Here is a 72089-nt window from a genome sequence, read left to right as displayed (position 1 = left end):
GCCACCCTTCAGTGGGAATTCCTAAACCTATAGAAACCATGGCACTGAGCACAGGAATGATTGGTGAAAAGTCCTGTAATGATTTCCACACAAGCATCAAAAAAATTTTGGAAGGTTTCTCTGTAAAACAGTTGAATCCATAATTCTTTTGCCTAGTAGGTAAATCCTTAGTGTTGACACCTCCATTCAATGAGACATGGATTTTCCTCGCAATCCCCTCAACTCCACCATGGATTTTCAAGCTCTCAATATCTTGGTCATCAACAATTGATGCAAGTTCATCTGGGCGAATGCCAAAACTTGCTTCTGTATCCTCTTCTGGTAACTTGTATTCAGGTTGACCACCAGCTGCAGAACAACATAAAATGATCGATCAAAGCATGAATGAAAGAGCTCTAACAATGAAAAAGAGGCTTTTGTTAAAAATAGAAACTAGAATTTCATACCAGCAATGAACTGCAATGCTTCTTTTTGACAGTGAAGAGCAGCTTGTATCTTTTCCTGGGGAAAACAGAAAATGGGGTTGATTGAATTTCAAAAGTCATGACAGAAAGAGTCACTTGGTCTTAGGAACTGCAATGCTCCTTTTTGACAGTGACCTTCATAGTGATATGTAATGCAATTCAAATTATAAACTTTTGAATACCTTTCGGACCCATTTTGGTTTGTCCATTGGAACAGAACATAATAAATATCAAATATGAGTGAAGTAATAAAAAATAAAAAAAAGGGCTCAGGAAAAATATAATGATTCGTTTACATACTGGCCGAAATCACCATACCAGACGGGTTTTAGTGAAATGGAGCAAAATGGGCCGGAATTTAGAACGAAATGGAATAGAAGGGTGATTCATACCAGTTAACTATTTTGAATGGAAAATTCCGGCCTGGAATGGAACGGCCGGAATTCATAACTATTTCAAATAACTGCACATCGTCCTCATACATCATAAGCTATCATAAATCCTCATACGTTTGTTTGTTCAGCATATTTTGAGAAGATCAAAAGCTTAAATTTATCTCAAGAACTTTAAGATGAGCTCTTCTTTTGTGGGTAAAAAAATGAAACCCCCTAACAACAGAACAAGCACAATTCATCATATCTTACAAAAAAGTAATTTAGTGCAATTTAAATCTACGATTTCTGCAAAACAGTTTTAACGGTACTTTTTTTTTTTCTTTTTTTTTTTTGCATTGTGTTTTTATGAACAACAAACAGAGCACTAAACTAAAATATAAGCAAAGCTAAGAAAGAACAAAATGAGAACCTGGACATTGCGGCTTTTTTTCTCGGCCTCAGAGCGTTTGGCGAGATCGGAGACGAAGCGGAAACGGCGGCGGGGATTTGTGACGACGGAGACGGCGTATCTCCATCTTCGCAAAGCCTCCGACGACGAGTTCTTGTGCTCCACTTCTAATTCCTTCCGTAACAACTCCATTTTTGTATCGGTATGTAGTATTCAACAATTCTCTCTCTCTCTCTCTCTCAAAAACTATAAAAGAGAAAAGAGAATGTTTGATCTGCAGAATTTGACGCAAACACAGTCTGCATTTGCTAGCAGAAGCGGGAGCTTGGGAATTTGTGTCTATTTATATCTGAAGTCTAAGCTATAGTGAGTGTCTAAAGTATATCATCCTACGCCGTTACAAGTGCTTCAGAACAAAAAAAACGCGTCAACTAGCTTTGGAATTTGTGTCTATTTATTTTCAGTATACTTCCGCTGAAAGGACAGTCGGATAAAAGTAAAAACTTAACTAAAATAGTAATCATGAATAAGAAAAAAATTCAAATAGGTCTATAAATAATTATATAAATAAGTTAAATAGTAAAATTAATTAATTTTTTAATTTAGAGTCAAACACAAACAAAGTTTTACCAATTAAGTAAAAAGACACTTAAAAGTAAACGATTTTCTTCCTTTCCAAGTGAAAAAGACACTTATTTCCTTTAGCAACCGTTTGTCTAGTTTTTTACTGTAAATTTTTTATCTTGAAAAAATTGGAAAAAAATATGAAAAAGTGAAAAAAAAAGTCTTTAAAAAGTTAAACACTAAACTTATAAGTTAATATCAAATAAATACTATAGATTCTCTCCGTTTCCAAGTAAAAAAAATTGTTCCCTCTAACATTTATCAATTTTTTAAAGTTATGTGACGATCCTAAATTTGCTTCACTTTATGGGATCCTAATCCTGAATTAACCAATTAATCTTGCTAGAATCTAGTGAGCATTTATTTATGGTTAATTGCTTTATTGTTTATCCATATTAAATATTGTGTTTGAAATTGATTATAATTAATGGGTCTTGATGCAATTTTTATGAAAGATAGAAAAAAAAATATTAAAACATTAATTTTTTTTATATAAAAAAATGTCTAAACTTGTTCACTAACAAATACCCTTAAGGTATTTGTTTACCTTCCTATAAGTAATTACCCTGTTAACATTTTAATTGATTAGTTAAATTAAAATTGGTAGTTAATCCGTGGTGGGGTCTGATTGCATTTTTCATCTACTTATATAAAATCAACGTAGTACCAACTACCAATCACATCTTTTTTTTTTTGGATGGGAAACTACCAATCACATCTAATCCCACGTTAGTTTGGAAGAAGTTACGAAATTTTGTTTGTATCTGGCAATTTTTTTAATTATTTATTTTTTGTAAAAAGGTTTTAAAATTTTTTTTTTTTTTAAAGAAATAAATAGAGCAAATAAATCAATATCACATGCCAACATGACGAAGTATGGGTTCGTATGGTTAAAAGACAAGCCGTGTACGAACCGTGTGCCATTCACAATCATTGTTTTTTTATGGGTAATAGATAGAAACATAATCATTGTTTAAAAGCAGTGTAGTCATTATACTCGATAAGGTTACTTCACAAAACGACAGCTAACTACTTGTAAAACATTTTAATAGTACTAATTTATATATGGGTCCGGTTAATGTGTGCCCTTAGGGCACACATTAAGTTTTCTGTTTTTATAAATATTTTCTCGGAAATTGAAAAAGCTGTCATTACTTTTTCAATTCTCAATAAAATATTTTCAAAAACAGAAAACTTAATGTGTGCCCTTAGGGCACACATTAGTAAAATCCTTTATATATATGGGCTTGCTAAAACAAGGCTCACAGAGCTGAATCATCAATAATAATAATAATAATAATAGTTGTGAGTGTCCGAAGACTGAGAATGAAGTTGAAAAGTTGCAATTTTAGTGTGGGGATGCCACGAGCCACAGGCTTGAGGAGGGTCATCCGAAGAGAGGAAGGGATGAGTTATAAGACTTTGAGGTGTTCTAGGTTGAAAGAAAGATATGAAGAGAGAGAATCTGTGATCATAGAGAAAGTTTCTAGTTTGGAGTAGCTTGTTGCCTCCGTATTAAATAGTGGGCAACTGCTTTATCAACTGCATTGATGAGGAAGTGACTTGAACAGTGCAAATCACAGCTAAACAGATTCATTTTGCTACATTCTTCAGATACAGAAAGAGACAAGTGTCATGATAGGAGGTATGTTAGACAAAGATGGGTGGTTGAGAGATGAGAGAAGGAGAAGTATATAAGAAAAAGAGGGTTTACAGAGAGAGTGGGCCAAACACAAGTATCAAGAGATAGAGAAGAAACGAGGAGTCCACTGAGAGAAAAGAGAGTGAACAGTAACGGTTCTTATGTAAATGTGGCCTCCTCGGGCCAACTGGTATTAAGAAAGTGGTTCATCCATTTAAACAAGTCTGCCTTTTCTTCCTTATTTTTCCCCTCGAGTGAAACCCCCCTTTAGTTGTTTGTTTTCCTCTCTTACAAATTCATTGTTTTGGGCCACGGTTGGACTAATCCAGCCACTATTCTAAGTGAGCTTGGGTGGCCAGTTTTTCTAGTCCTTACAATAATAATAATAATAATAAATAGAGACCAAGAGAAAGTTAAGATTTTTAAATACTAAAGTCTCTCACGTAATGACAGCTGGTATATCCAATATCTTATAAAACTGCCAAGTTCCTTACCGATTCCACCAAAAAAAAAAAAAAAAAAAAAGCTAGCTGCCAAGTAATAATTTCTACAAATCTAAACCAACATTCGGCTCAATATTAAAATTGTGAGATGAAGACACGATTTAAAATTATATCTTCAACTCACAATTTCAATTGTTTACACATATGTGAACGTATATACTGATATGCAATAATCTCTATTCTTATTGAAATTGAAATGCAATTCAAAGAGAATCACTCATTGGCATTATTTGTGAATGTTTAAATTGTTTGATTTACTTTTATATTTATTGAAAAGTTATTGTATCTTCTCCAACTTTTGAATGTCCTTTTTGTTGTCAAAGACTCAAAATTGTAAAGAGTTATAGCCTTATAGGCCATAAGTGATCATTGGGTTTGCTGCAAGAGTTATGAATCAATTTGAAAGCATAAATCTCTTTCTTCTTTTCTAATGAGATCTCTTCTTTATATATATAAAAGCATAAAACTCACGTGTGAGAGCGTGAGGTGTTGCTATGTGATGCATGTTAAGAGAATTTTGTCATTCAGCCTTCCACCTCATGGTCCTCATCATCTTCTAATTACCACCATGTGTCACTCTTTCACCTTCTACTTAATTAAAACTTTAAATGAATTTATCCATTTAATCTTCCCCCTAATTCAACCTTCCAGCTAAACATAGATTTTAATGACTTATATAATTTTTTTTATTTGTATTCAACAATAAATAATTTTATTTCCTTAAAAATTAAAATTAATAAAAGTACGACATGTAACTGCTAAGTCAACAAGACAATGGAGTGGAACATTGAAGGGAGAATAATTAGAGAAAGCTCATAAGGCTTGCATGCAAAAAGAGGCATATGATCATATACAAGAAAATGTGTTCTAAGTTCTAAGTTCTATATCCATGGAATCATCAATGAAATCAGGATTTGAAATCAGGATTTAACTTTAGAGGAGACAAAATTTACAACTAACATATTTTATATCTCCATACACCCATGAATATGCATATATTTAAACACATTATAAAACAAAATGTATTGTCAAATACTATATTAAAGTAGCAAAAGTAAGTTTTTGCGTGTGAAAATAATTTTTTTTTTTTAAAACACTTGATATTGATGCTCTTAGGGAAAGTGCTTATTGACCCTGCAACTTTTCTCGAGTTCTAGCAATATTGTCTACTATACAATATTCACATTGAATATTTTTTTGCTGAGAATTAAAAAAAAAAAAAATTCATATTTTATTATTGACATTATTATAAAACGAAAGTTCATAGAAGTTTCTCTACTGCTGTTAGTCTTGCAGTACCGTCCAAAAACCTATGGCGTGTAGTGGCTTGGACCTTGGAGTTATTCACATAAACCCATCATGCTTTTATTATTATTAGAGAAATTATTCGTAGAAGATTTGCATCAGCTTGGACAAAACTTTTAACCTATTTTTTCTATTTTATCCAATTATTTTTCAAAAACACTCATATTAAACAGTACATTTATTAAAATATTATTTATTTACCAATTTTTTATTACTCTCTCAAATCATCTCCTCTCTCTTTGTATATATGAGTAAATAAGTAGTATTAAAAAATATATTTGCATTGTGAATAGTACCCTTGTATTTTTACATGGTTATTATAGCAATTAATCCTTGTATATTTACATGATTACTATAACAACAATCTAAATTTACACAAGTTTCCATGAATTGATGTGAGTGATTTTTTAAGTTGAATGTGCAAAATTTACCCCTTATGTTATTATACATTTATTAATTACTAGCTATTATTGATGAGTAAAAATATAATTTCAATGATATGTTCATATCAGAATTAACAACAGTTTATCACTTAGAATTTGTTGTTAAAATATTATAAACGTAGCAATTTTCTTATTATTACTATATATTTTTATCAAACCCGCTATGACATTGTTTTTCAACCATCACTATGGTCTACAAACATTTTACAAACTGCTGATGTGGCATACTCCACCTCAGCTTTTTAAAAACCAAAATACCACATTAGATATTAACAAAGAAAATTAATAAAAGAAAAAAGAAACCCAGATTTGTTTTGCTTCTAAACCCTCTCAAGCATCTATGTTTTTCAGTAACGTAGACCATAGATGACATGTCAAATGGATGTAATTTCTTTTCTTTTTGAGAACGAAATGGATGTAATATCTCGTAGGGAATGGATGCGTTGATTCTAAATAATCTAAACAACTGTGAAATTCACACGTGGTGACCGAGAGGGAAATGCCAACATTCATTGAGTAATTAAAGATGATTATTGGAGGGATTGGGTTTGACTTAGTGGTTCTGATATTCATAAAATTTTGAATTTATAACATTTTATCTTTGTACGTGAATCAGGAACTTCCTGTTATCCAATAAATAAACACTTAAAAAGAGGTTTAAATTCTCTTAAAAAAAAAAAAATAATATTAGGAACACAATTCTTTCGCACAAAATTTATCATATGAATAAATTATGATAAAAGTTGTAAGGAAAGTTATGTCATTAATCTTTAAAATAAAATAAAAAGATTATAAGTGGGGAGCAGCATGACAGCTGTAATAAGCCCGTACTTTCTCCAACATTAGGGGTCCACATATATTCTTCTTATTTTTTATGATAAAATTAAAAGTGGTCCTTATATGATAAATGTATTATCATGAGCCACTTGGGGTTGATTCTAAATAATCTAAACAACTGTGAAATTCACACGTGGTGACCGAGACGGAATGCCAACATTCATTGAGTAATTAAAGATGATTATTGGAGGGATTGAGTTTGACTCAGTGGTTCTCAGCTATTTTTAAAATCTTGGGATATTCATAAAGTTTTGAATTTATAACATTTTATCAACATCCTGAGGTCACTTTAAAAGAATTCTTATCTTTGCATGTGGAACGGAAACTTCCTATTATTGAAGAAATAAATACTCAAAAGAGGTTTAAATGTCCTCTTAAAAAAATGAATAATATTAAGGACACAATTTTTACCATAATTTTTGTTGCAATTTATTCACATGATAAGTTGTGAGTGGTAGAATTATGAATCTATCAGTACTGCTTATAACTTACCATATGAGCAAGTTGTGATAAAAATTGTGGTAAAAGTCATGTTATGAGCATTTCTCTTAAAAAATTGATTATTGGTGGGAAGTATCATGACAACTGTAATAACTAATAAGCCTCTACTTTCTCCAACATTAGGGGTTCACATATATTCTTCTTATTTTACTAGGATAAAATTAAAAGTGGTCCATATATGATAAATGAATTATCATGAGCCACTTTGCGTTGTAGTGGTGTCGACATATGATATCATATATGAGCACACTTTTGACTTGATCCTCCATTGTCTCTCGTCGCTTCCACGAAAAAGGTATGGATTCTGAAAGTAAAACCTACGAAACATTTATATGAGGGACAATTATCATTGTTTCCATCGTTGGATTGGTTCAAGGAATTAGGATCCTTTGGATGATTTGCTAATTTCCTATTGCTTATTTGCATAGTCAGGGCCGGCCAAGATAACTTGAGGGTTTAGGCGAAAATTTTAAAGGGGTTTTTTTATATCTAAGATTCTAAACGTCACTTAAATAATATTTAGTTTATTTTTTTTATTATTTTTTTAAATTTGAAATCTATTATTAATTCATACTTATTAATATGACTAATTCACTCAAAGTGAATTAATGATACTTACTATATAGGTTTTACAAACTAGCATATCACTAATAAAAAAAAATTATCTAAACATTCATTTATTATATTGTTTAAGTGACACCGATTATATTACTGTTACATTAGTTTGTAAGTTTTTTGTTGTAAAATTTGAATTAGCTTTAGCATTTTTCATTCACTTAATGGAGATTAGGTTGCATTTCTATTAATTCATATTGGTTTTTTTTTTTTTTTTTTGGAGAAAATGCTAAACTTACTATAAATTTTATTACAAAAAGTTTACAAACTGATGTGATAATGAGATCACACTTCAACAAAAGAATAAATGAGTATTGAATTACTTCATGTGATTGGTGACATGTTAATTTATAGGACTTATGTAATAAAACTTGTGATATACTAGCATAGCTCTAATATTTTAGGCATTGGGAAAAAATGAACATCTAACTCACATTTTTCTTTAATTAAAAAAAAAAAAAAAAAAAAACCTTACTGCCCCCATATTTGGGGGCCTTTCCATGTTAGGGAGCCTTAGGCCATGGTCTAAATGGCCTAGGCCTAGGGCCGGCGTGTGCATAGTATTTATAAATTAGTAAATGTTAACAAGCATCATACGGTGTTTGTTAAGGTTAAAATAATGTAGATCTCACTTAATAAAAAAAATTGAATAAATAGGAGAAATGGTATAAAACTGACTTTAAAACCTATAAAGCTAACAAAATACTGACATAAAACTAAGCAATTGACAAAAATTCTGACATAAAGTTGAGTGTAACCGAACCTCACAATGTTTGTTAACACAACTTATAAATCAAAGCTAATTTATTTTTAAAAAGATAAAAATTAAATTATTTGAAAGAAAAAATTCAGACAAAAAACTAAAAAAAAAAAAAACTTTTTGCCTTTACCCAAAATGACACTTAAAAGCTAAAACTTTTTGCTGTTAGTTTTAGCATTACGAGACCAAAGAACTATGCAGTTTCTATGAATGAAGAAGCTACCTGTAGTGTGTTTGCAATGTATAGAACATAATTAAGGTAATGTTAGGGAGAAATTCAAGAGACAACCACCTTGGCATAGAGAATGTTCCATATATATAAGCCATATGCGATTAAGCTAATCTTTGACATGGAGGAGGAGAAATGGGAAGAAGAGAGGGATTGGTGCCATATATTGCGGGAATTTCTCTTTCTCCATTAAAACTTCTTAATTTTTTGTTTGAAAATTCTTAATTGCTACACATATTAAATACCCAATTGTGTATATTCAGTTAAAAAAAAAGTTTTTAAAACATGGTTTCAAACACTTTTTTTCATTGCATTATGACTTATGAGTACTCTAAACACAAATTTTTAATACACTTTAAAAAAAATAAATAAATAAAAAATTCACATTGTTTTGAAAACAAAAATCCAATACTATTCGCAACAACAAAAAAAAAAAAAAAAAATTCCAATACTATTGCCACCAAACAGGCCCTAGCTAGCATCCAAGATCTTCCATACATTTGTCAAAATCTGAATGATGGTTAGCCATCTGTATTGTGCCCAGTAAACAATTTTGGGTATTTAATTACTTCTCCCTCCCTATCTTTAGGATAAGCATTTACCAACTGAGGCTTTCCTTTATATTTTTCTTGCTTTGCTGCTTGGTTTCTGCATTGTTGAAAGCTTTGAACTACCTGTCCATCAATTTATTACGCATTAGTAATGAATCTTGGCTTGATTCCTGCTTTTCCAGATGGCCCATAAATAAGAGCAATGGTGCTTACAAAGGAGGGTTAAAATGCCTGCTATTTTCAATATATTGCAACCAATACTTTAACCAGAAATAGAACAGATCTTAAATTTATGGCTGACCCCAGCCATAGAGCTTTGGCAAAGCAGCAGGAAAGGAAAGATGATCTATATTCTCTAATGCTGAATGGCACAAGACACATCCTTTGTCTGTGGCAATGTTCCTTCTCTCTAAACAAACTTTAGTTGAATGAGCATTTTTCAAATCTTCCACATTATCCACAGAAAGATAATGAATTTGAATGGAATTTTCAGTACCGATAAATTCTTCCAGATCCCTTCACTATTTATTTCTTATTTGCATATTCTGTTGGGTGGCTTCTGCAAGAAGTTGACATCCCTTGTTGAAGGTGTGAAGGGGGTATTCTTATTTTTATTTAAACTAGCTTCTTTTTACACGTACTATCCTTGTGAAAAGGCTTTTCTTTTTCTTATAAAAAATATAACATTTTAAAATTGTAGCAGCAAATTATAGTTGAAGTATAAAATGTGTGTCCTAATATCTGGTTGGAGACAAATGCTTGCAAACATATTTATGCTAATCCTTGCTGGGAAAAAGATGGTACCATTCAAGCTATATCTGCTCGCACTTAGTGAGCCATGATCGGAGCTTGCAGCACTTCTTGTCCAAGCAAGAGCCTTTCTATGAAAAGAAAGATGGATATCCAATGCATGAGATGATGATTGCACATATTGACCAGCCAAAATGTCACAATAGCACTGTTTAATGAAATATATATCAATTTACTTTTGTTTTGAAAATATGTAGAAATCTACCATTTTTTGGATACTTGAGTTTAGGGAACTCAAGTTTTCCATGGTACACGAATTCCACGGAAAAATTTTCCAACAATTTTTTTAAAGAACTCGACTTTATAAAACTAAAGTTACACGGCAAACTCGAGTTTCACAAACTCAAGTTTCAAAAAGGTGGTTGATCCCTATATATTTCTAAAATAATGGTAGATTAATATATATTTCAATAAACAGTGGTATATGGCCATTTTAGCCCATACTGACCATCATATTATGTAACATAATAGTTAATCAGATTATACGTATTCCTTAAACCCTATGCTATTTTTCAAATTATGTAACATAATAGTTAATCAGATTATATGTATTCCTCAAACCCTACGCTATTTTTCTTGTTTTGCCTTTGTGTTTGGAACCTGCAAGAATCTTGAAATTCTGACTAAAATTAAAACACATATAGAATTATATAAGCCCTGAAACCATGCATTCCCACTATATGTATTTTGTTTAAAAGTAAATAAATATGGCATTTCTTGAGGCAATGATAAATTTGACAGATTTGCGTACAGAGGACTGCAAAGGCAGACATAGATAATGAAAACTGAAAGGATGGCAGGAAGAGTAGTGCTATTGAAATGCCTTCTTCCCCTTAGAAGGTTCAATGTGCATGACTCTCTTCAACGCATTAGGGGTGCATGGCTATCTAGCATGGAATGCAGCAACCAAGGTTTTGTCTGATATTCTATTAGTAATTAGATTCTGTATTGCCTTAAAAATCCAGCAACATTGAATAGAGGCATTCCTTTTTCCTTTAATCAAATTTTGATTCAATGAAGTTCTTTTGGAGGCCGACGTATCTTCACACTATAATTGAAGGGCTGCAGGGATTTATGGTATTTTGTTGTTGATACACCTGCCTTTTACTGCAAACTTTCCTATTAAAGAAATCCATAGAGGGGCAGAAGTTTGGACCCAGCACTTAAGGCCAAGCTAGTGAACTGCACATTTCATTAATGAAAATTGAAGGGATTATCCATCAAAGTTGCAGCATACAACACCAGGTCACCAATTTAGCAATGCAGCTGATTTTGGCAATCCATCCAAAAAATCATTCATAAACATTACTCCAAAAAGAATTTTTTTTTTTTTTATAGGATCCATTACTCAATTTAATTGTGCTCAGACTGTAAAATAAGCAAAAAAAAAACATTTGCAAATGATAAAAATTTGAGCTCAAACTATGTAAAAGTAAAAAGATGACAGTTGATAAATTGAGACAAGGTGGGAATTAATGCGAAAAAATGAAACATGTATGATTGACCCACCATCAACTGTCACTCACTTTTTGCCACTGATGATTCAAGTATTTTTAACCAGTTCACATATTGACCTTGCTCCTTTTTATGTAGGTGGTGGAGGAGGAAATTGGTCAGGCTTTCTCCTATTCCCCTTGCAACTAGGTACTCCTTGAGTGCATCTTGTAATTGAGGGTCTAAAGAGCTGTACACAGATGTAAAAGAGAGAACAATAACAAAGATGATTATGGTTTAGATTTTAGAGAATCCAAATCAGGGGGAAAAAATCTAAACAATTAACATAATGAACATGATGTGAATGGAACAAGCATTTGCACTAATGTGTTTGAAGAACAAAAATAATTATGAAAAGATTTATCAAAATTAAAACATACAGAATGACTTTGGGATTGAGAAACCTCACATATCCAGTAAAACTAAGATGTAAATAGTAGTATTTCATCATAGTCCAAACTTTGATATCATAAGCTAAATGCTGGAGTAAATATGAGGTTTTTGGATTCTGATTTTTTTTTTTTGGGTTATTTTAATTTATGATTTTATCAGGGATGCAACACTATAGTGTAAAAAGTATGGATCATAAATTCATCAGATAAGTACCCAGACAATGTAGACAGTGAAAATAGCACTCTCACAATCACACAGCCAATGATTTACAGATAAAAAAGGATGTGCCCAACGTACAAAGCTTCCACTTTTGCAGGGTTTGGGAGAAGTATAATTAAAACCACAAAGAAAGTAAAACTGTGTCCTGTCCTGATTAATAACTTTATTAACATGTAACAAGATTAGTTAGACTAGTATAACTATGAAACAACCTCATTCCAGATAACACCCACAGGGAAATCACCATTTAGCATACCTATAGTTGTCCTTTAAGAGTTAAGAGGGTCAACATCAAGCACAAAAGTATAAAATGTTTCTCCTCCCAAAACTCCAGACTTCCTCTCCTTTCAGATACCCAAACAGTAATAACAGAAAATATCAACATCCTAGAAGCAGTTAGATAAAAGGAGCAGAAGAAGAGAAAATTAAATATGAAAACCAATAAAGGAAAGGTGATTTACTGACCCCTTAGGATTAAAAGAAAACTAAACTACCATGTTGACAATGCACAGTGGAATATCCTATCCAATATGAGCCAAGGGGGGCCAACGAGTTCTAGCTCAAATGACACCTCCTTTCCATATAAGAGCAAGATGGAAGGGGAGATCATGGGTTTGAAACCCATCGGGTGCATGTGTAATTACTAATCAGAAGGGAGAAAAGGGAAGGGGGAGAGAGGGGGGGGGGGGGTGGACAGAACCTCAGTGAGTCAAATTATCCTAGATAAGGAAATTACGTCTGTAATAAGGAAAAGGAAGAAAATTAACAATTCAGTAATTGTTTAGATACCGTGTACATCTACCCCTCCGTTCTTTGGAGCAACACTAGAGAGCAACCTCAGTAGAATGGGGGCATCCATAATTTCCATATAAAGAAAATAAAATACAAGTTTCTCCTGAGCAGAGGGATCATAAATTAAGTTTCGCCTCGAGGCTTCCTCTTGGAAATACATGGAATTCTATCCAAAGGAGCTCAATTGACAAATAAAAATCAAACGAAGGACATACATGGACCAACCTTACAGCTGCCATTTTAATTTCTCTCCCACAGGGAGAATACTTTTCAAATGGCTAAGTAAAGACACACCATCCCTGTGTAACTTATCAATTGTCCATGTATAAGTAGAGCAGCCTGCTTAAGAGAATCCAACTCAAAGCAAAACATGAAATGTAACCCTTTTAAAAGGCTCACTTTAAATAAGAAATAGGACACATCAAACTACATATATCTGGTTATTGTTGCTGCTATTTACTTTAGATCAAAGATTATATCTGACAGGAATATGTGCTATTTGATGGATTAAGATAAAAGTAGTAATATTGAAAAGTGAGCAACTTTCTTCAATAAAAACGTATGAGTATAAAATCTTACCTGAATAAGGGGCCTCTGTAGTCTGAAGGGCTCACACAAGTAGGTGATTGGATATAATAGGCATTATGGATGTCAAACTGAGACCCTTCATTACCTCCCTCAAAAACACCACAATCAAACTGCAACATTGAGCTCAGGCCAGGCTTTTTCAAACATACTTTCATCAAAACATCCCTCGGAAACACTCCCTCTTTTCCATAAGTCACTGGACCAAGCACCGCTGAGACTGCAACCTCCTCCCCCGACTCACAATTTCTTCGTAAAACCACATCTTGGGACTGTGGTGAGTCCCATTCCACCACAAAATCCCCCGGAGAGTGACTTTGGTCATCCTATATCCATGTCAATACACATACAATTCAATAAGGAGCCAATCCTTTTACTTTTACAATACTAGGTACACAAGTGACATAGATTTTTAAAAAAGATGTTTAAATTTTAGAGTCAAACGTAGCTATATGTTTATAGCTGCTTTTGTCTGCATTTATGAATCATAATTCCTAGAGGGTGTAACACCAAAACAGGATGGTATAACAATTCCCAAAATAAAAGGAATAAACTATTGTCAAGTTAGGCATAACAAAGTGTCATAATTTCATTAAAAAAAGCTCTTAACCTTGTCAATCTATAGCTTATACAAAAACCCCAAAAATCTCGGTTGAAAACTTGACCAATTTCCACATTCCACTTTTGTTTTTGGAGGGATAAATATTTACACCCAGTAATTTCACACTTTGTACACCAAACCTGTTTCCCAGTTGAGCCATGAAGTCACTGATCAATCTTTCACATTCACACGCACTAGTCTGCAACTAAAATAAAAGTCCCATAAAACATTCCCACCCCTAAACTTTCATTGTTTTTTCTACATTTTTTGTGTCTCTAGTGGATTTGAGCAAATGGGTTAGTGATGGTTTAGCTATTTGTGGTGAAAGTCACGCATTTCGATTACACTACATCCCAATTTAAAGCAAAGAAATATTCGACTACGTCAACAGGAAAGGCATGGAGGCGAAAGAGAGAGAGAGAGAGAGGACCTGAAAGGGAGTGGAGGAGAGCTCGTGTGTGATCTCAGTCTGCAAGGCCTTAACCAAATCCGAATCTTGAAGAGCTTTACGAGCTTTGCGCAAAATCGGTGTCACCCTCGGCATTCTTCTACTTCTAACTTCTATAGGCTTTTTTCCTCTAGCGGAACTGTGGAAGCACGAGTGCACGACGACTGCTCAAATAGAGCAGCAATCCAATTTTCTCTCTCACTTTTTGTTGCTCCCTTGTATTTGTTTTTTTTTTTTTTTTTTTTTTTTTTTTCGAGATTAGGAATCTCTATAATAATTTCATGAATAATTTGCCATTTATGATTTATTTAGATCCACTTATTTTATCGAAATTTTTTTTTTTTTAAAGTACTATAAATAAATGTAAAAGTTAGTTGAAACAGTATAGTGAGATCCATAAATAATACTAAAAAGTACAATAGTTCCATAAATAGTTACAAAGATAAGTTAAATAGTAAAATAGTTATGCTAACGAATACTCTTAGGGCATTAGTTAACAATCATTTTTAAGAAAGTTTTGACACAACTTTTATGGAAAATAAAGAAAGTTATCAAAATATTAATTGTTTTTTTTCCTATAAAAATTTTCTTTAAATTGATTATTAACTAACACCCTAAAGGTATTCATTAGCATTTTTCAATCTGACCTTTTAATTTGAAGTCAAACGCACACTTATGGTCTGTTTGGCAAGCTTATTTTTCGCTAACTTATTTTACTATTCACGCTCTATTTATTTCGACATCAACGTTTTTTGGAAAATGATTCATTTTTTAAAAAGTACTTTCTGGAAAATTATCTCATTTTATGGTGTTTGGTAACAACCTTGAAAATGGGCTTGAGAATGTTTTCTGGTGTTTGGTATTCATAGTTTTTATAACATTTCTTGTATAATTTAAAACACGTATAATATGTGTATTGTGTAAACCCACCTAATGTAATCAATATAAATAAATAAAAAACCAAGAATGAATTTGGTTTTCAAACTAAAATTTTGACAACGGATAGTATACAATCAAAATTAACTATCCAATTTTCATGATCTCAAATACTCATCTTACTCATGTATAAGAACAGTAACATACATAATATATATATATATATATATATACACACACACATCATACTTCTCATAATTCAAAATAACCATTATAACCTTAAGTTCCATTTTAAATAGTTCAAAATGCAACATAGGCAAAATAGTTTTATTGGCAAACTAATCTAGTACAAATAGTTTAATAAATATACCAAAAATTGTTATAGAACCGTTGATTGATCTGCGAGGAGAAAAAAAAAAAAAACTTATTAAAGAATGGTGTTATAAAGGGGAGAAGAAATACAGAGAAAAAAGAGAAGAGAGGTAGATAGAGAGAGAAATTTGTGGGAAGAGAAGAGGCCAAAGGGGGTAATAGTGAGGGTGTGAGAAGAGAGAAAAAGCAAAGGGAGGAGAAGAAGTGAGAGAGTTTATTGTGAGAAATGCTGAACGAGCGAAAGAAAATATTTTTTCCTAAGTCGAAATAAGATAATATTTATAGGAGTTATGCACTATGTAAGAGAGATTGTTTTCCATTTTTTTTTTTTTTTTGAAAACAACCTATAGAAAATAAGTCTTATTTTTAAAAGAGTTTTCTGTTGACTAAAGATAGTTTTCCGTTAACTTTTTTATTTATTTTTTATGTTACCAAACACTGAAAAATGTGGAAAACTATCTTTATATAAGGTTTTCCAGCGAAACAAACAGAGCATCAGCTTATTTTTACTACTATTCATGGGTCTTACTGCACTTTTTTATATTATTCATGGGTCTCACTGTACTATTCCAACTAACATTTACCTTTATCTATAGTACTTTCAGCAAAAAGTTTTCAATTTCAGTAAAATAAGCGGATCCCAAACAAACCCTTACACTGTAGAAATTTGGGACCATTTAAATTTTTTTTCTCTCTAACTTTGAATACTATTTTGATACAAGCCATTCCAACTATGCCATGTATTTGTCAAGTTACATCATCTCTAAAAAAATATTTATATATTTTATGATATGATATGATATATATTTTATAGATTAATTTTTGTGGGTATGTATTTGAATTTCAAAAAAAAAAAAAAAATATATATATATATATATCACTTGAGCTAAAGATACTAATTAATTTTTTGTGGACATGATTTGAATATCAAATCTCTTATTCAATACTTTATTAGTTAAATTAACCGATACCCACAACAAATATAATTTTTAATAAACTACAATTGCATCATTTTATCCGGTGGAAAATAAAATTTAATTTACATTAGTATTAATTATTTCCCCTTTCCTTCTAAAAAAAAACTATTCACCTTTTCTCATAAAAAAAATTAATTTCTCTCTCTCTCGCACAGCCAAAAGTGAGATCATGTGTTTTAAGACATGAAAACAAAACACCCCCCACTCCCAACATTGTCACCATGAAATCCCCATTAGACACATGCAACTTTACTCCATTCAAAATCCCTCTATAACCAAACCCAAAAACCAATTCATTCTATTCTACCACGTACGATGGCCTAGCCCTCCAATCTCCTTGGTAGACATCCCAAAATCCCAACTCCCACTACCACTTTTAGTTGGTTAAAAAGCCCAACCGAAATTCAAAATTTCAAATAATAACTAGCCTCTGAAGCTCTTCTATTTTTTGGATAAGCGTTAATTTAGAATATTTATTATACTTTGGGATTACTACATTTTTCAATCACAAAAAAAACCTAGGGGTGTGATGAATATTATGTGTGGTTAAAGAAATTTTCATCTCACCTCTAGGTTTTTTTTGTGATTGGAAAATATAATAATCCCAAAGTATAATAAATGCTCTAAATTAATCCTTACCCAAAAATAGAAGAGCCTCAAAGGCTAGTAATTTAAAAAAAAATAAATATTTGTTAGCACCATTCATATACATATATCGCACAAAATTATAATCTATATTCACTAAGGTTAGGGTTATTTATTTTGATGTAAAGACTATTAAATCACAAAATAAAACATACAAAAACTTATATGAATCCTTGATATTCAACTGCATAAGTTCATTACATAGATGAATGAGTTGTTATGTGCATTATTGTCAAAGCACCAATATCCATTTTCAACCACCCCATCAACCAAAATATAGAAGAAAGAAGAGGAAGATGTGTCTTTAATTGTCTTTGAGAATTTGGCAGAGCAAATCCCAAATCACCCTTCTTAATTTACCAAATCAACCTGTAAATAAATTAAAGAGTGAGTTACTAATAATACGGTTTTGGTTGCTAGAAAAAAGAATCCTCAATAATTAACAGATAATAAATATTTCAAATTTCCATTCATTTCCAAGGTTCTTAGTCACCTAAAAACAGCATAAATCCAAATTTCCAAAAAATAAGTATTTTAATGCAATAAAAAAAAAAGTAAAGAAGATATTAAAAATTGGAAACAAATTTAGTGAAGTTTTGAATGAAAAAAAAAAAGGAAAAAAAAAATAGTTGAAAAATATGTGAAGGGAGTTTTTCATTTCAATCCTATAAATTATCTTTAAATGTACCATTCTGTTGAATCCTAGTGCTGACTTTTTGTTTGAATTTTTTTTCTACAATAACAGAAACTTTTATTAAATTAAAGAAATTGTTTAAATTGACATAGGATTTTCACTTTTAAAAAATCCATTCTTATTTATGTTTAACCAACAAATATTTTTTGAAAGTACATTTTCATGGATAAAAAATAAACTAAGTATTAAAACCCTTCAAGAACAAATTTGAACCATTTTCACCCTATATAGAATCATAGATAGGAAAATTACCAATCCATTAAAGCTACAAAATTTGAAAACACAAATTCAAACTATACCTTGTCTGCTTGTCTTATTGTTTGTTCTCAAACTTGGGTTGCTTCAAAAGGTTCCTTTACACCTACAAACTCACAAAAGAAAAGAAAAGAAAAATGAAAACCAAATAACTTATGGAGATCAAACAGCAAAACTACGAATTTAAGTTGAATTCAATTGATGATAAATGAAATGAATAATCAAATCCAACAGAGTTTGATGAAGCGTGACTTCGTCAGTCGAGTTGAATGCGTCAAGATGGATCCAAGCTCTCATTTGGATACCTGTATAAACGAGAAGACCGCTCCTTCCAATGTGGTCACCAGTGTGGTGTCTGCCATAACGTTTCCGATATCAAAGTCAGAACAGGAAAGGGCTTTGTAAAATAAAATAGAATAGCAGAATAAGAATTAGTGTCTTTCAGGGTGTTTTTGTATCTTGTGTTGGCAATGTGAGGGCTTTATATATGTTGCCTTGGATTCTAGCCGTTGTGATTGATATTGTGATGTTAATGCCTTCCTTGGTAATGCCTCCTGCCTAGTAATGGGGTTTTAATATGCTTTCAACGGTCTGTACAGTTGGTTTTGTAACCATTCGAGGCATTATTGGCGGCATTGAATGATCCGACTACCTTCGTTAGTGACATGGGCATTTGTTAGGCTCGTCTCAGGGAATGGTCTCGTCTGTCTTGTTGAGCTCGTCTATAGTCAATTTCGTCAGTCCCATTAGCTGCCCTCGGATTCTGTGGTCGTCATGACATGTCATGACGACCATAGAAGATAAAAGGTCTTTGGATTGTAAGTGACTCTTGGGATTTCGCACCGTATTAAATACGTAGTGGCGGCGCCACACATGTCGTGGCCACGTGGCGCGTGTTGATCAATGGGGTTATTTGCATGACCTTTGGGTTTCCCGGTGTTTTTTAGTTGTTTGGGCTTTAGTTTTTAAACTTTCTTTTCCTTTCGTTTCCCCCTTCACTTTTCCCAATTTCCTTAATCATTGCTCTGAGTTTCTTCTTCTTTGTTTGTTCTTGCGACTGTTCCAACCTTGCTCCGACGACTTCCTTTTTCCGATTATCCATGTATGGTTCTCCTTGGCAACCAATACGGCCTGGTAACATTCTCTTGCCAGGACTTGATCTCCTCTTACCTAGCCTACACCATTCTCTATTGGAAACTTCACCTTCAGGCAATAGGTGGATGTGACTGATTTCCATTTGTTGAGTGTGGGTCTCCCAATGATTATATTGTATGATGAGGGGCAATCCACCACCAAGAAGTCTAACTGGTAGGTCAACTACTTCGGGTAGGTCCCCGTTGTCACCGTCAATGTCATTATGCCCTTGGGGTATATCCTGTCTCCACTGAAGCTGATGAGGGGGGAGTCAAATGGGCGCAGTCTTCTAGGATCTAGCTTCAGTTACTGAAAAGCAGGTAGGTAGATGATGTCTGCAGAGCTGCCATAGTCCACGAGGATCCTCTTGGTATTGAACCTTTCAATCATGAGTGTTATGACCAAGGGATCATTATGAGGCTGCTTCACCCCCCTTATGTCTTCCTCATTGAAGGACATATCTTGGTTCGTTCGCCTCTGTTTGAATAGGGATACCATGTGGACGCTGTTCACCTGTCTCTGGCATGCTTTCTTGAGGGATTTGGATGACCCTCCCGTGAATGGTCCACCTACGATCGTCGTTATTTCCCCAATCACATTCTGTGAGGGTTGGAATGGGTGGTCTTCATCCTTGGACGAGGACTCGTGCTGGCTTTTATTGCCATCTCTAAACTTGCTGGGCTCCCCTTTCTTCACATACTTCTGCAATTTTTTTTCTTTCCGTATCAACTATTCTATTTGTTCTTTTAGGTCCCAGCAATCCTCTGTGTAATGGCCATGATCTTTGTGGAATTGGCAGTACTTGTTTTTGTCACGAATGTTGGGGGATGAATGCAACGGCCTTGGCCACTTGAGGTAGTGATCATCCTTAATCTGTGCCAAAAATTTATCAATAGGCATAACTAGAGGAGTGAATTTTACCGTTTTAGGGGTTTTCTCGTCTTTCCTTTTACCCCTGTTATTGATTCGTCGGTTTGACCGCTCCCTTTTCTGTCCTCTACGATCATCCTCCTTTCTTCCCTTTTCTCCCAGCTTTTCTGCATCCTTTATGGTCGAGGAGCGTAGTATCCTTCCCTTTCTCCCTTTTTTAGGATTTTTCCCTCATGGGGATCCCCCTTCCCCTTAGCTCTCTTTTTCTTTTATACTAGTGTTTACTTCCCTTTCAGTGTCCACGTGTAAGTTTCACTTTTTGGGGTATAGACCTGTCCTATCAATCCATACATAGAGTGGTTGGGGGTGGTTGGAAAAGTTAAATAGCATGGTTTGGAGTATGGGTCTGTCAGATGCAGGGTTCTATACTACGGTGTTGGCAGTTTTCTCCCTTGTCCTGCCCCTGTACTAAGTTTGTCATTTTCTTCGGCGTTTTATGAGGTGCCGAGCATAAGATCGTCCTCGGCCATATATTTGGGCCTTGTTTGGATTTTTACTTTGCGTCCTCGGAAATTATTCTCCTTGGCTTGGATCTTGGGCCCTATTATGAAATGGGCCGGGACCACAAATTCTCGGGCCCCACAGTATAAGTTTATCTCTTAAAAAGTTTGAATTTAGTTTACAATTTGTTGAAAGAGGGAAAAAAATTTGAATTTAGTAATTGCATAAGTGGAAAACGTGGTTGGCAAATTAAAATCATTTTTTTTAGGAGTAAAACAATAAAACATGATTAATCGGCTGTAAAGAGGGGGAAAAATTTGGTTGGTAATTGAAAAGTGCAAAACATTGTTGACACTTGACATAATAAAATCAGTTTTTAAGAGTAAAACATGAGTTCATTAGAGTAAAACATGGGATAATTCATATCCATTTTTCTATTTTAAAAATAAATAAATAAATGAATGTATAGTTGCTTTTAAAAAAGTGGGTTATTGGAAGAGTGTTCCTATTTTGTTGGTAATATTTTAGTGCAAGTTAGACATGTATTTTTACCAGACTATCCTTTAATTTTGTCTTTACTTAAACCTAGGGCTGTAGGGGTATTTTGAAACAAAAAAAAAAAAAAAAAATATGGCCCAAACAAGTGCAGCCCCTTAAATAGTAGTATAAATAAATAAACCTCAGTCACTACACATGATGGTTAAAAGAGTATCATTCACTTAAAGAGTTAAGCCTCATGGCCCAACCACCCAAATTTCACCCCATGAGCTTGCCAATACTTTTGACTAATAAGCCCATAAACACACATAAAACCTATTACCTAAACCCCATATGGCACCATATGTTGTGCCCCAAATCAAACCACAAACCCAAGTCTATTTTACCTTGATAATCGCCTCACCAACAAAAACCAAACCTCCTCACATCAACCACACCAAACCAAAATCCATAATCCCCATTGCTCATTTGTAACATAGCCTTCAAAAGTAAAATTATAGCTTGTAAAACCAAATTAGCTTCTATTTTAATTTTTTTTTTCATGATAACTCTATATAAATTATTAAAACCCTAATAATTTATTATTAAATAAGTGATTTATATTCTTACCACGACGTCATTATTTAAACAATTGTGGATTAGAATGAACTTAAGCGAATAATTTAGACATTTAATTATTGGTAAAGTTTAATGTTGTCTCTCAAATATTAATTGTGTCTCTTTTAGAGTTAATTTGGGATCCGCTTATTTAACTCAAACTGAAAACTTTTTATTGAAAGTATTGTAGATAAAGGTAAAAGTTAGTTGAAATAGTACAAAGACCCGTGAATAATACCAAAAAGTGCAGTGAGACTCATAAATGATAGTAAAAATAAGCTGAATAGTAAAATAAGTGGCATTTTTAAGCTGAAGCCAAACACACACTTAGACTCTTAATTTTTAAAATCAAATTACTTTTTCATTAAATCTTTTTTCAGTTATAATATTTACAAATTTTTTTTTGAGAAAAAATTTAACAAAGTTAAATTTTTTCCTCAAATAATTTTAACAAAGTTAAATATGTAAATCTATTTGTTTAAAGGTTATTATGAAAAGTATACAAAACTAATTATAAAGTTAGATTACTAGTACTATTCATGGGTAATACTGTACTATTTCAGCTAACTTTTAGTTTTATTTACAGTACTTTTAGCAAAAAGTTTTCAGTTATAGTTAAATAAGCTGTTCTCAATCAGACTCTTAACTAATAAACTTTGTTCATGTGTTACTTTCCTAAATTTTTTCTAAAAACATGCTATTTGGCAAATTTTGCTGAGTTTGAATAGTTAAATGACCAAATCATTGTTGTAAAACCAAATTAATCTAACTTTCTAAATACTTTGGCTAACTAAGAGATCAGATCCGACCCGACCCAGCAGACCCGGGCATCGTAGTAGCTCCAGCAAGCAATACAAGTATAGGATAGGAGCACCTTTTTCAAATTGTTATTAGGGCTTTTAAAAAGCTTCTAAAACCCTTTCCCTCTCTCTCTCTCTCAGAGTAGCCATAGTAGAAGTAGAAGAAGCAATGGCGACCGATCAAGACATGAGCGGTTGGACCGATCTGCTTCACTCTTCCACCAAGCTACTCGAACAAGCGGCGCCTTCCGCTCAGTTCCCTCCTCTTCAGGTCTTTAACCAAACCCTACTCTCTCTCTCTCTCTCTCTCTCTACATTTTCCATTTGGTTTCCGAGAAAACAAAAAAAGTTTGGAAAATTTTTAAGATGTGTAGATTTTTTTCGCGAGGATAAAAGCAAAGAAGTAAATAGGAAATTTGATTGTTTCTGTTATTTAGTGGCTTTATAGATTTGGTTTCTGTGAGAGAAATTGGTAAGGTAAAGTTTTAGGAATCAAAACCTACAAAAAGTTTTGTAATAACTTCGAGATTCGAGAATATAGGTTTAGGACTAGTTTTTATTTTTATTTTTAGTTTCTTGTGTTCAGTTTCAGTTTGTTTTCTGAGAAAATGTAGGGGAAGAAAAGAAAATTAAAGAATATATATGTTAAATATGTGCTCGCGTGGGTATATGGTGCAAACTACTTAGGTTCATCTCTCACTTCCAAGTTTGGTGAGACGCTTTGCTAATAGAATGTAATGAGAGGAAAATTTTTAATAACGTAAAGTAATTTCTTGAAATGCTTGGATTTTTGAAGAGAGAGAGAGAGAAGAAGGAAAGAGGGAAATTGTTCTTTTGTGTTATTTAGTGCTCCATTTTGTTTTCTGAGAAAATGTGATTGGCTGAGGCTTTATGGATTTGGTTGCTGTGAGAGAAATAGTAAGGGAAAGTTAAAGTAATTGAAACCTAGAAAAAGTTTATAATGGCTTTGAGATTTGAAAATACAGGTTTAGGACCTAGTTTATTTTGGTGTTCAGTTTCAGTTTGTTTTCCGAGAAAATGTAGGGGAAGAAAAGAAAATTAAAGAATGTATATTTAAAAAAATTTTGTGCTTACATGAGCATAGCGCAAGGTACTTAGGTTACTCTCTCATTTCCAATTTTGCTCTGGTGCTTTGCTAATAAAGTGTAATGAGAGGAAACTGAATTACATTTTGAATTAATTTTGACTATTGTTGTCTATGAGCCTGATTAAAAAAAAAAAAAAAAAATCAATTGAGCCGAATGTGACTTTTTGTCTTAGCTGAAAATAAGTTTTAGTTCAAATCACAGCTCATCTCATCCCCTTGTAAAAGCAAGGTCAATGGTGAAGCCCAAGAGGTAGTACAAATGTGCAGTTGGTTGGGGATCACGCCGCTTGAAATGGAGGTCGCTAGTTTGAATCTCATATTCCTCTTCCTCTGGGTGCCAAAACTTACACATCATAAAAAGAAAAAGTAAAAAAAAAAAAGAGGAAGGTGAAGGATGAGTTCGTGGGTTCTAGACACATTGGTTGTGCATATAATTTACGAATAAAAAAAATTGTGACTCTGTCTTTGACTAGTTGTGTATATTAGTTCTCAGAAAGGAGTCAGTATTGTGATCAAGATTCATTTGTCTTCCTTTGTTTCTATTTTTGTGAAATTTCTTGGCAACCAGTCAGTATTGGACAAATGATCCTCTGTTTGTTGCTGATAAAGCTGACTACTTTCTCACCAATAAATAATCTAAGTTTGAGTCTTATGTTTTGTTCGATGAACATATTTTTGTATGAACTAGGTGAAATAGTTGTATAACAGTCAACTAGTTCAGGAAATAATTTTTATTTAATTAGTTAGTAACGCCTAAGGCCGAGCGCTTCCCTCTTGAGGAAGGGGTGGCGTGGTATTTCCACGAGAGAGGTTTTTGTAAAATCGTGGCGCAATATTTTTATAATGGTGCGATAGGCGCATATTATTTTGGGATGCCATGGCTGCTCTACTGCACTAGTCTTTGCAATTTGAGCGAGAGGTTGTCCCTACATTTCTCTTTACCACCATTATATTTACTTATGATTTTTTTAAAATTTTTTTTAATTAAATTAATCTAAACAGAAGTGAAGCGTTCCTTCTTGCTCTTGGAATTAATTAGTTTTAGAAAAAATATTAGATGATATTTCTAAAAGAAATTACAAATTAGGAATTCTTATCATTAGAGAACATATTAGTTGGTATTCCTAGGAAAAAAAAAAAACTCAAGTCTGCACATGGATCTATACGGTGTGCTTTTTCTTGTCTCTGAGTTAAATCATGTGTTTATTTCAGAGAAACTTAGATCAGTTAGAGGCATTATCAAAGAAGCTCAAAGCTAAAACCCTGCGAACTGAGGCTCCTTCTCAATCTATTGCTGCCACAAGGTACCTCTATGATTCCTATTGTTGGATTTCTTATGAATTTCAAATGTATTATTAGTTATATCCATAGTTTCTTTTCAAGAAAAAGATGTGGTGATATCTACTTTTATTTGTTTTATTCTCTTCTGTTGGATTTACAGGCTACTTGCGCGTGAGGGAATAAATGCGGAGCAACTTGCACGGGATTTGAAGTCTTTTGAATTGAAGGTGGAATATTATTTGCATTCTACTTAATAAAGTATACTAACCTAGCCTTATTGTCTTCAGGCTTTAAGTTATATTTAAATGTGCCTTGAATGGCTTTAGATATGAAGTTTTCAATATATTCTTCCTCACTTAACTTAATTTATGTAGGCTGTTGAACACATTGTATAAATATGAATAGAAAGAAAACTAATAGGTAAAAATATGTAAAATTTGAATGATTTATAAATAATATCCTTTTTTTTTTTTAATGTTGAATTTGATTAAATTCTAATAGTTTTTTAATCTATATTTAATATCTTGGACACATAATTTGTTGCAGACGGCAACATATATTCAGATTCCACACTATATAGTGAAAACCCGCTTCCATACATGCATTTCACCAAGTCAATGCATGAATGTCACTATTCTGCAAGTGAATTTGACAATTTTTGTGCTTTTGCGTCCAATATATTAGTGCTAAGTGAGAGGATTGAAACATTATGGTTAGTGAAATGCTCCCCTCAAGTGCATACCACTGATGTAATTTAAGATGCAAATAATAAATTTTAATTGTTGCTCTTCCTATATGTATATATATTTGAAGTTACTGCTCTTCCTCATGCTTTCCTCCACAAATTTGTCACCTCGTGCTATGTTCTTTGTAAGTCATGCTTCACTTGCTTTGACTCTCAATTTCAAGTGCCCGTTTGGTAGTGCGTTATCAAACCACACTTTTTTAAAGTACAACCTTTTTCAACTTCACTTTTTTCTAGGTACAACTTTTTGAAACAACACCATTCTCAAAAAGGTGAAAAATAAGCTGTACCAAACAGACAAAGAAACTCTAGAAAATCCATATCCTAATGGCACATCATTCCCTCATTCTCTTGATTTAGTGTCTATAAAATTTACTGTTACTCTAAAGTTGCTGTCATTTTTGATTTCATGGTCTACTTTACCTTTTCACAATGCTTTTGTTGCAATATTTTACATGATTTATTTTCCATGAATAATGTGTCTTTGCTCACTGTTCACTCTTTATTGTTTTTTGTTATATTTTTATGTGAAGACAACGTTTGAGGATGTTTTTCCTGCTGAGGCAACAAGTGTCGAAGAGTATTTGCAGCAGGTAGTTTTCTGTCTTTAAAATGGCCTACTAAGGATCTGACAGATTTTCACTATCACCATTAGGGCTACTATCATGTTTTTATTGCTTTAACTTAGATTACTTGAAACAGTTCAATGTGTTGATTTTCTTTAAATTATTTGGCATTATCTGAAATATATATTTATTTATTAAAAAAAAATTATCTGAAATATATATTTGATTATTTGTTACTGATTTGAAATTATGAATTGGGTGTTGTGTAAAGATTTGGTACTAATTTTACAGAAAGAATGCAACGTATAAAACTATCCTAAGTTATGGTGCTTGTGGCACATTCTTTTGCATCTATTTAAATTTTTCTGTAACATGGTCCAAAAACCAGAATTTAACTGGTTGTCCGTAGATCAATGACTTATTGGGGTAGCTGTTTCCTCCATAGGTACACTTAGATTTCTGTTAGTTCTTTGTACTCTCAAGTGCTGCCAATTTAAAAGAGTCAATGCTTGTCTGCATTCTTGCTTGACTTTCTCCGTTAAGTGAAACATGATATTAATATTTTATACTTTGGTTTAACATTCAGATCATTTCTACTAAGTGTTAAATCTTGGAAGTGACTGAAGATAAACCCAAAGTTCAAGTTTAGATTAATTTTTGTTATTATGGGCTTAGTAGAGATTCTTGAAAATCTACCATTTGGCTGATAAATGTTATAGTTGCTGGTTTGGTTGGGGTGTTTTGACCTGCTCCATTAATGATCTGCATATATATATTTTTTTAAATTTTTATTGTTAGTGTTCTGTTCCTATATATGTACTTTTTATTTTCTCTGCATCACATTAGTGAAGTTGGTTAGGTATGAGGACAAGTAAATCTTGTTATAAATAGTAGGTTCCCACTTAATGTTTTTTTTTTTGATAAGTAATAAGAGAATATTATTAACATAAGAAAAGCAAGAGAAAAACAAAGAGTTCACAGTAGTGAACAAAGGAAAAAAGAAACAACAAGACAAAAATAGCCCCTAATCTATTCTAATAGAAGAAATAAAATCCGTAAGGGTATAACAATCCGAGAAACCCTAACATCGAGACCAATCAAATAGGGTCCTCTGGCAGGACTCTAATAACTGAACCACAGTTTCCCCTCATCCTCAAAAGCCCGCCGATTTCGTTCAGACCAAATAGTCCACATTAAACAGCCTGGGACCAAATCCCAAATATCAGAACTATGCTTCCCAAGCCAATGAAACCAACAGAATAATAAGTCCTCAATTGAACCTGACATGACCCAAACGATCCCAAATAATCGAAGCATATACATCCACAAAGAATGAGCTATCGGATATAAAAGTAACAGATGATCCATAGATTCCGCATCACAACAACACAAATAACAACGATTCGCCAAAGGGCGACCACGAAGTATAAGATTATCCAAAGTTAGAATTTGACCATGAACTGCTGTCCACATAAAAAAAGCCACCCTTTTAGGAACCTTAACTTTCCAAATACCCTTCCAAGGGAAGGTCGAGGGAGCTGCATTTCGAATCTTATGATAGAAAGACCGAGTATCAAACTTCCCACTGCCATTAAGGTCCCAACAAAGCCTGTCACACCCTCCACCCCTAGGGATTCGGGTTTGGATGAAATGAAGAAAGGAGTAGGAAGCCGCCAACTCCCAATCATTGAATTCCCTCTGAAATCTTAAACTCCACACTCTGTCATTATCACCCACTGAAGGGCTTAGCATATCAGAAATACAAACCTCCTTATTAGCTGAACACAAAAATAACTGAGGATAAAGATTTTTAAGAGGGACATCCCCAGTCCACTTATCATGCCAAAAAAGAGTGCGAGATCCATCCCCCACCACAACAGAGAAATGCTTAGCAAAAGTTTCCCACCCTTCACTAATACTCCGCCATAACCCACAACCATGGGCCCTACTGCAAGCTCTAGCGCACCAACCCCCTTTTCCCTCCCCATATTTCATGGCTATGACCCTTCGCCACAGATGAGAGGTTTCATGGCCATACCTCCAAAGCCATTTCCCTAAAAGGGCCTGATTAAAAGGCGCCAACTTCCGAATTCCTAAACCACCCAACTCACGTGGTAAGCAAACCTTTTCCCAAGCCACCAAAGGATATTTGAAACACTCAACTGATGAACCCCACAAGAAGTTCCTTTGAATGCGTTCCAATCTAGACGCCACAGCTTTGGGGATAGTAAAAAGGGAAAGGTAATAGGTCGGAAGGCTTGAAAGGGTACTCTTCAGCAAGGTGAGTCTACCACCCTTTGACAAATAAAGCCGCTTCCAACTTGAAGGTTTCTTTTCCATCCTCTCGAGAATCGGATTCCAAATGGAGGGCGTTTTATACAAAGTTCCCAAAGGCATACCCAAATAAGTCATAGGCAAATTGCCCACTCTGCACTGAAGGATATTAGCCAAGGATTGAATGTTACGCACCTCCCCAACAGGGACAATTTCACTTTTCCCCACATTCACCTTCAAACCAGTAAAAGCTTGAAAACAAGTCAAAGCCAACCTAATAGACAGAATCTGCTCTCTAGAGGCATCACAGAAAAGAATGTTATCATTAGCAAATAAAAGATGGGAAACACGGATATCAGTAGAATGAATAGGACCCACATGAAAACCCTGAATGAAACCACCTTCCTCAGTTTTCTTCATGATACGACTTAAGACCTCCATGATCAAAAGAAATAGGAGGGGAGACAAAGGATCACCTTGTCTGAGACCTCTAGAGATGGGCATAACCTTCTTATTCCACACAGTTAAGTTTCCATTATTACTACATCTAGTTATCTTGTCCACCCTTTACCAATTTGTCTAAATTTTCTCTTTTAACTTTAAGCAATAAATTTTAATCTCTTATGAAGAAGGATTGTTCCCCTAACTGGCACTTTGTGCTCTGATTTGTTTAGGATACATAATGAAATTGGTTTTCTGTGAAGATTTTGAAATCTGGGGTTAGTGATGAGCTTACTATAACTATATTAAGTTGTAAATGTATTTCAGCTGAGTGCTTTAAGTGCAAAATTTGTAGACGACTTAATACTCTGGTAGCAAAATTCCCTGAATAATCAGGCTTTTAGATTACTCAAATTATGTTTAGCAGCTACTAGATGAGGGACTGAGGAGACTGCATGAACTTCTACAAGTCCAACAGCAAATGAGATCTCTAGGTGAGTCAAAGTGGACTGCTTTCTTGAAAATGGGGGAAAATTTAGATTCATTGTAAATTAGGAAGATTGCAGTAGAAGTCATAAGTTAATCGCTGGTAATGAGAAAAAAGGATGCCTCTTCTTTAGGACGATTATTTTTATTCAATCTGCACTGCCAATGTGCATGTACACTTAGGGTCCCTCTGGGTCACATAAACTTGGTCTGAATCGAAACTATTCGGAGTCGTGGAATAAAGTTCTGGGTTATCTTACTTATATGTTAAAAAGGTTCTGGGTTATCTTTGGTTTGAAAAGACTTCTTTAACTTCATTTACATATCCAAATCATCCTTCCAAGATCAGAAATGATCTACTTTCTGTATAGTGTATATTAACACTTTGTAATGCCCCATGCCATCTCTTTATTTGCTATAGTATTAACACTTTGGACATGGTAAACCAATATGGAAGGATCTACTGAGATATATAGTTGAATCTCTATCAAATACGCTTTTTTAGTTCTCCCCAATCTTTCAGCATACGGCTTTACATAAACATGTATTAAATATCATTCTATTGATCTATCTACTCATATCTGGTTGAAATTGCTATAGCACTGGCGTATTTCGGATGCTTGAAGGCCCTGCTGACCCGAAGAGATTTAGAAAGATTCTTTTTTATCTTTATCAATGGTGATTGGTCATGGTATCCATAACGTTTTTTCTTTTTCGGCCAAATCCTAATTTTGTTTTGCTTCTCCCTGTCGTCAAGCCTGATCAACTTGACTCTTTTCAGTTTTCCCTGCCCCCCGGCCTCTCACTTCGTTTTGTTCTAATGTGTGTTTTCACCTTTCTGTCTACCTGCAAATGAGTGGAACTGTGATAACCAAGCTACTGCCCATCTCTTTCTGCCTATTCCAACTTCGTAGTGTCTTTCCCCTCCCTACTCAAACATGCAGTTTGATTGTGCAGCTGAATTACAGCTTCTTTATTTTGAGCAAGATTTTTATAATTTGGTTTCATGATTGGCTTTCTTCTAAGTTCCTCACAAAGTATTCGGCAACTTTTATTGATATTGCATGCAATGTATTCATCTCAGGTTCATGAGATGGCAATGGTCTCTGCCATTCAGGAAGCTCAGAAGGATAACCTCAGAAGCTATAATGATTACATGTTGAAAGTTTTGGAGGTCAGTGTGACTTATTGGGTTCATTGGATGTTGCTATGACTTGCTTTCTACCTTATTCAAAATTTTGGTTGTGTTTCTTTATATTTGGCATGTTAACCTTTTAAATATATTTACACATATTTCTTGGTGCTGCATTTTAACTTTATGTCTTCCATTTTTTTTATCAGTTGAATTTGAATAAAATTTTGGACTCAATGTAAGCTACTTTGGGTTTAGTTTTCCTGTTTTTTGAGCAAAACCTTGTTAACTGATAAAGCAGTTCTTTGATTAATATCCCTATTGTTTAATTTTTTAAAGTTTGTTTTACTGTACTTGATTTTCTTTTGTTCTTCCTTTACAAATGAGATTAAAGGGTTTTGTAAATTGTGTTGTAGATTTTTGAAGCTAAAAATTAAGTTTAATAGTGAAAATGCCCTAATATAAGATTGATAAGGATGTTGGTCCTTATAATACCCTTTGTGGAAGCTCTGCAAATAGAATGATCACACATGTTATAGAATTCCTTCCAATTAACATACAGAGATTTCTATTGGTTAAGAAGATTGATAATGGCTACGTGTTAGAACTTTGCTGCTAGACCACACTCCTGCACCTTATGTTGACTGCCATGCATGTCTTGGAATGTGGAAAAGGAAACCCCGTCATTAAGGGCTAGCACAGTGGGATAAGGCAATCGGTTTATTCCAATTTTCATTACATGGTTGGCAAGGATGATTTTATGGAGAACCATCTAGGCTGTGCTACCTTATAGCGTCCATTCAGGACCATCAATAATAAAATCCCCCACATTGAGCTTTTTAACCCTGATTGTGAGTTGATCTCTTTACTTATTGTGCTTTGAACCTTGACTCTGGCATATAATTTTCTTTATAACAGGAGGATTGGCAAAAAGAAAAACGTGATTTTCTACAGAGTTTAAGCCGAATTTCAACGTTACCCAGGACTAACATGATCGATACCAGCACTGGGGCTACTCATCCAGGTCAAATGGTGTCCATTGCATCTAGCCCTCAACGTTCATCTGGTCCATCTAGCATGGACCTTGTACCTCTAGCTAACAAGCCTATTATTGAGAAAAAGGCATCAGTCTATGCTGTAGTTGTCAAGAATTTAAATAATGCAAGGGAGCGTGGCTTACCATTTAAGGTAAATATAGTTATTTCCATTTAAATTATTCCCACATCACGTTTAAAAGGAATATAAGCTTGAGTTGTGTGATTGCAACTTTTTTGTTTGTTTAATAATCTGCTAAATTATTGATATTAATGGTAAAGTTGCAAATTCAACATGATAAGTTATCTTAACAGTTATTAGGGATTCAGTTCAAAGCATATTGATGCTCAATTTGTGATATGTGGTATTATTCAGTGATATCCACCTTTTTTCTTTCATTGTGCTTTTGGTCTTAGATTCTGTCTAAACTCAAGTTAACTTTTGTTTAATGTATGTTAAATTTTCCTATATATTACTTGTAAAAAAGTTGGGTTTCCATTATGTATGGTTTATTAGTTTATTTACTGTTTGATTTTTTGATTAGCCTGCTACAGCTTTCAAGGGTGCTTATGAAAGTTTGGGTCTTGAGGGATCCAGTGGAAAATCCGTTAACTTGCAGAAGATATGGCACCTCATTCAGGTGTACTTTCTTGGTTGTGCTTGGCTTGTCAAATATAATCCAGTTTGTGAGCTCGTTCTTGCTTAAAACTTCTTTATAATACAGTAATTCATATTTTCAATATTTGGATAGATGCTAATGGGTGAAGATGCAACTGTGCAACACAATGTATCAAAAAAGATGTCACTAGTCATTGGTGCAAGGCGCCACCTGGAATGGGGGCATGAGAAGTATATCATGGATACAATACAAAGTCATCCTGCACAGGTATTAATTTTGTCTAGTATTATATTGTCTCAATGCTGGTAGTTGCAAACTGAATTTTGTTGATGATGCTTATTTCCTTTGTATGTGTTAGAGAGAAAATGTCTCAATGCTGGTATCTAGAAGATACCATCAGTGATGTGTTCCTATGAGCTGTCACCGTCAGAATGTTCTATGTCATATTTTTAAATGCTTCTCCTATATATATATACATGGAATGGATTTGCTGAGGGCTGATTTAGAAAGTAGTTCCTCCTTTCCTTTGTATGCATTAGAGAGAAAATGTTATGCTGTATCTAGAAGATACCATTGGTGAGGTGTCCCTATCAGCTGTCACTGTCAGAATGTTCTATGTCATATTTTTAAATGCTTCTCCTCTATATATATGGAATGGATTGGCTGAGGGATGATTTAGAAAATAGTTCCTCCTTTCATATTTTCTCTTATTTTCATTAACAGTATGAACATATTGCTTTATTTGGTTGTCGCTTCTAGTGTTCTACCTTTGTTGTTTGAATTCCTCAATCGATTATATCATGTTCATGTAAACTTCTGTTGCTGGTAATGACTAAAGAGTTTCTCTTTTCCTATATATATATATATGTGTGTGTGTGTTTGTGTGTGTAAGGATCTTGCTGTTTAGCTATGTGTGAAAACATAAAGTACAATATCAGTTGGAACTGCTTGCTTCAAAACACATATTTGGCACTGGTTGTTTCAATGCTTATGTCTTAATTTACATCTTTTGATCTCATGTAGGCTGCTCTTGGTGGGGTGGTTGGAAATTTGGAAAGAGTTCGCGCCTTTCTTCGGGTTTGATAACATGTTTCTGTTCAACTTTTCAGGAGTTTCATGTTGTGATGGATTTCATTACCCTCTCAAAGATTTATTATGTTTCCTTAGTTTTATTTATTTATTCATTTTTGCAGATTCGTTTAAGGGATTATGGAGTTCTGGATTTTGATGCAGGCGATGCTCGTAGACAACCTCCTGTTGATACCACCTGGCAGCAGGTCTTGGATACTTCCATCTGTATTTTGTAGTTTTAGCTTGCATTTCATTAATCAATCTACTTGTTTTCATTTATGATATGCAAACAAGTTGGCTTCCTTTTTCCCTTATGATTTTATCATGTTTTCTCAAATTATGTTGAACTTCAAGTTACGTCTACAGCTGATTAGTTTCTAATACATAATGCAACTCACAAGTTCCAATCCATGACTGATGCCAAATTTTTAAGCAATTCCATTGTATGACTGCTAAAGCTGGTCATGTTTTTGCTGTTAAGCATTTTCGTTTATAATTCAAAAACTGTTTGAAAGTAACACGTCCTAGTACTGTGTAATGGGTGAATAGCAACAATTCAAGATATAAGCAATATACACAAACAAATCAAGTAAAGTGTCTGTACTGGTAGTTTGTGCATGTAATATGTATGATCCCACAAGCTTCACATAACATGTCTCATACATATTTTGTCTTTAGCTCCTTCCTTTCAAGTAATATCAAACGGCATTTTTCTGTTCTGTATTTTATATCTATTTTTTGAAACTTTTGACCTGTAATCTTGCTTTGAAGGGTAGTACTAACTGAGTCAGATTCAGATGCATCTCAATTGTTGAAGTATTTTGTGTGCTTTATTTTTTCCTCTTTGTCAACATAGTTGGTTTGGGCCTTGTGCGGCACATTCTTAGATGTAATTTAGGGAAGATATGGACTTGCTTTTGACTTGTCTTGATTTCTCACTTTTGAAGTCATAATCAAGTGTAGAACTTTCTGAAAGCACAAATGGATGTAGAAAAGACGTAACAATTCCTTTTTCTCAAAACTTCTTTTGATACATTTGATTGATATACAAGATGTTAAATTTATATGGATAAGAAGTAACAATTCCTTTTCCCCTCTTCAAATAATTATTTTCCATACTAAATCATACTTTTGTGTAACAGATCTATTTTTGCTTGAGAACTGGGTATTATGATGAAGCAAGAAAGGTTGCTATGTCATCCCGTGCTTCACACCAATTTGCTCCCCTGGTACAGACTGTTCACTGGTTATTAATAAGACTATATATTTTATTCGGTCGTAGTCATTGTTCCTTTTTGACAGCTTACAGAGTGGATAAATACTAGAGGTATGGTGCCCGCTGAGACTGCAGCCGCTGCCTCGGAAGAATGCGAAAAAATGTTAAGAATGGGTGATAGGGTGGGCCGAGCTGCATATGACAAGAAAAAGTTGTTGCTCTATGCTATGATATCTGGTTCTCGCAGGCAAATTGACCGCCTGCTTAGAGATCTACCAAATTTGTTCAATACTATAGAGGATTTCTTATGGTTCAAACTGTCTGCTGTACGGGACTGCCCGAGTGGGGGCTCATCTGTTGTTCTGAATGAGGGGTTGGTACCATATAGTTTGGATGATTTGCAGGTCTACCTGAACAAATTTGATCCATCATATTATACAAAAAATGGAAAGGACCCTCTGGTATACCCTTATGTTTTGCTCTTAAGCATCCAGTTGCTACCAGCTGTCTTATACTTGTCTAAGGAAACAGGAGGTGGAGGATATAACATTGATGCTGCCCACATGTCAATTGTGTTAGCAGACCATGGGGTCCTTTCTGAAGGTATTAGTGCTGGGCAAAAACTGGGAGTGATGGATGCTTATGCAGAGGCATCTAGCATGATTAGGCAGTATGGATCCATGTACTTACGAAGTGGTGATCTATCAACAGCATTAGAATATTATGCACAAGCTGCTGCTGCTGTGGGTGGTGGACAGTTGTCATGGACTGGAAGAGGTAATGTGGATCAGCAAAGGCAGAGAAGCTTGATGTTAAAGCAACTCCTTACTGAGCTGTTGTTACGGGATGGTGGGATCTATCTCTTACTTGGTTCAAGAGGTACTGGAGAAGAAGGTGACTTAGGAAGGTTTTTGACTGATGCGAAAGCAAGACATCAATTTCTGCTTGAAGCTGCTTGTCAGTGTCAGGAAGCTGGGCTTTATGACAAAGTAATTTTCTTGCCTTATTTTGATACCTTTGGAGTTTAACATGGAGAAATTGTGACTTGTGTCCTTTTGCATGTTCATATTAAATTCACTTTATTGTTCCATATTACATGCTTTTCACTAGCTGCAAAAGAAAAATTCATTTTTTTTTTATTATAAGTAAATAAAATGTCAAGCAAAAAAACCATCATTTCGTATTCTACTCCTTGGTGTTGGTGGGCCTTATCAGCCATATCTTTTTAACTGCATAATACATTTTGGGAGTGGGACTAACGTAGTAAAATTTGGGGAAATCTGTCTGTGTTTTTGTGGTAGGTCTAGGGTTTGGAGAATTTGGGATCTGGATTTACAACTTTTGGAAAGAAGGGATAAGGTTCAAAATTGACTAGGGTTTGATAAGATGGGGAAAAAGAAAAAGATTACTATTTCTCGAAGCAAACAAGTTGTTAGAAAATCTGATTGTGTTTAGGAACAAAGGGTGGTTAATGAGTTTATTTGATGGTTATTGGTAGGTAAAGTAGGTGGGGTTTTAGGGTTTTGATAAGTCAGAGGAAGACTTTGTTACGGGTTGGAAGGAAGAAGGAAAAGAGAGAAACTAATGGTCTTCAAGGGCGCTGCATGAAACTGTACCTAATAAAGAAAAGAACAAAGATAGAAGAGAAAAGAACAATTAGGCTTGCATGCCTTAGTACTGAAAATACTCACTATTTTTATCAGTCAACTCTCTCCTATTTGAGTACATTGACATGCTTATATATACTATAAATTTATTTATTTATTTATTATTATTATTATAAATTTTTTTAATTTTTAAATTTTTTTTAATAGAATTAGGATTCCTATTTTGACTAGCAAATGAACTCCTAGTTAGACAAGTGAACTAAAATCCTAATAAGGCAATAAAAGAAATAACTTGAACTCAAAAAATACACCTATGATACCTAGGATCTCCCAAAAAGTTCTAGACTCAGCGAAATTTCCAAAATAATCCTAATTCCATATGAGTTGGGGAAATTACAGTTTTGCCCATGAATACAGAGCTTACCATAACTTGTAAAGCAAAAACCAAAATTAAAATCAGTGTTAACCCAGAACTAGTATAACTAGACTTTTAAAGAAATATGATTGATAGTACATGTGGGACCCATAAAATAAATCTTGACTAGATGAATTTGCGAAATAGTAATCTTCCATGGTTGGATCACTTACTATTTCATTGTGAGATGGCTTATCGGTTGTGGAGGTTTGTTTTTACAACTTTTGGATTTTTGTGGGTCATACCTAGATCAATTCCAGATTTGCTCTTTGGCTGATGGAATTGGTTGGGGAAGTATTCATCTCATATTTGGAATTTAGTTCCATTGTGCTTACTATGGTGTCTTTGGAAGGAGCGGAATCGGCGGACTTTTGAGGAATTGGATAGTTCCGGAGATTGCTTCTTTTAATGGAACTCTATTTGATTGGTCTCGGACTTGGGGACTCACGACTAGTGATTCTCTCCCTTCTTTTCTTAGCTCTCTTCTCTTTTGTAATTAATTTGTTGCTTGGGTTTCTTTTTTCTTTTTTCCTTTTCTTGTGATTTTTGGATTTGCTATGTGCTTTTCCTGCATAGATTAGCCCTCTGTATATATATCATTCTTACTTATCAAAAAAAAAAAGTAATCTCCCATGGCTGCATAGTCTACCCTTAGTTGAGCTTTTTTTTTTTTTTTTTTGGTTTAAACTGAAGTGCTGATTATATGTTGATATTTTCGAGATTATAAATCGTATAAGATTTTTTCAATATGAAGTATTCAGAGTTGGCACCTACTTCTTTCCCATGTCTTATGTTTCAAACATCTTTACTTTCTTTTCTTGTGCTTACCTCTCTTCTTATTTCTAGTCTTATTCATTTTCTGCCAGCTTCAACTATTAATATTTCTTTCTTTCAAATGGTGTTGCTTCAACTAATTTCTTTCTTCTTTCAGTGTTTAACCTTATGTTTTGTCCCTTTATTTTGTCATTGAACTTCAGTCAATAGAAATTCAGAAAAGAGTTGGGGCATTTTCAATGGCACTGGATACTATCAATAAGTGCCTCTCTGAAGCAATATGCGCCCTCTCACGTGGTAGATTAGATGGTGAGAGCCAGACTGCTGGCCTCATTCATTCAGGCAATGAAATACTGGAGACATACAGATATTATCCTGAAGTCAGGTTATTCCAATACTCAGCCTTTTTCAAAATGTACTTTTCATGTATGTTTTTAGCTAGTTTTGGCCGTAGTTCTTCTATTATTGTAACCTAAGTTCAATCATAAACGTTAGTAGAAGAAAATTTCAAGTAAGACAAACCTTCTGACACATTGAGGCTTTAATTGAAAAGCTCATATTCTGGAGTATGTGTGAATTTTAGTATTCCTAAAATTATGAAATTTTTTTTCAAGTCATTATAGTATAGTCATTAACTACATCCTGGTTTAATTTATAAGCAAATGAATGTCAAAACTCAAGCTGGCCCAAAGTAATTGGGATTCATGCTTAGTTGAGTTTAATTTGGCGTAACTCAGTTTATCTGGTATAAATTTATAGTTAGCAAATTATTCTTCATCACAGTGAATTTTGAAATTACATTCTTAATCTTCTTTGAAATACCTTGAAGTTTACAATTTTCCGACAAAGTTGTTTTGTTTTAATTTTTAATACCTCCACTTAGGTTGTTCCACACAATTTTGTTCAGAATGTATGTCGGAAACTATTGGTGACTTATGTTGCTGCTGCTGGCTTCTTTGCACAACACACAACCCACCCCGTCCCCTTGTGCGCATGCGCTGTAGCAACTAGTTACAAGGCTTTTTGTTGTTTTTATGCTTCAATTGGGCAGTGCTTAATTACTGGGACATTTGTTATTGTTTTCAAAAGTCAAAATTGACAACCAATGATTGTGAATCTTTAACTATGGTCTTGGTCCTCTTGGGCTGTTAACTACCATTGTCAATGATTTCCATAATGTATTTATAATATGTTTTACAATTTATATGCTCTCCATTCTATGTAACTTTTTCCCTAAAGATACTTGAGTTTACTGTGCAGTCCTCAAGAGAGAGAGCATGTTTTAGCGCAACAAACCGTGTTAAGACAACTTGAGGCAATATTGTCAATCCACAAGTCGGCAAGATTGGGCCATCATCTAGATGCTTTGAGGGAGGTTGCTAAACTTCCATTTCTTCCATTAGATCCACGAGCACCGGATGCTACCACTGATGTGTTCCAGAATTTATCACCTCATGTTCAAGATTGTGTTCCAGACCTTCTGAAGGTTGCTCTTACTTGCCTGGACAATGTAACGGATTCTGATGGATCACTTCGTGCCTTGAGGGCTAAGGTATCTTAAAATAAGTTACTAAAATTCTTCTGTTTTCCTTCCATTATTCACTCAGTCGTGATCTGCAACTATTTTTTTCTTATAGTCTCTGCATAGCTTAAAATTTGACACTCAAGCATTATAAAATTGAAAGCAAATGGGATGCTGAAGTAATTATTTAGGTATTCTTGATGTGATCACATAGTCAAGTATACCTAAATAATTACTTCAGCATCCCATTTGCTTTCAACTTTTATAATACAAAGTTGATAGGATTGCCATATCAACTTGGTATTATAAAAGTTGTAAGAAAATTATTGAGGTATACTTGATGTTATCTTTTTGTCTTTGCAGATTGCAAGCTTTATTGCTAATAACTTGAAAAGGAATTGGCCTCGCGATTTGTACGAAAAGGTTGCCCGAAGCTTGTGAAGCATACAACAGATGTCAGATTTAGATGCCTCATCTGGCTGCGCAAATGTAACAGGTTATGTTGTGTTGAGGTATCAAGTATGTAGCTTTTCTGTAAAAAAAATAGCCATCAAGATAGGCAGTCTTACCATACTAACCAATGTGGTAAGATATTAGTAGAAAATTTTTAGATGCGTTAATGATAAATTTATGAGCACTTTCTTTTTGCTAACTAGAACCTGTGTCTTTAGCCCCAAAAAAAAAAAAAAAAAAAAAAAAACTAGAACCTGTGTACAATCTGTCATTTCCATTTTCTTCAATTGGTTATACTTGTATGATAATGAGAAAATGAGAATGCTGAAAATAGTATATCTATCTTGCGTTTGAAGGCTGGAGCGACTTCCATTGGTTTTATGAGTGACCATGGTTATTTATAAATGAAAAACAAATAAATGGCCAGATATTTTGTGAATCTATACATTACTTTACATTTGGGGCACGTTTGGTACATTGTAATGATTATTACATGGAAATAGGAATAAGTATTACAAGGAATACATTAAGTTGGAATGTAATAAGTATTACTATTCATTAGTTTAGTGACTGTTTAGGAATAGAATCTTGAATGCATATTCACAATTTAATAGAGTATAAAAAGGTGTAATTAAATCATTTTTAAGTTAAATTTCTTAAAATACATTTATTTTAGAGTGTTCAAAATAGAGCTAATAATTAATAATAAGGAAAATTTATTTATTTATTTTTTTTGAAGATGTGGCAACTAATGACTTTTTAGGAAAAATTTTTAAAAAGTTATTATATAAGGTAAAGAAATAAATATTCAGTACTTTTGATAATGAATAATTATTCTTTATTTTGAAGAATAGTTATTCATAAGGAATAACTATTCATTATAATAAAACATAACCAAATAATCAAATAGTTATGCCATAGGATACTAATTACGTTATAGTGTCTATTTCAATCTATCAAATGTGTCCTTGATTCTAAAACTTGATTAATGGGATGACCTAATATTACAGTCTAAGTTAGACCAGAATGTAGTTTTTTGAAATAGAATAAGGTATCGCAATAGTCATTCTTGCTTATTCTAGAGGATTTTGTGTAGCATAAGCCTTCATTTCTCTCCTCTCTAATAAGTACCAACTCTCTCTCTTTCTTCTCTTGAAAATCCATAGCCGAAGCTTCCATGGATGAGTTCCAAAAGCTCGGCCTCATATCGGCCATCACCAATGGTCACCATGGACCACTAAACAACACCATCATCACGGTAGTGATTCTCCATCTCTCTCTATATCAAACCTCCACGGCTCCACCACAATGACCACCGTGAGTGAGCCTTTAAGACTCTATCCCTCATTGGCTTCTCTCTCTTCTTGCACAAGCCCAGCCATGGCCTAAGCCATATGGCCAACACCATCATTGAGGTGGTTGTTATCCCCCTTTCTCTATTTCCCTTATATATCCCTTTTCCCTTATTTTTTAGATTTGTTTTTGGCTAAAAATCTCCTTTTCCCATTGTTTGTGGGTTTGGGGATTTGTTGGAATGGGTGTGGTTGTTTAGGGTTTGAAAAGAATGAATTTTTGGGGGTTTATTTTAGGTCCGTGAGTTTGGGTTCCTTGATTTGGTTTGAGGGTTTGGATGTATGATTTGGGTTTGGGTTAATCTCAAAGAGAAATTGGATGTGAGTTTTGGGTGTGGTTGCTTTTGATGCGTGGTTCTCCATGGCCATAGCCACTTTGCTTTGCAGTGAATTTCTTAGATTGGTGATGGAGGTTTTTTATTTTTTTATTTTATTGTTTAGGTTTTGTAATGGGTTTTTGATTTGATTTGGGTTTTGTGTAAGCTGTGACAATGAGTTGCAATTTTGGTGGTGGTGGTGGATTTCTATTGTTGTTGGATTTGGGTTTTACGGTGGTCATGGTGGTTTGTGGGTATATGGTGGTAGAGGGCTATGGGGATGCGGTTGTTGCTGTTGGAGAGAGAGAGAGAGTTTAAAAAAAAGGAATAGAAGTGAAAATTAAGAGGTGTGACATAGAGTTAGTTGTAAAATGGTGTGTTAATAGATAAAGTAGCTTTTTAATGTGTCAAATGCTAAATTTTTAAGAAGAGTTGATACTAATGCTTTAAGAGTCTGTTTGGTTGGGAAGATGGAAAAGTGAGGGGATATAAAATATTTAGATTTCCTTTATTTGTGTTTGATTGGAGAGGTGAAAAAGTGGAAGGATGGAAAACTTTTTTGCTTGGTTGAGGTGAAAAATAAGAGAATAAGAAATAAAGTTGGTATAAATTTACTATTATATCTTTACTAAATATATAAATAAAAAGTAACACATTTTTTAATTAAAAATTTTTATATGGACACTTTAATATTTTTTTATTTATAAAATAAGCAAATCCCCCCCCCCCCAAAAAAAAAGATAAAAGGAAAAAAAAGAAAAAGAAAAAAAATGTGAGATGAGCACCCAAAAAAGAAAAAGAAAAAGCCCAAAACCAACGTTTTGTTTATAAGAAATGGAAGAAAAAAAAAAAAGGGAAAAAGTACAAAGAAGACAAAAAGTTGGTGATGACACTTTTGTCATTCACCAGCAATAGGCGTGAAAATGCCTGTTTTCTCTTCATTTTGGAGAGGCAGGCTTTTGTGGGTTTGGGTGGAAAATGTTTGATTCTTATTTAAAATTTTTCTCTTTCCCTTCTTACTAAATAACACCCACTCCTATTTTCTTTTATATTTTCTCACTTTTATTTTCCATCTATCCTATTCTAGCTTCAACTAAACACACCCTTGGCCATACTGTTGTGACTGCGATTCTACCTAACGTGGAATTCCAAAATTATTTGGCAATAATTATGATATACGAGTGTTAGCCTAATGATTGTGAGGTAATTGAAAAAAAATTAAATGTTTAATATGTGAATTTTTTTTGTTCTTTGTCTTAGAGACTAAGTTGGTTATAAAGACCAAATTGATCAAATTTGAAATGATCTAAACCTAATTGGCATTATCTCAAATATCAAGGTAAGTTAATGAAATTTATCAAAAAGAAAAGATGGAAGACAGCAATTCAGGCAAACTGGTAACAAACGTACATGCAAAAAATATGAGAGCAAAAAGACTAAACATGATTTCAGTGTTCACATGGTGATACAAGACGAGACATTGGCTACGTAGATGTTGGGCTCCACAAATTTGGCAATGATGTTAACGTTGTCGAGGACAGTTTGGCATTTTTTACCCGATCACATGATTTATTTTTTGAATTAAAATTTTTATTTTAAATCATGATTTCTGTATAAAAATTGAAATTTGTGTAGATTGTGTGTAATAGGCCGTGCATAATTGTCCTTTTTCTTTCTTTGCTGGGAGAATTAAACATAACATACTGTTAAGAGTAATGTTTATTTCACACATATTTTGAACCATGTCTATTTCACAGATATTTTTCATACGGTATCATAAAGCTCCTTGCACTCATCTAGTAGCAGTAGTTTGAAGCAGAGATGACACACATTCGCTTCATATCCACCAGTACCATTCAGGCAGCATCGAGTCCCAAAGAGTTAATTAACTCGAAGGATTGACTTAACTCCATGGGATCTCCAGCTGCTCTTAGTTGATCATATCCAAAAGGGTCTCCTTTTCTTCAAACCTACACCTTCACAAGAAAAAGAACTACAAGCTAGCAGTGTGATTGATCACCTAAAAGACTGTGTCCCGCACATTAGATATATTCTACCCTCTTGCTGGTCGCCTTGTCATGGTTGACAACGATGATGACAAGACCACCTCTTTCTTTGTTGATTGCAATAACCTTGGAGCCCAATTTGTTCATGCGGTGGCTGATGATGTTACTGTGGCAGATATCCTTGATTGCATATCCCATATATGTTCCAGACATTGTCAACTCCTTCTTTCTGATGAATGGCGTATTGAACTACCAAGGCATTTCCAAGCCATTGTTAGCTGTGCAGGTAACTGAGCTTGTTGATGGTATTTTCATCGGCTGCACTTTAAACCATTGTGTAGTCGATGGTAGTCCATTTTGGCATTTCTTTAACACTTGGTCTGAAATATCTAGAGGAAATAATATTGATGCCACGTCACAATCTCCTCCAATTTTCCAACGTTGTTATTTTGATGGTATTATCGATTTCCCACTTCATATTCCTTTCCATCAGAATGAAATCTCTGATGGGAGGTCCTTTCCTACACCTCTCAAACAAAAAGTTTTTCATTTTTCCAAGGAGAAAATCGCACAACTCAAAGCAAAAGCCAATGCTGAAATGGGCACCACCACCATCTCGTCCCTTCTAGCAGTAATGGGTCATCTTTGGCGAGCTGTGGTTCGCAGCCAGCATTACGAGGATAATCAAGAGGTTCATTACCGTTTACTTGTGGGAGTGAGGCAAAGAATACAACCACCATTGCCAGCTGAGTACGTAGGAAATGCAGTTTTATATGGGAACATAACAACTACCGTAGACAATCTTCTTGAACATGGACTAGGCTGGGTGGCTTGGCAAATAAATAAGGCAGTTGCTTCTCAAACGGCAGAAGAAGTGAAGAAGTATATAGAGGATTGGGTAAACTCCCCAAAGACATTTAAATTTAGGCTGTCTTTGGTTCCCGTAAAATATTTTCTGAAAAATAAATATTTTCCGGAAATGCTATTTTCGGAAAGGAAAATATTTTCAAGTGTTTTGTTGCATTCCAAAAAATATTTTGGAAAATATTTTCTGGTGTTTGGTTGTATTCTTGAAAATGCTCTAGAAAACCCATTTTTATCATGTTTCTCACATTTTCTCAACTTCCAAACAAATATTAATATCATTTCTTAGTAAATAAACACAAAAGAAACAAATCCCAACAAAAAAAATTCATCAAATCCAGTCAAATTGAGAGAGAGAGAGAGAGAGAGAGAGAGAGAGAGAGAGAGAGAGGCGACTGGGTTTGATGAATGGGGACAACGAAGCTGGGTCGAGGACGACGAATCTGGGTCGAGGACGACGAAGCTGGGTCGAGGACAAAACCCAAATTCATCAAAACCCAAAAGAAACAAAACCCAAATTCTCAATACCCAACAAAAATGCACGAGAATGATCGGTTTTGGGTGGATCGATGCTGGGGTGCGACGATCTCACCGGTGGTGCGATCGGTGCGATGAGGGTCTGAGATGGTGCGATTGAATGGGTTTTTTGGGTTTGACGAATGGGTTTGGGCATTGCTCGACGAACGAGCTCGGTCTTGGGTTTTCTGGGTTCGTCGGAGTCAGTTTCTGGGTTCGCGATTTCTCTTCTTTCTCTCTCTCTCTCTGTGCATCTGAGTCCGAAAATGGTTTGAAGTGAAAATAGCAACGGAAATCATTTTACACCAAAACAAGGGTATTTTCCGGTCAAAGCGGAAATCATTTACCGTTGACCGTATTTTCTGTGTGCTGCCAAACACCCACTTTTACGGAAAAACATTTCCGGAAATGATTTGAAGTCAAAACAAACACAGCCTTAGTGCCGTAACAAGTAATGCAATGATCACTGGAAGCTCGCCGCGATTCAATGTGTATGGTAATGACTTTGGCTGGGGAAGACCTATTGCTGTGCGAAGTGGTGTTAGCAATAAGTATGATGGAAAGTTAACAGTGTTTCCTTGGATAGAAGAAGGAAGCATGGATTTTGAAGCTTGTCTTTCACCAGAGACATTGTAGGCTATGGGCCTATGGCAAATGATGCAGAGTTCATGGAGGCTTTAGCCTCATAATTAAACTTTGTTGTGAACCTTCTTTTACACGGAAATATGTTGGAAATGCAATTTGAAATTACAAGCCTCTAGATGTTGTTGGTGATCTTCAATGTTCTTGAAAAATGTGATGCAAAACTTAATGGTAGTGTTGTCTATGTAAGAGTTAATTGCTTGAATGTCATAAATAATTCAATGAGGTGATTTTGTCTCATGTTTCTTGCGAATATCATTGTACTAGAATATAATAGCAATGGGAAGCAAAAAAAAATACTCAGAGAAGGACAAGGATGCCAAGAACACAACTTTAGGTGGTCACACCCATGTAGAATTTGTTACTTGAGATACTTGCAGATGAGACTCTTCATGGGAATAAGAAATTCAACACATTTAAAAATGCATCATTTGCTAAAGTAGCTAAAGAAATTAGTGAGAAATTTGTCATTGAATGTACACCAAAGCATGTAGAACATTGCTTTAAAACACTAAAAAAATTGGACTATTATTGTAGAACTTTGTAATAGGAAAAGCGGGTTTAGATTAGTGGCAGAGCCAAAATTTCAGCTTAGGGGAGGCAACATTAAAGGAAAATAATAAAAATATTGATCCTTATATTCATTGAACCATGTTGAATTAAATTAATTTAGCCAAAAAAAAAATGTTGAATTAAATCAACACTTTATTTTTTCAAATTCTCTTTGTGGAAAAGTATGGTCAACTAGTTGACAAGGTCCACATTGTAGATATGTTCTTCGAACTTGATCTCTATTATTAGGATAGTAATAAAAAAAAATTCCTTCTTAAAGAAGTATTCGAAGGAAGATTGCAAAATCTATCTTGATATGAGCTTGTTTAGAATTCCCCGGACTCATTACATTTAGGATTCTCTACAATTTTAATTAACTACAAATATTTATTTTATATATTAATTTTTAAAACAAAGAAGCAAAATTAGCCCATCCATAGTTACTCACAACCAAAGTAAGAGATTAATCAAAAGACCAAAATTTTAGATATCTAATTTGATTGTTCAAAATAACTTATGAAAATAATTCAATCTAGAAGTGTTAAGGGTATAAATATACTTAGAAAATTACATCTTTGCTTCCTTTTCAACATTTCCTTTCTCTATTCTTCTAGGTATTAAAATTTTGGATATAGCAAAAATTCATACTTTGAAACTGTGAAAAAGTAAGAGATAGAGGAGAAAAAAATATAATGGTTGTGGTAAGGTTTTGGTGCCTCACAAGCTTGTAAATTTTATTATTATTTTGCTTAGAATTTGAGTCACACTGACAAGTTTAGCTGTACAAGAGATGTATTTTTGTTCATATATTGTATAGAATTTGAGTCCCAATGTGAGTGAAAAAAAAAAAAAAAATTTGGATAAGTAAAAAAAAGTGGCATGAATGGTGTTAAAAAGGGGGGGGGGGGGGGAGGGGGGAATTGCCCCCTCTCGAGCCCCCTCACTCCGCTTATGGTTTAGATGAAATGATGATTTGAAAATGATCACTTGTGATAGGATAGTGTATGACGAAGAAGTTGCCATAATAAACTTCATTGTTTATTTATTTTTTATTGGTAGAAACTTTTAGTTTGTATCATTGTAAATTAAGTTTAAATCTTTTCACTATTCTTATGGGTCTCATATTAGTTTTTGACTCTTTTTTTTTATTGTTTATTTCCCCCTCCTTAACATAGGCAAATTCTAGTCATGCACAATTTCTGAAGAAGAAAATTGAGATGTTTGATGAGATGAGTTTGGTTGTGGGGTAAGGATATGTCTACAATAGCTTTTTCCAAGGGAGTTGGTGATATAGGTGTAGAAGCATTGGATAACTGATGTTGACGGTGATGTTGATGGCTTATCCAAAAAGAAGCAAGTTGATCCCTTACATGTTGCCGTAAATGAAACAAGGTCTCACAGGAAATGAAGTTATGCTACTATGATTGAAGTTGCTGTTTATCAAGATTTGCCTACAAAACTTGGTAAGGTTGAGGATGGATGGGTTATGAAGATGGATAGGTTTGAAGAAGGATGAGTTATGAAGATGGACAGGGTTGAGGAAACTATGCTTGTGTCTACATTTGACCATTTGAATGGGAATGAAAAGCAAGCTGGGTCATTCATGTTGAAAAATAACAAGCTCCATAGATAATGGCTGTAGAACTTCTTTAACAACTATTTAAGCCAATTTTGTTTATGTAGATGCATTTTGTTAGAATTTGGATGTGTCTATTTGGACAATTTGGCAATTTGGTATTTCTAGTTGAAGCTCTTTCCACAGAAAAATATATATGTAGACATTTTTACATGAATAGTGTTTATTACATACATTTAAACACAAAAAAAAAAAAAATTAAAATTGCGATTTGAAGTCATAATGATTTTAAGTCATAATTTCAGTTACTTTTTTATATGTGTGTAATAGTGTGCATAATATCATATTCTTATATAATATGTGAATAGGGTAGGAATTATTGAGAGGTCGGTGTAGACATCATCATATTATCACGTAATTAACGTTGAAAGTAAAGTTTCTCAATAATCACGTGTACAGTAGATATTCAATAATGGTGGTTTAAAAAAAAACTTTTGACAATGATGATTTTGGAACGTTTATTTGCATTGCCTTGCCTTGAGAGAAATGAGAACCAAACAGGGTACCTACTGTGTTCTCACTTTTATAGCCAGTGTCTTTGCTCTCGTCTACTAGTATTACTAGTTTGAAGCAAAGACGACACAAATTCGCTTCATATCCACGAGTACCATCCAGCCAACAGCGAATCCTAACAAGAAATCTCAGTATTGAGTTAACTCCATGGGATATCCAGATGCTCTTGGTTGATTTTAGCCAAAAGGGCCTCCTCTCCCACAAACCTACCCCTTCACAAGAAAATGAACTAAAAGAGGGTAGTGTGATTGATCACCTAAAAACCTCATTGTCCAGCACATTAGAGATATTCTACCCTCTTGCTGGTACTCTTGTTAAGGTTGAAAATGAAGAAGACAAGACCAGCTCTTTCTTTCTTGATTGTAATAGCAATGGAGCCCAGTTTGTCCATGCAGTGGCTGATGATATCAGCGTGGCAGATATCATTGAGCCCACCTATGTTCCTGACATTGTCTATTCCTTCTTTTTGATGAATGGCGTATTGAACTACAAAGGTATTTTCAAGCCATTGTTGGCTGTGCAAGTAACTGAGCTCGTTGATGGTATCTTCATCGCTTGCACTATGAATCACTGCGTAGTAGATGGCACTTCATTCTGGCATTTCTTCATCACTTGGTCTGAATTCTCTAGGGATAATAATATTGATCTCCTACCACAATCTGGTCCAATTTTCCAACGTTACTTTTTTGATGGTATTATCGATTTTCCCATTCGCATTCTTTTTCATCACAATGAAGTCCCTGATGAGAGGTTCATTCCTCCATCGCTCAAACAAAAAGTTTTTCATTTTTCAAAGGAGAAAATCGCACAACTTAAAGCAAGCCAATGCTGAAATGAGCACCAACAACAACATCTCGTCCCTTCAAGCTGTTTTGGCGAGCTGTGGTTCGTAGCCGACGTTCCTGTTAGGACATATGTGTTTCATTTGTTAAGAACATATGTCACTATTTTATGTAATTGACTTATTCTTTGACAAAACGCACTTTACTTGTATTTGGGTAGATTTAGGATGTGTTTAAATACTTCAAGAAATCATGTTTCAAGATCAAGTATTGAAACCTTCAAGTCTGTCCAAGAAAACAAACTAATAGTACAGATTCATTAAAGCTCGATAGCTGCATCTATCGAGTTTAAGAAAGCTGTTCAAAGCCTGGTGTGCTCAACACCTGCTCGACACCTCCTATTTGTCGAGGTTTAAGAATCTCAAAATTCTAATATGATTTTCTTGGGATCCGTGAATATGTATTTGAGCTTTCTTTTCTCCTAACCCTAGACATATGAAAGGATTGTTTTAAGGGCCGTCAAACAGTTCACAAGTTGCACAAGTATTAAGCAAACTCTATTTAAGCAAATTGTGACCGGAGACAAAGTTCTTGCCCTAGTTCATCTTTTTCTCTTGAAGAAGTTGCTGTGTATGTGTATCGTAGGGTTTTGTGACCAAGCATCTTCTTGATCTTCATCGTGTGGATGAACTGAAGAACTTTGCAATCAACAACCTTCTTAGTTGGTGATTGAAGTCGCGTACTGGGATCTGCGCAATTGGTTAGTCACGTACTTGGAAGTCGTGCATCAGAAAGGGGAGTTGTTACTACAGAATAAGTCCAATTGGGTATTGGGGTAAGGGTTCAACTGTAGGTTGGTAAGGTACTTGGGATTCCTTTACTTGTAACCGCTTGTTGTGATAATAGTGGAGTTTCGGGAGTGGTGATCTAAAAATCATCCGATGGGGTTTTTGCCGTTAGATTTTCCTTATTCGTAAACAAATCACCGTATTATTTATTTTCCGCTGCATAATTAGTTTATTGGTGATTTGTTTGTGTTACCACGTGTTTGCATGATAAATTAATTAATTAATAACTTGATTAATTAATTAATTAATTTCTATCACAAGGGATCATTTAGTTTGTGGTCTATCAGTTTTGATGCTAATCAAGAGGTTCGTTGTCAGCTAGTTATGGGAACAAGGCAAAGAATTCAACCACCAATACCATAAAAGTACTTTGGGAACTCACATTTGAATGGGAATGTAACAACTAGTGCAGGTAATCTTCTTGAACAAGGACTAGGTAGGGCGACTTTGCAGATAAATAAGGTGGTTGCTTCTCAAACAACTGAAGAAGAGAGGAAGAATGTAGAGCATTGGGTGAAAGCCCCAAAGATATATAAACGCCTTGGGTTAACAAGTAATAATAAATTTATTACAGTGAGCTTGCCGCGGTTTAATGTGTATGGTAATGACATCGGTTGGGGAAGACCTATCGCAGTGCGGACTGGTCCTAGCAACAAGTTTGATGGGAGTTTAATAGTGTTTTCTGGGGCAGAAGAAGGAAGCATGGATTTTGAATCTTGCCTCTTACCTGAGACCTTGCAGGCTATGTTGGAGGATGCAGAGTTCATGGATGCTTTAGCCTCGTAGTTAAATATCTTGTCATCCCTCTTTTTCGTTCTTATAAGTTATGTGATGGAACTTAATGGTAGTGTGGTTTATGTGAGATATATAAGTACTAATTAAGTTTTATTTTTATTTACGTTTTGTTAATATATCCTTTTATTTAATAATATCCTTTTATGACATGATCGGTATTATGTAGGATTTAACAATTTTACTTTTGGGAAACTTATTTAATAATTCAGAAAAAAATTATTAGTAGAAATTTTTTTAGTGGGAGTTTAATAATTTATCTTTGGATCACCACGCACTTTTAGCATAATGGTTACTCTACAAGTATAAGTACTTGTGAGGTGTGGAGGATAATGATTGGAGTTCAAGTTTCTAGGAAGGAGTTTCACACATATACATTTAGGTTAGATTAGAGTAGAATTTCTATCTTATATATATATTGTGGGTCCGAGAGGTCTGCAATCCGGCCCCAAACTCTATCTGGGCCCAGGGCCCGTGCCGAGGAGGCATCGTGCCGAGGAGGCATCGTGCCGAGGACGAATGATCAGTGGCCAGGGCAGCAGGGGGAACAACTGAGGTCCTACCCTGTCCTCGGCCTTCCAAAGCTCCAATAGGGAGACCAACATTTTGGTGGGGGTAATCCCCAAGCGGCCCCCTCAAGGGGATGTGGACGGAATGGGGCCCATATGGAAGCAGGATGTGAGGATTGGACCAAGGGAAATACGTCCCCTCTTCAATAAATGCCCTTGCCAACACTCAGAGCTGGTTAATGAGAAAAGACGTTTGGACGGTGTAAGCTTCGATCCATGCAACTAATAGAAAGTTAGGCGGGACAGTTGATGGGATGGATACAGAAATAAGCTCCTACCTGATCTACAAGTGGAGGGACAGGATCAGCCAAGATGGACTATATAATAGAAAGGTAAGTGCACTAAGGAACTGGCTGGGAAAAATGGCCAAAAATCAGAGCCTCCCAGCCCACCTCCAGGAGAAAGACTCCATGGGTGAAGATAACCTAGACACGCGCGAATACCACGAAAAACCCACCGCTCGTCGATCAAGGCCTAGCCTTCCAAACCCACGCTCTACAAATGATATTGTTGGGGCCTCCTTACGTGCGAACCCAACACTGTTACGGTCCGCCACGAATCGTGTCCTCAAATATATATATATATATATATATATATATATAACAATTTATCTTTCGTCACAAGTAGACAAAATATGTCACTAGTTAGATTAATGATCAATCACAAGTAGAAAAAATATATTAGTGCAACTTCATTTTTACAAGTGATTATTGATATAATTTTTATGAGACCGTACTAATCACAAATTATGGCATCACTTTTACTAAACACCAATAACAAATTATCTCCTTAATAATTATGAATAATGTTGTTAAATTGGATTAAGATCCTCTAAATCATAGAATTCTTAAAATTTTATTCATCAAATATGAAACAAATAGATTGGATTTTTTCACATCGTTAATAATTTAAATAGAAGTCAAAATGGTAATAATTAATATTTTTTAGATCTTAACGACCTAATTAAATCTGATCCATTTATGAATGTGAATAGGGTTTTAAGAACTTTATATTAAAGTTACTTTTTTTTTTTGTTGGTTGAAAATATATTATAAAGTCACTTATCTCCCCATGCTTCAGATCATTTTCCTATTGTTCTTCAAACAGACCAATATGGGAAGGATAGATTACAAGGTTGGAGAGGATTCAAATTTGAAGAAGCTTGGCTGTTATGGGAGGATGTGAGGAGGTGGTTAAAAAAACATGGGATGCTAGAGAAAATGGTGGGCACGGGTTTGAGCTCATAAAACAGAAAATACTATAAGGACCTGGGGATTTTCTAAAGCCAATCCAAATACTAAAGGGATTAAGCGGCTTCAAAGAAGATTGGAGGTGTTGAATACTGAGGAGACTACTGAGGAGTCGAGAGCAGAATTCTTAGGGGTTAGCAAGACCTTGGATGACCATTTGATGAAACAAGAGATTTATTAGGCTCAAAGATCTAGAATTTCTTGGCTGAAGTATGGGGCTAAAAATCCACAGCCTTTTCACTCTAAAGCATCACAGCGAAGGAGGAGAAATCACATACAGGGAATTAAAAATATTGATGGCAATTGAGTGGAAGGGAGGGAAGATATAGCTGAGGTGGCACCTAATTATTTTGATAGCTTGTTCAATGCAGGTACATGTTCTCAGATTGATGAATGCCTCAACACAGTGTCACACAAGATGACCCCAGACATGCAATATATATTGTTCAACGATTTTACTGCTGATGAGATCAAGGCAGCGTTGTTCCAAACGAGACCAATAAAGGCATCTGGACCTGATCGTATGAACCAGAGAAATGTTGTGGTGGACGGAGGACAATTGAAGGATCCACGTAACGTTGGCTGAATAAAAGAGCTGACAGTACCTTGAGGAGTATAAGAAGGCCCAAGAAAGTCTTGTAATTATAGGCACGGTACCGAGTAGAAATGTATGGCAGCCTCCACCGCCAGACGTGTATAAATTAAACTTTGACGCTGCAATCTTCTCGGACCTGAAATGTTCTGGTTTTGGAGCAATAATCAGGAATACAACAGGCGAGGTGATGGCTGGAATGTCAGGCTAGGGACCCTATGTGAACAGCAGTGAGGAAGCAGAAGCTCTGGCATGCCAAAAGGCTATAGAATTCTCCATTGAAGCTGGTTTTTCTGAGCTAGTCATCAAAGGGGATAGTCTGAACGTGATGAGAGCAATTTCGGCTTTAACAGCTAACAATTTTCTGCTAGGCCATATTTACAAGGATATTTGTTGCTATATTAGCGGATTGCAGGTTGTTTCCATCAGGGTGGAAAGAGGAGGAAATATGATGTCTCATTCATTTGCTAAATATGTTAAGAATATTGTTGATGGAATGTATTGGTTAGAAGATACACCACCACCTGCGGTGGATGCCTTGTACTGGGATTTTCTACGTATCAATGAATGATTGAATCTTTTCATTCTCAAAAAAAGAAAAAAGAAAAAAAAGGAAGTTACCTTAAGGACTTTAGTTAAATTAACCAGTAAAAAATATCGTGTCATAAGCTTATTGTAAAATTTAAAGCAACGTATCCACCTTTATGGCACTGAGGATCCTGTAAGGAATATAAGTACTTACACTAAAAGCATATATCTATTTAATGCATGTATATATGGATGATGTCTCTGTTAGGTGCCGTGCACCTAATGGTAATCCAGCCCACTTAGACTTCTATTGCAAGTGGAAATAGGCGAAGTAGGCTTGCACGAGTAAAACTCTTATTCCTAATTATACTAGGAGTGTCAGGCGGTGGTAGGTGCATTATATATAAAGCAATATATTGTCTATAAGTGATTTTTGTAGGTGCCGTACAGTGAAAAAAAAAGGGTGCCGCATAGTGAAAAAGAAAAAGAATTGAGAAAAAAGATTGTTACATTTGATAAAGATAATTTTTGTGTGTGAGAGTAAAGAAAAATAAGAGAATAATTTTTTCTTTAACTGTGAAGTGTATATAAGAATTATTGAAATTGATTTGATAATAATAAAATTATTCGGAGTTTGTCCCGTGATTTTTCCCTTCAAAAACAAATGATTTTTCATGTAAATATTTGTGTTCTTGTGTGTGATTGCTATTTTGGATTACTAATATTTGTGATAATATTATTTGGTAACAACGGTTTCTGCGTAATCATTCATATATATATTTATCATTCAGCAAAACAAGAGAGGAAGTATTTCTTTATCTTTTTTTTTTTTTTGGGTGCAAATGTATTTATTTCTCTACATAATCCTTAGCACTGACTAGTATTAGATGACGGCCTTTTTTTGCTACTTATTTGATTTTCAAAAATAATTTCGTTAAGTAGCAATGAGAAAAATTAAGAGTCTAATAAGAAAAATTGATTAACACATTGATTTCTCAGTTGCGAAATGAATCAATCATTCAATGAGAAAATTTGATTAACACACATTGATTTTGTCAGTCATAGACAAGAAAACATAACCATGTAGCAAGAATAAAGAGTTTAATAAGAGGGAAAAAAAATTACAAGAAAACAAATAATGCAGAGGGACAAATGAAGAGTTTTTGTTTTTTTTGTTTTTTTGAGAGTCTGGACAAATGAAGAATGAATAGACAAAATAGGCCAACATGGGGTTTTACCTAGGGGTGTTCACCAAATTGCATAAACTGTAAAAATCGCACCAAAACCGCCCGCAAAATGGCATAACTGCACCGCATCGCAAGTAATAGTGCACCGTACCAAACCACACCGCATGGTGTAGTGCAGTTTGCAGTTTTATAATAAGAAAACCGCACAAACTACATTGCACCGCATCCTCTTTATATATTAATATATTTAATTATTTTTAATATTAAATATATTATTAATAGTTTAATAACCCTAGTTTTCCAAAAAAAAAAAAATAGTTGGATAACCCTAGCAAATGTTGATTAGGAAAGCCAGCCCAAAATAAAAAAAAAACTAGTTCAATAGTTTAAAACTTGGACCAAAACAAAGGGAAAAATAAGTTTTGGGCTAGGTAGAAAAAGCCCAAAATTTGAAAAATATACCAATTTCAAATCATTCAAACCGCATCTTATATATGGCACCGCATATGTGATTGCAAAAATGAGGTGCGGTGCAATTATGATTTTAGCTAAATTTTAAACCGCACTGCACCACACTGCACCGTACATGTAACCGTAAAAATAAGGTGCGGTGCAGTTATGGTTTTAGCTAAACCACACCGCAAAGTGCGGTGCTAAAAATGACCCAAAACCGCACCACACCGTATCGCAAACTCCCTTAGTTTTACCCATTTCTCACAAATTTTCCAGCAAAATGCCCTCTATTTGACACTATTTAGAGATATGACTCTGTTTTGAAACTTGATTTTTAGAAAATTGAGTTTTAAATGTAAAACTCGATTTTTGGGAAATTGAGTTATAGTGAAATTGTACTTAGAAACAATTTTTTTTTTTTTTTTTGGAACTTGAGTTCCATTCAAAGAACTCGAGTTCTAGAATTTTTTTTTAAAAAAAAAAAATTTCAATTCGCTATAACTTGATTGTCCAAAAATTGAGTTTTAAATTGAAACTTGATTTTTAGAAAATTGAGTTTCAAAACAAGAGCATTTTCCTAAATAGTTTTAGACAGAGAGCATTTTACTGGAAAGTTTTGGCAAAAGTGACAAATGCCCATTTTGGCCGGATAAAATATATATGACCAACTTGAGCATTTCCTTATTTTCTAAATACTGCACACGTGGTGTACCCATAATTCCAGCTACTTCTACTATTTCTGGGTCTTCCTCAATATCAATTTCAACAAAATGTACATTCTGATTGAATTCATATATCTCTTGCCACAAGAAGTTAACCAAAAGTTTGGCACATTCCTAGGGCCGAATTGAGAAAAAGTCATTAATTTTAAAACTACGTAAAAAAAAAAATGACATTCTTTTGAAACAATTTATTAAAATGTCATTCTTATAAAAATTAAAAAAAAAAAGAAAAAAAAAAGAAAAAAAGAAGAAGAAAATGTCTCTCTTTTAAAACTCGATTTTAGAGAAATGCCAGGTTAGTGACCTCCACCATGGTTGAAAACACTTGGAACTCGAGTATAAGAAAATCGAGTTCCATGCAAAACTTGATTTCCCTAAAACTGAGTTTTAAAATAGAGGAATTTCGCTAAATAGTTTCAAAAGAATGACATTTTTCAACATAGTTTTAAAATTAAAAGTGTAAGGGCGATGTTTGGGTCCCTAGCCCAAAAGACAAATGAACGTAGGCCCAAAAAACCGAATACAACGAATTTGTAGAGAGTGGGTTGGAAAACTAGGCTTAAGTGAGTTGGACAACAAGTAAAACAGGTTTAGATGACTAGAAAAGGAAGATAGATTGATTTAAACTAAAGAAAATCGTCCTTGGCACAGGCCGAGGAGATCAGTTCTTATATATTCTCTCAAGTTTGTTTACAAATTCAACTCTAGATTGCTATAGTGCTTTTCTCTTAATTTCTAGGTCCCCACTCTTAGAGTCTCTCTTCCATTTTATACTATTTTCCCCTCTCATCTCTACCTTTCACATGCAGATCAGATTGTAGGTGTTGATCCTTATCCCATCAGCACAATCCTAAAGTCTTCAGGTAGTAGTTGTAAGGTTAAAGTTACTGTTCAAGTATCATTTCCTCATCAATGCGGCTAGAGAGTTAGTTGTAGAGCATTTAATGCGGTAGTAGAAGCTTTCCCTTGAGATATTTTATGACCTTTCTTTGTCCTGTTCCTTCCTGATACTTATCCTCATTCATGGAATGATCCAAAATGTTACTTTTGATGGTAGATCACACCCTCTGACCTCGGCTTTGCTTAGTCAAGGAGAGATTCCTCCTTGGACCACCCTTTTGGATGACCTTAACTGGATTTCACCTCTTCACCTACTAACACGGTTCCTTATGAAAGTGTTTACCCGTCCTCGGATTGTTTAACGTCCTCGAATTGGGCCCCTGGCCCAATACGTACATAAATATGGGCTCCTGGGCAACCCCTACAAAAAGTATTTATCCATTTTGTCCATTCTTAGTTAATCATTACAATATATAAAGCATGAATCCCAGTAATACTCTTTATTTGGTCTCGAGTTGACTTGGCTATACCATATTCTATGCAATTTTATCAGAGTATGTGAACCACTTAGAAGATGCAACTCCACTCACAATCCACACTTAACCAATTGCAATAGTGGTAATGTTCCAAGTGATATGTTGCCCATTAAAGATTTTGTTATTGCAAGTCTGCAATTTGCCACATTCTGATTTAAGAATTTTTTTTTCTTTTTTGATAGGTGATTTAAGAAATAAGATCACATTGTATGCATGAAGGGTTGTAAAGTGAATCAAAATCATCTATCCCACTCTCCCTATCTCACTCCATGCCCCACAAATCAAAATATGCCACACGTCCACTAATTCCTAATTTTTGTTATTTTATTTAACTTACCTAAAATAAATTTAAAAAATTCCACTGCATATTCAATCCCCCATCCCTAATGACCAACCTCAGCCCAATGTCACTGACATGAGTTCGTCGTCACCATCAACTCTAGTCACAACCACCAAGTTAAGGTAGATTTGAAGTTGATTTGAAAGCCCACTACCACCATCATCATCTGGCGACACCACACCAAAATGGACCGAGATCGAAGTGGACTGAATAAAATTGAAGTGGAGCAAAAGAGACCAAACGGATTGAACTAGACAATAGTGGACTGAATGTGACCAAATTAGACTGAATGGACCAAAATACTATGCTGATGATGTGGCTTACAAGGAGTGTAACAAAAATTAATGTCGTGCTTCAACTTTTAGATATTACTAGTCGAAGACCCACATGATACGTGGGAATATATACATATTATGTAATAAGGTGTAGTATATAAAAAGCAATAATTACTTCAAGTATTGTCTTTCTTCTTTTTTCTTTTTCAAAAGATTTCTACAAGTATTTTTTTTTAAATCTTTACAAATATATCATTCTATTATTTTTGATGTGTTTGATTAATATTTTTTTAAGGTGAAGCATATTCTTTTAACTACTTTTATAGTCTATTATATTTGCCTAATATATAACTAAACTTTGTAAGTTTCAAACTTATTATTCAAATTTCTCATCTCTTAACTCATAAGGAAAAATAAGATTATCATGATAATCAAAACTCATCACAAAACTGTAATGTTATCTCAACCAAAATTAAAATGAAACCATAGGAATAAAATATAGACTTTATAATAATTTATTACTCAAACAATTGGTAGGCACATTTGAATTCATACCCATGTACATTTTGTTTTGATATAAACTCAAATTCCTATTTCTAGAAAATACTAAGTATTAACCTAGACCAAAATTCAACCAAAGCTATAAGAGGGATTTGTGATGGAAAAAAAACACAACATCAAAACACATATTATAATTAAATTAAAAAAAAAAACCATTGAACTAACTTAGAACAAAAATTTAGAGAGAGAGAGTACTCACAATTTTTTATGGAAAAAATGATATCAAATTTATACAAAATAAGATGTATAAAAGAAGAGTCAAAATATAAGAAAGAGAAAGTGATAAAGGAATTTTAATGGTCAAGTAAAGAGTAGTAGAGAGGCAAAGAGGGAATGAAAAGTTGGAGAAAGTGTAATAGTAGATGTGGACTAATAGAGAGAAGAAGAGTTTTTTATTTTATTTTTATAATTTTTTTTAAGAATAGGGAGAAAAAAAGTTTAAAAAGAGAAAAAAAGATGTTGAAAAAAAGTGGATAATGTGGCACAATAACAAAGTAGCGAAATTTATTGTATACATTAATATTTATGTATATACTTTTTAAAAATAATGACATGACCACTAATGTGATTCAACAAAAGCGTAGTAACAATATATATGATGTTTCAAATTATATATTTATATATATATATATATATATAATTTTAGATATAGATTGGAGTGAGGGGTAAAAGACTAATATGCCCATGTCGATGTCTACACTGGGCCAGGGGCCCAGCCCAAGGAAAAACCCCTCCTCGGTCATGGGAAGGAAAAACTCCTCCTCGGCCATGGGGAGAATCCTCTTCGGCATGGATATAGCCGAGGATAAAAGAGGCAACCTACCACTGGTAGTGACACTCCATATCGTTCCACAGAGCAGGAAAAGCACTAAAGCAGAAAAGGACAACGGAGAAAACAGAAGTGTCTAAGGGAAAGGCTACTATTATTGCATTCAGTACTTTGTGCCTAACACGGTCATACTTCTTTGTCCTTACAACTACTCCCAATAACTGGAGGGAAGGGCTGATGGGACAAGTACGTACCCCAGGGACCCCATTCAGTAGGAAGAGAACTACTATAAAAATGGAGTAAAGAGAGATAGAAAGGGCGGGGCTGAGACCCCCATCACACTAGAGACGCCAGAAAAAGCTCCCCGGATCGTGCCGAGGAGCAATCCCCTCTGGTAAACTCGATCCATGAAGAACACCGTGATTATCGTTGTCCATAAACCAAAAGTCTAGTTCTTTGGCCCACTCTCTACAAATTCATTGTACCGGGCTCATTGGTCTAAAGTCCCAAGCATTTTGGGCAAGGCCTGAAAAACGTGACCCTACAATTGGTATGTTAAAAAACTTATTATTTTTTTAAAGGTATAGTTTTTTTAATTTTATTCAAAACCGACGTAATATATTTTGGAGTCTAAAGCGATAAATTTTAGTAATTTTTTTAATATTTAAATATTCATTAAAAACTAAGTATTCAACTCTTTATATAATTATTGTTTAAAAATTGTTCTTCTTACATTTTGAGATACAAAATTGCTATTACAGTTTTTGTATTTTGGTTTTATTAATATCTCTTTTACATTTTGTTAAGAAATTAATGATTTCAATGATTATTTAGCACATTCATAATAACTCATAACATTTTTTTTTTATGTGAAACAATTTAGGATTTCAATTATGTTCGTTTTCTATTTTATTCAAAATTGACTTTATACAATTTGGAGCATAAGACGATAGATTTTAATATATTTTTTAATATTTAAATATTCATTAAATACTAAGTATTCAAATTTTTATATATTTTTTGTTTAAAAATTGTTCTTACTTTTTGAGATACAAAATTGCTATTATAGCTTTTGTATTTTGGTTTTATTAATATCTCTCTTACAATTTGTTAAGAAATCATTGATTTCAATGATTATTTAGCATATTCATAATAATTCATAACAATCTTTTTTATGTGAAATAATTTAGGATTTTAATTATGTTTGATTTCTATTGGTTCAATATTTTGAGACCTTCTTGAAGATGGGAAAGAATTTGAAACACATGCGCATTTTTTTCTTTCAAAAAATTAGTTATCATTCTACATTTATTTTTTCCAATTTTGAGGCCTTTTTTATTAACTATATAAAAAGCGATAATGCCGCTACAGTGCTTTTGCACTATACATTTCGTTTATTCAACCTTTTTTTTTCCCCTATAATCGGTTTGTGTCTTTTTTTTTTTCTTTTAAATATTTATGTAAGTTGGCATTTATATTATTATACTGAAACAACAAATTTCACAATATTTTCACAATTATTAACATGTCAATTTCTTATAAGTCGAAATAAAATAATAAAATATGAGACTGTAGACAACCACAACTGAAAATGAATGTTTTGAGAAAATGTTACAACACTTATTGTTATCACAATATTTTCACAATTTTTGAGATATCAGTTTCTTATATATCAAAAAAAAAAAAATGCTAAGTCCACAATATTTTAACATTAATTTCTACATTGCCTAAAGTGTTTTTTTTTTTTTTTTTTCCAGTAATCGTTTTGCGTTTTTTTTCTTTTAAATATTTATATAAGCTGGTATATATATTGTTATACCGACATAACAAATTTCACAATATTTTCACAATTATTGAGGTATCAATTTCTTACAAGTTGAAAAAAAAATTGAGACTATGACCAACCACAATTGAAAATAAATATTTTGAGAAAATGTTACAACACTTATTATATCACAATATTTTCACAATTTTTGAGATCTCAGTTTCTTATATATGAAATAAAAAAAAATGCTAAGTCCACAACATTTTAACATTAATTTCACAACAAATTATAGGTAAGCTATTATTGATGGATAGTACTGTAACTATAGTTCTTTTGGTTTATTCAACTGGCTTTGTAGCTATAGTGCCTAATTTTTTTTTTTAGTAATCGGTTTGTGTTTTTTTTTCTTTTAAATATTTATGTAAGCTGGCATATATATTGTTATACTGACACAACAAATTTCACAGTATTTTCACAATTATTGACATGTCAATTCCTTACAAGTAGAAATAAAATAATAAAATATGAGATTGTGAGTTTGTGACCAACCACAACTGAAAATAAATGTTTTGAGAAGATGTTACAACACTTATAATTATCACAATATTTTCACAATTATTGAGATCTCAGTTTCTTATAGATCAAATAAAAAAATGCTAAATCCACAACATTTTAACATTAATTTCTATAGTGCCTAATTTTTTTCTTAGTAATCGGTTTGTGTTTGTGTTTGTGTGTGTGTGTGTGTGTGTGTGTGTTTTTTTTTTTTCCTTTTAAATATTTATGTAAGTTGACACATATATTGTTATACCGATACAACAAATTTCACAATATTTTTACAAATACTGAGGTATCAATTTCTTACAAGTCGAAATAAAATAATAAAATATGAGACTATGACCAACCACAATTGAAAATAAATGTTTTGAGAATAACAATAATAATGTTATCAGTTTAAAACCAATAATAATTTGTTATTTAGAATTTGTTCTAAAAATGTTATGAATGTAGCATTTCTCTCAAATAAAATAAAAAAATATCTATTCGGATCCTAAAAATGAAGGTATTGTGAAAATATTGTGATATTTTGTTGTATTCTTAGACTTCTTCAAATTGGGTGAGCCAAAATTTATGATTTTAATAATTTTAAAACCAGTAATAATTTTTTACCTAAAATTTGTTATGAAAATGCCGTGGATATAAAAAATAAAATAATAATATCAAACTGAGACTTACCACAGTTGGGAATAAAAAATGTAGGGGCAAAGACCCAAAGGCCTAAAATCACACAATGGGCCTTGGGCCCCATATCGGATGGTCAACTATGTCTGAGGAGAGGGCGTAGATACTAAAAGGGCATCCGGCCCAGTTCTTATAGGCCTGAAGATGTTTAAAAGGTGGTCCAAGGAGGAATGTCTCCTCGGATTTAACAAATAGGGCTTAAATATGCATTCTGCCTACTAGAAGGACCTACCCCAACGGGCAATAGTAACAAGGATGAGTCCCACATGCCCGTAGGAAGGAAGGAAGCGTAGGGTGTCCAAGGAGAGGCTGCAGTTGCCACATTAAATGCATTGCAGCTACTTTTCTGGCCGCATTAATGTGGAGGGGACCTGTGAACAGTGCTGCTTTGGCTACCACCACTCACAGAAAGATGGAGGGGATGTCCGATGGGATAAACACTCAAGTGAGGGTCTAGATAATCAACAAGTATAAGGCCCTGATGGCTTCAAGAGGACTATATAAGAAAGGAGAGTCCCCATGAAGAAGAGGACGGAGAAAAAAGGAAACTAGAGCAGAAGAACAGTGCAAGAACCATAGTCTTTGAACAGGGACCCGTGTACATTCCCTGCGTCTCCTCGAACTGAGAATCTATGGACGTGAAGCGGATTTTCTTACCTGTTGGGCCTGGGCTCTAAATTGTGACCCTACAAAAAAAATTTGCGAAAATGTTGTGACATTTTGTTGTGCTCCTATGATTCTTTTTTGTGTGACATTTTGTTGTCTTCCTAGGCTTTTTTTTTTTTTTTTTTTTTTTTTTTTTTATATATATTTAGTCAAATTTGGTAAGCCAAAATTCATTGTTTTAGGCACAATTTTCTTCAATTGGATTTTTGTTTTTTTTTTTTTTTTTAATACACAGTCAAAAGTGGTTAGCCCAATTTAAAACCAATAACAATTTACCACCTACGATTTATTATGAAAATGTTGTGAATGTAGTATTATTATAAAATAAAATAGCTTCTCAAAAAAAAAAAACTATAAAATAAAATAATAAAATATGAGACCAAAACCCACCATAGCTAGAAATATAGGTATTGTAAAAATATCGTGACATTTTGTTGTGTTCCTAAAACTTTGTTTTTGATTTAGTCAATCTGTTGAACCATTGATTGTTTTATTTGTAATTTTTTTAGATTGATTTTTTTAACACACACACACAAATTGATGAAGTAACACTTTTCTCTTTTATGTTTGGGGGAGTTTTATTATGTAAATTCATAAAATATTCCATTATGTAATGTCTAAAATACTCCTACTAAATTTTAATATCCCAAAAAATTTCTTCTTGTATTTTGAATATTATGTGGTTCACTGGTAGTCATGCTTGGAAAGTTAGAATGATGATATATGGTGTTCTATTCGTTACCTAGAGAACACTAATTTATTAAGTTTAAATCTTCTAGACTTATAATTTTACCTAATAGAAACTTTGATGACAGATGTCTTTTGTTATTTTCTTCTTTTTTTAATTTCTTTTCCTACTTAAAAGGGCGTTCATTAAAAATAAGTAACCTAAACATCGAAGTTAGACTCATAAAATAAGATGATAAAGAATGAAGAATGAATAACAAAATCTTCATTGTAGATGGTTGCAACTATTAAATTTGATGAACATCCTTAAAAAAATTGTAGCATATATCATCATTCATTGCGAAAATTTAAATATCGTGGAAAGATGATGATATTCATTATCATTCCTTATAGCATTTTTTGGTGAATAGATATTACATTTAGTAAATAGGTTCTAAGATATTGTCATAGTATATACTAAATAGTTATTCAAATAGCTATTTTTAATTTAAGTATATAATTTCATACTTCTTTAAAAAAAAAAAAAAAAACCTATATTAATTTTCTCATTGCTGCTGGTGCTGGCCCTTTTGGTTATATATAGCATATGCACATGGGTTTTACTTCCCAGTCCGTCCAGTAGTTCCTTGCAATTCCACATTTGAGATGACAACCAAATGGAAAATGTTAACATATGTCAACTTGAAAACCCGGTTCCCAAGCCAATTGATGGCGAAACCGCCTGTAATTTGGACTACTGACCCAGTCTCTTTCGTCCATATTGAACTAGATGGAAAAAGTAAACATTGAAATTATTTAGTAAAATATTTCTGTTTTTTAAATTTAGTTTAAACCAAATTAAATTATATTTTGATACTTAAATTTTTAAATATTTTGATACTTAAATTTTTTTAAAAATTTAAGTGAAATTCGGAATTTTTATGTTTAATTTTATATAAAATTTAATTTATTAAAATAAAGTTTTAAAAATAAAAATATTTTATTAAATAATTTTAAAATAGAGATATTTTATTAACCAGCACTGTGGTGCTGGTTGACGTGTTCCAAATTGGATCTGATTTATTAAAGGTAATAAAAAGTTATCAAAAAAATTGTCCAAACAGATAAACAATTACGTAAAAGTTGAAAAAGTAGAATAAATGCAGCAAAAAGCTGCAAAGAATTGTTGTTAACGGGCACTGAAAAGAGAAAAGGAAAGACAGCTATTCTGTCATGGCTAGACAAGATTTGAGTTTTCACATGGGAACGGGTCACAGAAGCCAATGGCTATGTCCAGGATGGGCTCCACAACTTTGATGATGATGTTAACATTGTTGGAGAATCAAACAGGTATGGGTGAGATTGGTTCAACCTTTTTAAAATTGAACTTTTTGAAAAAAAAAAAAAAATATATTAAAAAAAAAAAGTTAAGTGTTTGGTAAAAATGGTTAAAAGATGTTTTAAAAAAAAAATTAAGTGTTAGTTTTAATATATATATAAGAGAATTTTTTGTTTTAATTATTTCTCTTAATGCAAGTTATGAACATAATATTTTTACAAAAATTTCACAATAAAGTCTACATGATAAGTTGTTAATGGTAGATAAAAAAATAATAATATCTAGGTCCAAATGTGAACCAAAATTGAAAAAAAAAAAAAAAAAAATGTATTAAAAGAAAAAAGTTAAGTGTTCGATAAAAATGGTTACTCTTAATGCAAGTTATGAACATAATATTTTTACAAAAATTTCACAATAAAGTCTACATGATAAGTTGTTAATGGTAGATAAAAAAATAATAATATCTAGGTCCAAATGTGAACCAATAAAAACTTACTGTGTAAAATTTATTATGAGATTGTTATGAAAATATTGTGTCAATAACACTATTTTTTTTCCTAAAGAAAATAGTTCTAATTTAAAAAGTTCAGAGATACAGGGTCTGTTTGGATTGAACTTATTGTTGCTGAAACTGAAAACTGAAAATACTGTAACAAAATAATTTTTAAATGTGTGAATAGCGCCGTGGGACCTATTTTTAATATTTTTTTAATGTAAGAATAGTACTGTTACAGTGATGAACAGTGCATAAACAGTGATGGAACAGTACATGAACAGTAAAATTTGTCTCATGAACAGTAAATTTTGCTCCCTTAAACGCGTGAAAGCAAAAAAAAAAAAGAAAAAAAAAGGAAAACATGAGACGCGGGATTCAGCAGAAACGCTGAATCCAAACACTCACACAATAAAATGTGACAATATTTTCACAATATTATTTATTTTTAGTTGTGATCAATCCTAGTCTAATAAAAGATTTGATACCTTAACTATTTTGAAACTTTTGTGATAATTTATTGTGTCATAATATAGTTGTAATTTTCATTTTGTAAATTTCCTTGTATGGACACGTATCCAGTGGCGACGCTACGTGCAAGTTAGGGTGTTCCTGGGAACACCCTGACCCTGACTTGAAAAAAAAACCTGAAAAAAAAAAAATTTTACAAATTTTTTTATACTTGCTCTGTTTTAGGAACACCCTAAAATTAAAAAAAAAAAATAAAATTATTTGTTCTATTTTCAAGCAAAAAAAAAAAAAACAAGAAAGCCAAAAAAAAAATTGGTAACGGAGGCAAGCCCACGTCAACTCGGCAAGCCCAACAGATTATAGAGGCAAACCCAAGGATTCTAAAAAAAAAAAAAAAAAAAAAACCAAACCAAACCCCAATATAGAGCTGCAGAGCAAATCAAATCAGAAGACAGAAATCACTTCTAATTTTCTAAATCAGAAATCCCTAAAGGCCTAAAGCAAACCTAAAAAGTAAAGACAGAGCAAGCAACGCCTCAGGGCTCAGGCTCAAGCCAACTGCCAACAACCGGAGTAACGGAGATCGGATCGGTCACGTCACTCGCAGCTCCCTCGTCGTCGGAGATCGGTCCAGCCCAGATCGTCATCGTTGCTTGGCTCGCTCGCCCCTCGTCCTCGTCGCTCGTTGCTCGCCACTGCCCTCATTGGAGATCGCTCGTCGCCTCGTGACCTCATCACTGCCTCAGCGGCCTCAGCCTTCAGGCCTCCCTACTCTAGTGCTCCCTCCGTCAAGGTATTTCATTTACTAAACTAACTTCTCTCTGACTCTCTTTTTCTCTCTCACTCTCTCTGAATCACTGAAGTCTGAAATGAAAACTATGACTCTCTCTCTCTCTCTCTTTATTCTTTAATACTAATTTTAATACTTTGTCTTTATCTGACTCTGTGATTGGGCCACTGAATTGCTAATCTTTAACTTTATTTTTATTAATATTTGGCTGATTTTTTGACTTTTTGAATTCAGCTTTATCTTAATATCTTATCTGTTGTTGGTGGGTGTTGCTGTTAGTGTTGGTGTGTGTGTAGGTGAGATGTGCACATCAGCTAGGGGATGTGTAATGTGCATATGGCTGGCTTTTTTAGTGTAATGTGCACATAGATGTATGCTAGTGCAACTAGTAAATAATAATTAATTTAATTAACCAATATATTATAAAAGATAAATAAATTAAATTATGTTAGGTTAAATAATAATTAATAATTTAATAATTAATGAAATAACAATACAACAAATTTTAATTTATAAAAGATAAACAAATTAATGAAACAACTAAACAACAATAATTAATAATTTTATTAATATGTCAAATGAACTTATAGTTTATTGTATAGGAACCTTTGTTCATTTCTTTTTTTATTTGAGGATTTTCAGTGTACAAAATGCAAATTTATTTTGGTTTTAAGAACTTTTTTTTTAAGCACAAACTTCATGCTGGCCAAATTTTGAATTTCAGCCGGTATTTACCGAAACGTCCCAAAACACCCGAAATAGACCGAAATGACCCAAAATTTTTTCAAAGTGGAATAGGAACACCCTGGACAAAATTCTTGGAGTCGCCACTGCACGTATCCTACTCTACTTTATACTTTTGAGAAATGATATGTCTATAATATTTTCACAACATTTTTACAACAAATCTTAAGTAGCAGGTTGTTATTGGTTGTTATTGTTGGGTCAAAAAAGTAATCTTAGTATTAAGTTCAAATTTGAACCAATAACAATAAACTACATGTGATTTATTATATAATTATTATAAAAATATTATGAAAGTATCATCTATATATATATATATATATTTTTTTTTTTTTTTCCTCAACCACACGTTTCCTATCACCCTTATCTTCTTCCACCTTTATATTCTCCCATCCTTATCTTCTTTCTCTGCTTCTCATCTTCTTTCTGCTTCTCATTTTCTCTAATTTCATTAAAAATCAATTAAGGTGAGTTCTGTAGCAGAGCAGCAAGGAGAGGACCTACAGCACAGTGGGCAATTTGGTAATTTAACACTGCCTCTAACAATAATATTGATGAAACGCACTTTTGCAAAAGCTCCGAAGAGCTGCCCACTGACAAAGTGCTCTTCTTTGACAATTTCAAAACGTAGCTTTCAGCCCTGCGTTTTTTTTTTTTTTTCCCTCTGCAGTGAACAGTAAAATTATTGTGCAGCGACAAAAAAATACTATTGACATACTGTTTATGTACTGTTTATGGGTCCTACAATACTATTCACACATTTAAAAATTATTTTATTACAGTATTTTCAGTTTTCAATTTCAATAACAATAAACTCAATCCAAACTAACCCATAATCTAACCAAACGCTCATATTATTTTTTTTGGTTTCAAGAAACGCTTTTTGCCTTCTGAAAGTTTGTTGGGCACATATTTTTATGGTTCTCATGAAGCTCCTTTAAATAGCCACTCTGTTATCAATGCTTGCATATGCGCTCATCTAGTACTAGTAGTTTGAACTTTGAACTCTTAAGCAAAGATCATGACACAAATTCGCTTCATTTCCACAAGTACCGTTCAGTCAGCAGCGAGTCCCAACGAGTTAACTCGAAGGATTGAGTTAACTCCATGGGATCTCCAGCTGCTCTTACTTGATCATATCCAAAAGGGTATCCTTTTCTTCAAACCTACACCTTCACAAGAAAAAGAACTAAAGGGTAGTAGTGTGATTGATCACCTAAAAACCTCTCTGTCCCGCACATTAGATATATTCTACCCTCTTGCTGGTCGCCTTGTCATGGTAGAGAACGACGATGACAAAACCAGCTCTTTCTTTGTTGACTGCAATAATCTTGGAGCCCTGTTTGTTCATGCAATGGTAGATGATCTCACTGTGGCAGATATCCTTGATCCCATATATGTTCCAGACGTTGTCAACTCCTTCTTTCTATTGAATAGCGTATTGAACTACGAAGGCATTTCCAAGCCATTGTTGGCTGTGCAAGTAACTGAGCTTGCTGATGGTATCTTCATTGGTTGCACTGCAAACCACAGTGTAGTGGATGGCAGCTCATTCTGGCATTTCTTTAACACTTGGTCTGAAATATCTAGAGGTAATAATAGTCCCACATCACAGCCTCCTCCAATTTTCCAACGCTGTTTCTTTGATGGTATTATCGATTTCCCCATTCATATACCTTTCCATCCCAATGAAATATCTAGTGAGAAGTCCATTCCCCCACCTCTCAAACAAAAAGTTTTTCATTTTTCAAAGAAGAAAATTGCACAACTCAAAGCAAAAGCTAATGCTGAAATGGGCACCAACAATATCTCGTCCCTTCAAGCAGTCCTTGGTCATCTTTGGCGATCTGTGGTTCGCAATAGGCGTTGTAGTGCTAATCAAGAGGTTCATTACCACGTACTTGTGGGAATGAGGCAAAGAATACAACCACCATTACCAGAAGAATACTTAGGAAATGCGGTTTCATTTGGGAAAGTAACAGCTACCGTAGACAATCTTCTTGAACGCGGGCTAGGATGGGTGGCTTGGCAGATAAACAAGGAGATTGCTTCTCAAACAGCTGAAGAGGTGAAGAAGTTTATAGAGGATTGGGTAAAAGCCCCAAACATACCGACAATCGGTGGAATAGCAAGTAATGCATTGGAGACAGGAAGCTCGCCGCGGTTCAATGTGTATGGTAATGACTTTGGCTGGGGAAGACCTATTGCTGTGCGAAGTGGCGTTGGCAATAAGTTTGACGGAAAGTTAACCGTGTTTCCTGGGGTTGAAGAAGGAAGCATGGATTTTGAAGCTTGTCTTTCGCCTGAGATATTGGAGGCTATGGCAGACGATGCGGAGTTCATGGAGGCTTTAGCCTCATAATTTAATTTTGTTATGAACCTTCTTTGTCATCTTTGACATGGAAATTACAAGAGCTTCTAATAAATGTTGTTGGTGATATTCGGCGTTCTAAAAAGGAGGTGATTTAATGGTAGTGTTGTCCTGTGTGAGAGTTAATGGACTGTTTGGTTAGCTGAAAAAAAAGTAGTGTTTTTTTGTTTTCATTTTCAGTTTTTAGTAGGACTCACTACAAAAATTTGTTTGGTTTAAGAATTTATACTCAGTTTCCATTTCAGTATCCTAATAGTCTATTTGGATTGAGAATGTGTGAGGAAGGGTACAATAAAGGGGCTCGCCTGATTGATATGAGTGTTTATAAGTGAAAATGAGCTCTTAAAATTGGATTTGAATACAAAAATGAAAACACATTTTCAACATTTTCATTTTCCTAGAAAATGAATATAGTGACAATTTCGTAAATATTATAAAAATGCAAAGAGTCCTACCTGATTGATGTGAGTGTGTATAAGTGAAAAAAGTAACTTAAAAAAAATAAAAAACAATTCCAAACCATGTATGATGAATTTTATATTCAAATTATGTATTCAAAATAACTTATCAAACACTTTTACATGTAAAAATGAGTTTTTATTTTATTTTATATTTTATTTTAGAATTTGAATATAGAAAAGAGAAAATAAAAGCTGAATACATCACATTTTAGAACCAGGCAGAAAATTACTTGAATGTTATAAATAATTCAATAAGGTGATTCGAAAGTGTTGAATGTTATATGGCTTAACATAGGCACAATTTCACCTTGAATTGTATGTCTATTGAAAGTGTTGAATGTTACAGGGTTACAAAAAGTTGTATTTTGCACCTGGCCGGCATCGGAATTCTAATCCCAATTAGACAGGGATTGCTAGAGAAATCCATTATAGCCTTATGCAACATGCAGGGATTCAAGCACCACAGAGTTGGACGGTGCATGAACTTGCGTAAGTGGTAATTGAGTAATTAGCATCTTTCCATAAGCCATCTGTAAAAGACGTCATTTTGGACATAGAAATAGAAAAAGGAAATGACGTTTTTGGCAAATTAACGGCAAATATGACTTTTTTTTTTTTTTTTGAAAGGGCAAATTTGACATAATAATGGGAGGGATGGGTTTGAATCATGAAAATCTTTGTTGAAAATGCCAAGAGATGCTAGTTGAGTTACATGGCTTTGACAATGTTGCATTGCATATAAAAAATAAAGCATAGTTTATTCGACACATTATCACACATATAATACACACACTTACCAAAAACAAAGAACAATGTAATTTGAAGTCACAATTTTCAATGTGCATTATTACCTATCAATAGATACGATTATCAAGAGGTTAAAGTGATTTGTTGAGGGCCCATTTTCTTTGTGAACACGTGGCAACACAACACTTGCTCATTAATGCCCACTAAAGTCTTGTTAGTTGAATATATTAAGGATTCGTTTAGTTGGAAAGATTTTAGGGAGGATGGAAAATGTAGGAGAGAAAAGTGGAAAGAAAATATTTTTGCTAGGTGTTTGGTTGGAGGGAAAGAAAATATTGGTGGGGCTCGGGACTTTCTTCCTAACTCCACCAAAATATTTTCTCCCCAAAATGGAGAGAAAGCTGAGAGGAAAACTCTCACTGTATGGAGTAGGGAAAAATACCCATGTGCAAGGGCACATAGATTTGTTGTTTCTTTGCTAGTTTTGGCTTTTTTTTTTTTTTTTTTTTGTGTGGTTATTAACAAAAAGAATTCTGTCTTTTTGTTTTGCGTTTTTTTTTCCTTCTTTGTTTGTTTGTTTGTTTTGTTTTTGGTTTTTTTTTTTTTTTTGACTTTTCCAGTACTTCTCATTATTTTATTATTATTATTATTATTTTTGGTGCTCATCTTCCTTTAACTTGTGCTCCTTTAAAAACAAAATTTGAAGTGTCCATACACAATTTTCTTACTAAAAAAATGTGTTACTTTTGTTTTATTTAATAAGGTTATAATTGTAAATTTATATCAATTTCATTTTCTATCATCTTATTTTTTTCTCTCAAAAAAAAAAAAAAAAGAATTTTTCATCCCTTCAACCAAACACACATAAAGAAAAATTAAATCTTTTCTATCCTCTCATAATTTTTCATTATCCCACTTTTTTACCTCTCTAACCAAGCAGATCCAAAGTTTAGTTGAAACATATCAACTGCCAAGTTGAAGTCAGAAATCCATCTAAGTGGCCTTCAAAGTTCAAAAGTCCAAGTATTTTCCACTTCTCGTATTGGGCCTTGTGCTTGTAAACTTTTACTTCACGAAAATGGACTCTACAAGTGATTGATTTCTACTTCACGGGTTAGGCTTTCATACCCATGTTGACAACAAAAATTGGGCTTTGAAGCCCATGTTTATATTAGTGCAACTCCGCACGCCTCATTTCTCACTCCAAAATTGAAAAAAAGAGTCGGTCCATTTTCCAACTTAGTTCCATTTTGTTCGCCCCTCACTCCATTCACCAATTTTTCTCTATCTTTTTGGCCCTATCCAACTGTAAAGGAAAAAGAATGTGTT

The 72089-nt window shown here is 33.8% G+C and overlaps 3 protein-coding genes and 3 pseudogenes across 5 annotated transcripts in view; 4 read left to right on the top strand and 2 right to left on the bottom strand.

Moving 5' to 3' along the window:
• The window catches only part of LOC115954118, an 8261-nt pseudogene extending 6505 nt beyond the window's left edge, over positions 1 to 1756 (bottom strand). The window contains exons 1-3 of the transcript XR_004083829.1: positions 1269 to 1756; positions 447 to 501; positions 1 to 348 (exon numbers count right to left, since the gene is read on the bottom strand). The exon at positions 1 to 348 is cut by the window's left edge and continues 1589 nt beyond it. The product of XR_004083829.1 is annotated as a putative calcium-transporting ATPase 11, plasma membrane-type (transcript). The remainder of the gene's footprint in view (positions 349 to 446; positions 502 to 1268) is intronic.
• Positions 1757 to 9278: 7522 nt separating this feature from the next.
• On the bottom strand, positions 9279 to 14776 carry LOC115952297 (uncharacterized protein At2g39795, mitochondrial). 2 transcript variants are annotated; one of them, XM_031069400.1, is made up of 4 exons: positions 14582 to 14776; positions 13545 to 13876; positions 11594 to 11751; positions 9279 to 9380 (listed from the first exon to the last, which is right to left on the bottom strand). In XM_031069400.1, the coding sequence occupies exons 1-4, from the start codon at positions 14693 to 14695 to the stop codon at positions 9325 to 9327; spliced, it is 660 nt and encodes a 219-aa protein (XP_030925260.1). In that variant the 5' UTR covers positions 14696 to 14776; the 3' UTR covers positions 9279 to 9324. The 2 variants fall into 2 exon arrangements, with proteins under 2 accessions (XP_030925260.1, XP_030925261.1); XM_031069401.1 differs by lacking the exon at positions 9279 to 9380 and adding an exon at positions 10966 to 11249.
• An 8133-nt stretch (positions 14777 to 22909) lies between these two features.
• On the top strand, positions 22910 to 40002 carry LOC115952892 (nuclear pore complex protein NUP93A-like). Its single transcript, XM_031070225.1, has 15 exons — positions 22910 to 23089; positions 25139 to 25230; positions 25368 to 25434; positions 26486 to 26545; positions 30804 to 30893; positions 31770 to 32039; positions 32431 to 32526; positions 32638 to 32772; positions 33529 to 33582; positions 33699 to 33782; positions 34719 to 34805; positions 34879 to 35781; positions 37792 to 37973; positions 38849 to 39140; positions 39474 to 40002. The coding sequence occupies exons 1-15, from the start codon at positions 22988 to 22990 to the stop codon at positions 39549 to 39551; spliced, it is 2592 nt and encodes an 863-aa protein (XP_030926085.1). The 5' UTR covers positions 22910 to 22987; the 3' UTR covers positions 39552 to 40002.
• A 2941-nt stretch (positions 40003 to 42943) lies between these two features.
• On the top strand, positions 42944 to 45457 carry LOC115954212 (annotated as a pseudogene).
• Positions 45458 to 47232: 1775 nt separating this feature from the next.
• Positions 47233 to 50377, top strand: LOC115951397 (annotated as a pseudogene).
• Positions 50378 to 68001: 17624 nt separating this feature from the next.
• LOC115952183 (uncharacterized acetyltransferase At3g50280-like) lies at positions 68002 to 69807 on the top strand. The gene has a single exon (XM_031069259.1). It carries the CDS (start codon positions 68203 to 68205, stop codon positions 69541 to 69543), a length of 1341 nt encoding a protein of 446 aa, XP_030925119.1. The 5' UTR covers positions 68002 to 68202; the 3' UTR covers positions 69544 to 69807.
• Positions 69808 to 72089: the final 2282 nt, after the last annotated feature.

The sequence above is a fragment of the Quercus lobata genome, chromosome 7 (assembly GCF_001633185.2).
Source record: "Quercus lobata isolate SW786 chromosome 7, ValleyOak3.0 Primary Assembly, whole genome shotgun sequence".
Taxonomy (NCBI): domain Eukaryota; kingdom Viridiplantae; phylum Streptophyta; class Magnoliopsida; order Fagales; family Fagaceae; genus Quercus; species Quercus lobata.
Note: the sequence above shows the minus strand (reverse complement) of the source record. Positions and strands in the feature narration are given on the sequence as shown.

Coding starts and splice junctions, on each gene's coding strand:
- LOC115952892 (XM_031070225.1), top strand. CDS start 22,988: ATGGCGACCGATCAAGACATGAGCGGTTGGACCGATCTGCTTCACTCT. Junction 34,806..34,878: donor CACACCAATTTGCTCCCCTG/GTACAGACTGTT, acceptor CCTTTTTGACAG/CTTACAGAGTGGATAAATAC. Junction 35,782..37,791: donor AAGCTGGGCTTTATGACAAA/GTAATTTTCTTG, acceptor ATTGAACTTCAG/TCAATAGAAATTCAGAAAAG.
- LOC115952183 (XM_031069259.1), top strand. CDS start 68,203: ATGACACAAATTCGCTTCATTTCCACAAGTACCGTTCAGTCAGCAGCG.
- LOC115952297 (XM_031069400.1), bottom strand. CDS start 14,695: ATGCCGAGGGTGACACCGATTTTGCGCAAAGCTCGTAAAGCTCTTCAA. Junction 11,752..13,544: donor TACAGAGGCCCCTTATTCAG/GTAAGATTTTAT, acceptor ATCTGTGTACAG/CTCTTTAGACCCTCAATTAC. Junction 9,381..11,593: donor TGAATCATCAGTGGCAAAAA/GTGAGTGACAGT, acceptor ATTGATGGACAG/GTAGTTCAAAGCTTTCAACA.